Source organism: Ascaphus truei, chromosome 17 (genome assembly GCF_040206685.1).
Source record: "Ascaphus truei isolate aAscTru1 chromosome 17, aAscTru1.hap1, whole genome shotgun sequence".
Lineage (NCBI taxonomy): Eukaryota > Metazoa > Chordata > Amphibia > Anura > Ascaphidae > Ascaphus > Ascaphus truei.
The window spans coordinates 26,250,019-26,314,714 of NC_134499.1; the positions used below are offsets into that span (position 1 = coordinate 26,250,019).

Below are 64,696 nucleotides of genomic sequence, written 5' to 3' on the forward strand. Positions count from 1 at the left end.
TTGTGTAAACACAAGGGGGCGGGGGGAGGGGAGGAGGAGAAATCTCCAGTTGTATATATGTCCCCTCTAACCTCCCTCCAAATAAATTAGGGAGAAGTGCCTGTGCTGAAAAATAAACATACCTGAGGTACCTAGGAGGTATGTTAATGTCTGTACATAGATCCTTAAGACCAATCAGTTTAAAGACCCCCATGATGAAGGGGATGCCAGTGTCGGACCCACAACGTCTGTTATTCAGGGCAGCAGCTCTAGCATTGAACTAACCTAGAATCCTAGAAGAAGGTTCTTCAGAGTTTTGACTGGGGGGCCTCACTGTGAGCCTTGTATATAGTATTGGGTATTATATATAGTATACAGTTAGGAAGTCCTGTAAAGTGCACTTAAGTGTTAAGTCACTTATCAAAGTTTAGTGAATAGGCCCCTATGATGGGTAACAGAGTAACAATAAACTGAAAACATGGACAGCAGGAGACAGGAGCTGAAGGACTCCCACCACAGCTAACCGAGAGCACCCCCCCCCCCCCCACCCTGATAATACACAAGGGGGTGACCAGCTGCACATAGGGTCCGGGTTGGAAACTGGAACAGGGAAAAGGGTACCAGGAAATGGGAATTCAGGTGGAAGGAAGGGTCCAGATGCGAAGAGGGATAAACAGACATGTGGCATGCAAGAGAGTGGTCAGACGAGCAAGGATCAGGAACAAGGAATCCAACAGACGAGACAAGGGTCCAAATAACAAGGGAAAAGTCCAGCAAAAGGAACAGGGGGGCCAGGCAACGAGGTACAAGGTAACCTGTTGAAGCAGCCAGAATGAATGGCATTTGGTGGTTTAAATAGTACTAACAGGAAGTAACTGCAGGACAACAGTGATCATTCCAGGGAAACCAGAGCGGGCCATAAGGTTCTAATCCAGGTAAACCAGGCAAGTTCACAACAGTATCTCCCCCTTTGGAAGGGCAGCAAGCCAGTGTAGCGGGATGGGGACCAGGTTAGGGAGGTTGATGGGTGTGAAACTGAAATCAACCTTGTCGCATGAATGTTTTGTGGCGGGTTCCCAAGAGCAATTCTTGGGGACGTAAACTCTCCAATCAACCAAATACTCAGTTCGCTTTAGTCAGAGCTCCACAATGTAGACCAAAGCGTAAATGGGGCTAGAAAAAATGTATCAGATAAAAAAGTATGATTTTAATTACAGAGGCATATACAATATCCCAGTGGATTATACAAAAAATGAACAATAGTAAAATATAGAAAAAAACAAAAAGTCTGAGAGAACTATGTAGAGTACATTAAAATATATATATTTTTAAAAATAGTTTTCCACCAGCAGCAAGTAACCAAGAAGCAGAACAGGAGACGGGTGCCACAAAAAATGCATGTGAAGAAATCCAAATAATGAAACAAAGCAAAAATATAACAATGGAGGCTGTACACTAACAATAACGGGGGGCGGGGGGAGAGAGAAAGCAAAAAAGCTACGAGGGGCAACAATACAAAAAGATCAAAGGGGAGGCAACACTTCGGGGGAAAACCCGTTCTAAAGGTCCGTTTCCATACGCCCCCAGGAGACCGTGGTACTTGCCTTTATGACCCAAGAATCAAAGACTCTCAATCTTAGGGTCCTTTGATCCTTCCCCGGTCAGAGATAGCCATCCATATAGGCACAGTATGTGTTTGACTTCGTATTTACAGGTACCCTCTACCGTCACTACCGGTGGTTCCTCCTTAGGGATATGAGCTGCGTTGGCTTTAAGTAGTGACACATAGAAGACGGGATGAATCTTTCAGTGGGGTGGCAAGCCCAGCTTCACTGCAACAGGATTGATGATCTGGAAAATAGGAAACGGACCCACGAATCTAGGTTTTAATTTGGGGTGATAGCCCACAATCTTCAAATGTTTAGTAGACAGCCAGACTAGATCTTGCACCATGTACTGAGGCACGGGTCCTTGTTTTGGATCAGCATACCTTTTATAGGTGCGCTTAGAGAGCAACAGCCTCCGAACAACTTTGTTCTGGACCTGGATCAGGCTGCGTTCTGAGGCCAGTCCATTGGTACATCCTTGGTCGTGTCTAGGGTTGGCAGAGAAAAAGGAAGCATTTTGGGATGCCTTCCAATGGTACAAAAGAAAGAAATGCCAGTGTATGCAAATTCTGCCAAAGGTAGGAGATCCACCCGATTATCCTGTGTGTGTTTTATATAAATGCAGAGATACTGTTAGAGGGTATGATTAACTTGCTCGGATTGACCATCAGCCTGTGGGTGAAACACTGAGGAGTAACGTAATTGGATTCAAAAACTTGACGCAAGTGCCTTCCAAAAACAAGGCATGAACTGAAGTCCTTCATCTTTGACAATGTTAACCGGTAATAATGTATAAACAGAGAGGCCAAAATCGGAGCAGAGGGAAGGTTGGATAAGGCTCCAAAGTGTCCCATTTTCGAAAACATGTCAATGATGGCCAAGATTACTGAGTTCTTTTGGGACATCGGAAGACCAGTGATAAAATCCATAGACAATCTTTGCCATGACTTAGCTGGCATGGCAGAAGGCGAAGTTGTCCATAAGGTTTTTGTTAAGACATGTTCATGTGTGCACATATTACACAGTGTTGTACATATTCTTCTACCTTATTTTTCATTCCAGGCCACCAAAACCAACGCTGAACAAGTTTGAGAGTCTTTTGTACTCCTGCATGACCTGTTAATGGGGAGTCGTGACACCACTCCAGCAATTCTAAATGGGTCTTCTTTGAAGGCATATAAATCTTGGTCCCTGTAACAGGGTAGTTTCACAGTCTAATTACTTTGCAGGTGTTGCTGCTGAGTCCAGCGCTGAGCTGGTTAAATCACAGCCTGGCGTAATTAGCCAGCTCTCAGCTGCGTCATTAGTAGGGTTTAAAGGCCTGGAACTTGCTGCAGTCTGTGGCTTACCCTGGAACCATGAAGAGCCATGCGGTTACTGGAATCACAGACCCCTTTTCTTGCTTAAGGACCTTGCGAACCAAGGGATCAGCGATGTTATGGACTGTTTGAATGGACTATTGTAAACCCTGCTGAAAGTAAGCTGCTTTATGTTATTTTGTACATACGCAGAATGTATGCTCTGTTTGTGTTCCACGTTTTAAAGCTGAATAAAAAGCTTATTCTCAGAACTCCCGCGTGTCGTTGGCTACTCACTGCAACAGTCCCCTTGTAGATAAAGCCTCCCTCTCCTGGGGTGCAGTCAGGATGTTTTTTTAAAGAACTATAATTGTTTTAACTCCATGGGTGTTACCTGTAATTGAATTTCCCAGGCGGTCAGATCTATAGCTGCAATAACCTTCGGAAGCGTTAAGATTGGCAGTGGTTCGGACGGTACCTGTTGGTGGTGTGAATGTGGGTCAAGACATCAGCCTTCCCATGCTTAGTTTCTGGTCGGTACGAGAAAATATACTGAAAGCGTCCAAAAAAACAACATCCATCGAGCATGTCTATAACACCTAGCTGACTTTAGGAATGTCAAGTTTTTATGATCCATGATAACTTCGACAGGATGGGAAGCAGATTCCAGGTAATGTCTCCAATGTTGGAACCCCTCCTTGATTGCCAAAAGTTATTAATCGTATATGGAATAGTTTAGTTCCGGACCAGCTAATTTTCGTGAATGATATTCTATGGGATATAAAACATTTTCTTCATTGCGTTGAGACAAAATTGCCCCTAGGACGGTGTTGAAGGCGTCCACTCAATAACAACATTTTAACGGGTGTCTGGTTGTGCCAACACAGGAGATTCACACAATTTCTCTTTTAGTTGTTTGAGCACAGACTCAATTTCGTAGGTCCATTTAATGGGTCCTCCCTTATGAGTGAGGTTTGTTAGAGGTGTTAGCAGTTGAGAGTATTCTGGTATAGAACGGCAACAGAAATTCACAAAACCTAGGAATTGTTGTACCTCCATGACGTTAAGTGGCGTAGGCCAGTCTAGGATTGCGTGAATTTTCTGTTTGTCATGGACCTTCCCGTTAGGAGTCAGAATATACCCAAGTAATTCCACCTCTTTAACATGAAAATAACATTTGTCCAGTCGGGCATCAAGTACATGTTTCACGTGTTCTATTTCCGATGAGCGTAAATCAGAATGTCATCCAGGTACACTGCAAGGAAAACACCAAGTAGACCCCTAAAGATTTAATTAACAAAAAACTCAAAAGGCGCTGGGGTGTTGCAGAGTCCAAATGGCATTACACAATAATCAAAATTATCATAATTTCCACTCATCCCTGTGCGGATCTTCATTAGATTGTGCACCTCACTTAAATCCAATTTGGAAAACCTGGACGCATCTTGAACTTGATCAATGATATTCGGGATAAAAGGAAGAGGGTATTGTTTTTTATGTTAATCTTGTTAAGTTCTTGATAGTCAAAACAGGGGGCAAAGATCCCCCATAATCTTCTGTACAAAAACCAGCGGTGCCCTTGCTGGGACATGGAATGTCTTATAAATCCCTTCCGTCGACGACTTTCATTGATATATTCCCTGAGAACCTAGTCTTCTTTAGGGGACAGGGAATAGATCTTGCCGTGATGTATGTCCATTCCAGGAATTAGGTTGATGGGACAATCGTAGAACCGATGTTGGGGAAAAAATTCTGAGTAATCTGGATTGAAAACAACCCTAAAGTCCTGATACTCTTCGGGTAACTACCCATTAGAATTAGCCTTGAACTAGTCCGAAGGTGTACTTGATATATCCTTATGAAACATCAAACTGAAAGATCCTTGAATGCATTTCTCCTGACAAAAGGCATTATGGAAAGGATATCTTCCCAGGGTGCCAGTTGATTGTGCGTAATTAGCCAAGGAATGCCCAGGATCACTTTGAAATGTGGTACATCTATTAACTGGAAACGTATGTACTCCAAGTGGTCCTGAATCTTTACGCATAACATAAGGGTTTGTGCATGATGGCCCAGATGTCAACAACTATTCCTCTACAGATCTGACGGGTTCCTGGTTTCCTTTTAGAAACATGGGTATGCAGTGAATCCTGGCGAACAGAAGATCCATATAGTTTCTTGACGCTCCTGAATTGACCAGTACTTACAAAGCTAACTGGTCGTGAAAACTACAGGTAACAAAAAGAGTGCTCGTGGATCCGGATTTGGAGTGTTTCTTTCTATGGGGCTGTAAGAGAGTGAAGGAGTTAACTCCCTCTACAAGGATCAGGAAACTAAACACTGGTGTCAGGTTTCCTACCTGAGCTGCCTGAGGTGTGTAAAATTAACTGATCAAACAGGGTTTCAAAAGCTGGAAGTGAGTACCTGTCAGAGTCTCTGTTAGAGCTCCAGTTCCTGGTCTGCAAGAGAGGAGGGTCACAGAGGATTGCCTGTAACCCAGCTGGGATTCACACCCTGCACCAACTAAGCTCCAGCCTGCAGGGATCCAGGCTTCTTGTTCACCAGAGGAATTTGCCTGGGAACAGTGGGGAACCCAAAGCCCTGCACCACAGAGAAGCCTGCACGGAAATAGGGTAACAGACTTCCTGGGAGCAGCAGGAATGCAACGCCTGCATCTGATGTTAACCTGGAGAAACCGGAGATGCCGGACCGGCACACTCAGATAAGGACATTATATCTTGTTCCCTGGTATTGTTTTTAATGATTTGGACTGCTAAATGGCCTATCCAGACAGTCAAATAGTTAGGGCCTGTGCTGTTTATTTAGTCTTCAAATTGGAGTAGGCTTTTCTTTTTATGCTTTGTGTTTTGCCTTAAAGGGGCAGTGTTCCCAATGTTTTGTTGTTGTTTGTGAAGAAATAAACCACTCAACGTTTTGGTTCACCCTAAAATGTATTGTGTGGACTCTTATCTGACTTCGCCTACTGGCCGCTCCGTCACAGTGACTAACGCTCGAAGGTGCACTCCTACCTACCTCTGTCATTCATTCAATCGCTGATCCAGTTGAATAGTCAGATCGACCAGACCGGCCATGGTAGTGGGAGCAGGCAACACCTGGGCAAGGGCATCCTTATGTTCCTCACTTAACCCATGTTGCCTGATTGGTAGTGAAATTTGTGTGTGGAATTATAAGAGTTCCAGTCCAGGGTTTTGCTGGAACTTGCCCTTACGTAGCTGTTGTGGAGAAGGTGCGGCTCAGTGAGTAGAGACACTGACTGGTACTGAGTTTAGAGCAGGTGGAACCTGGTTTAATTACCATTCAATTCAGCTCCTTGTGACCCTGGGCAAGTCGCTTTAGCTACCTGTGCCTCAGGCACCAAAAACATAGATTGTAAGCTCTACAGGGCAGGGACTGTGTCTGCAAAATGCCTCTGTAAAGCATTACGTAAAACTAGCAGCGCTATACAAGAACAAACAATTTGTATTATGAATTATTATCTTGGTTCCTGACAGATCTCTTCCTGGTTTTGGTAATTGGCTGCACCTATTCCAGGGCTTAAATAGCAGTCAGTGACTCCCAAACCCTGCCTGAGCATGGTATGCTATGCCATGTGTTCCAGTGGCTTGCTTGTTTTTTTGGATTCCCTGGTGCCGACCTCAGCCTGTTTGGGGAAATTGGGGAAAATCCAAAAATCCAAAAATCAAAAGTGAGTACAACACTTAAAAGGTACTAGACTAATATACATCAATATAATGCATAGGCAATTATATGTATTCCCCCTTTCGTATTCCTATTGCCTCAAAGCGTTAACTGTGTGGCCTATACCCCTTCCCCATCACATGGTGCTGGGTGACTAGGCAGAATTCTACCCGCCCTCTTCTGCTTAGTGATAGTGATGTCATCATAGGATATATATAGGAGGGAGGGGGTTCTAGAAGGGCAGGTCCCAGAAGGTGTTGAAGAAGAAGGATATCACTATGCATTTTGTTTATAGGTTGTAATATAGATTAGTGTAATATATAGGGTAAGGACTACCTTTATTGTTGTATAGTTAGTTACAGTGCGCTTCATAGATCGTATCCCCAGGAATGGATCCACACTACTCTCATGTATCACATAGAGGAAGCCTATACCTCATAGGGCTCTGGCTGGAGGATCAGCCCAAATCGGTGGGTCCACAGCTGACTCTCACCCAGAAGGCCATGGTATGGCATTCAGTATCTGAGATTGGGATACTGACAACAGACAGAGAGAGAGAGAAGTACAAGATCCGAAAGGGCCCCACAGGAGATGGAGCCCTACTGATGCTACACAGCAGAGTGATCACTTAGGTAATGAGGATTTGTCAAGCCTCAGCACCTCCCTAGTGGGCCGATATAGTGGGTAGCTAGGGAAGAGGAAACAGGCAGCACAAGAAGACAGTAATGATGCTATGCAAGGAATGTACAGGCAGGCTTCGTTTTACAACGAATGGCTTATCCAACGCTATGCAATGAATACCTATGTTCATTTTTACAACGCCAAAATGGCTTATCCAACGCTCTTACGACGCTTTGCAACGTTGTTTGTGTGTATATAATATATATTATGTTATATTATATATATAATACAGTATATGCACTATATAATTTATGTGTGTGCTGCATATCTTATTGTCTGCGTAAAATATTTTGTGTATTTTAGCATTAAAAATGCCTTCAGGAACGGAACCTTTCATTTAAACAATGTTCCTATGGGAAAACGTGTTTCGCTTTACAACGCTTCGCTATCCAACGCCATTTTGAGTAACGCATTGTGTCGGATAACCGAGGACTGCCTGTATATCTATTGTGGATGAGACTGTATTGATGATGAATAATAAAGGTGCTGTTTGTATGAATAAAGTTCCTGGTGCCCATCATTGTATTACTAGCACCTAGCCTGCACGAATCCAGCACCCTGACAAAGGTAACCAATACTGAGTACATACGTTAGAGACACTTGATGTAAACTCCTTAGGAGCAAGGAGCATATGGTGTATTTTTTAACATCACTGCCCTAATAAGGTATAAAGACTTCTTTGAAATATGTTCCCACAGAGTGTGCTTCTGTTCTCTGTTGACAAATCAAAGTTCTCCATTGTTTTCTGCATCGTGCACCTCTGCTCTCTGCTGATATTGTTCTGGTCAGCATAACTCATCAACATTGTTAAGTGGTTTGGAGACATACAGAATGGTAAAGGGATACATTTTGAATCGTGGTGATGGTTCTCGAAGATGAGATGAATCATATTGTAATTTCCTCTGCAGTACTAATGTCTTATGGAATAAGTAAACACACAGAGACCCAACAAGCTCTGAGAAACCCCTAACATTTTCACTATATATATATATAAACACAGAAAAGAAAACCTCTAAAGAGCACTCAGACAAATATATGCAAAATAATGATAGTAATTTATTAAATCAGAAAAATAATGAAAAAACACAAACAGCTGTGAAGAAACCTTAGCGGGCGAAACGCGTTGTGGGACTTTTTTAATGTTGCTGCTGCTGACCCTGCCTGCTAGCACTTTACTGGGACAATACATTTTTTTCTCATCCCTGGAAATCATCTTTTTGAGGGCATTGCTTACTAGAGACTGCAGTGCTATATCACTAAGGAGCTGAGTATCTTCCTATTTTACCCATCTTCATGACATATGTGTTTAGGTCACTGAAGTGCTTTTCTAATATGTTTCCTTACTGATATATAATGTGTGTATAGCTTTATGTTTACAGGTCTCTGTTATGTAATATCCTGTACACTGGTATAGCATATCCGTTATTTTTTACCATATTATATATGTTTCTTTAAAGGTTTATTATTTAATTACCTTTAGTTCAGTATCAATATTTACGGCCGGCCGGCCCATTTTTTCACTGTGGGAACCAAGTTCCCATAGTGATCAAATCATCTTGGATACTGTATAATTCATGCTTGGTTTATAATATGGTAATTTTGCTATTCTTGGGTTTATTTACATGAATATTGTTCTGTCTAGTTAGGCGGGCTCTTCAGTCAGCTGTTTGTGTTTTTTCATTATTTTTCTGATTTAATAAATTACTATCATTATTTTGCATATATTTGTCTGAGTGCTCTTTAGAGGTTTTCTTTTCTGTGTTTATATATTTACTTTATTCCTCTAGCAACGCCTAGCAGTTAATTTGTTTTCTATGATTTCTTTACAGATATTTTTTCTGGTTTAGACATTGCATATATTTGTTGGTAGTTAATGCGGTATTCATTTTTTGTGTATGTATGTATGTCTTTATTTGTATAGCGCCATAAAATGTACATAGCGCTTCACAGTAGTAATACATGTCATATAAATAACAAATATAAATAACAGATCATGGGAATAAGTGCTTCAGACATACTGTAAAAGTAACATTAAGGAAGGAGTCCCTGCTCCGAGGAGCTTACAATCTAATTGGTAGGTAGGGAGAACGTACAGAGACAGTAGGAGGGAATACTAGTAAGTGTGTCTGCAGGGGGCCAAGCTTTGTGTCATGTGTCCATGATTATCCAGTGCTACTCATATGCTTCTTGTATGATATATATATATATATATATATATATATATATATATATATATATATATATATATATATATATATATATATATATATATGTTTCAAAAGGAGTGCTAGTGGGCATGGCTAAATGTATACAACAAAAAACAGACAAAGATGGCCAAAGCTACTTCCAATGTGACAAAAATACACAGTGCAATACCTATATATTCTCTTGAAAAAAGGGTCATTTAGTTTAACCCTTTGGCCAAAGCATCTTAAGTCTGCTGCCACTTTCAAGGCATGACCATAGCAGGTCCTAACACTCCCTGGGTTAAATTTTTTATTAACATGTATAATTACAGGAAGAATGATCACATTGGATCTGTCGTAACCTGGCAAAATGACACTGACCTGCCAACTTGGAAAGTGGGGAGGGGCAAGCTTAAACCTTGGGGGGGAGGGGACACTACCCTCCCAAAAGCAGCTGAGACCAGCTGCACACAATTAATAAACACACAGATACCCAGCAAGCTCTGAGAAACCCCTACCATTACCACATATTTTTGTCACATTGGAAGTAGCTTTGGGCATCTTTGTCTGTTTTTTGTTATGAAATAAATAACCCATTCACCACACGGTGTATTTAAGTAAAGGGACATCTCACTTTTACCTTCAGCAGAAATGTTGCGCATAAAGATAAATTGTATTGGGATCAAACGTACCTAATTTCCATTCTTCTGCTCGTTGTAGTCTTCCAATTTCAATGACTTATCCTAAAATGTACGACAGCGAACCTGTTTAAAACCCTCTGTCCTTTTTTTTTTAACTTTAATTTTATAACCTAAAACCACACACAACATTTCCTTGGTCTTATTATGGATCAAAAACATGCAGGTTTGTGAGCAATAGAATTATTGTGTTTTTGGTAAACAGGGAAATGTATTTTGTCACAGAATACACATATAGACCCCATATTCTGGATGTTAATGTGGTAAATAACCAAACAACATGCAACTTGTCTTTATCAGACGTGCATTAATAACCTAAGAGTGATTTAGTGCAGCTATTCCAATGAGGCATCGATTAGGGACGAGTGACCGAATGTGAATGTTCTGAGACATTTTACCATACTAAATTCTCCACACTGACCCTTCTTTATTATCTCCTGGAAATACACTTCTTTCTGCTGATCTCAATCATGAGAGTTATGAGAATACAAGACATAAGTGTTGGACTATTTACCACAGGCAAGGAACCCATGAATTACACACACCCTTCATTTCCCGGGTAATCTTATGGAAAATTAGAAAGCAAATATTTCACAGGTTGTAGAGCAGTGCTATATTTTGCATCCTCTTCACTGCCATAGCAGGATACAACTGTAATTAAATACTGTAAGTGTAAGTATGGAGGTGTGTTACTCTGTTAAAATATTATTTAAAAAAAAAAAAGGTTAATTTCATTCTTCATGAAAAAAAACAAGAAGGCTGTTTTAAAACCTTAGTAAATGTGATGCCGTCTTGCGCTCTGGTATGTTGCTGACACACAGTCTTATCAGTGTGTATATTGTGCCGCGTGTGGGAGAAATTATATTGGTGGAGTGCCGTCTAGCATAAGAACGGGGAACCAAAGGCATGAAAGGGCTGTGTGACTTGCCTCTATCCCAGGTCCCTCCAGTCCCATAGTATTGCTTCAGGCAGGTGTACCTTGATGGCTGTGCCAGTCCCGCCGGTCCTGGCAGTCGCATGTAGACAGCGCGGCAATATTCAAGTTTCCATAGACTCTCTCGTAGCGCGCTTCCTGGATCTCAGAAGATTGTGGCAGAAAAAAAGAGAAAGGCATTCGGAGCAGCAGCGGAGAAACCGGCAAAAATATGTATACGAGTCCAAAGTCAGAATAATGGCTTTACTGGTGCAAACAGATAGAACAGGCAAAAACCATGTCCTCCCCTACGCGTTTCACGCTGCAAGGGTGCTTCGTCTAGCGGCGTGAAACACGTTGGGGAGGACATGGTTTTTGCCTGTTGTATCTGTTTGCAGCAATAAAGCCATTATTCTCACTTTGGATTCGTTTACATATCTTTGCCGGTTTCTCTGCTGCTGCTCCGGATGCCTTTGTCTTTTTTCTGTTTTAAAACCTTTTCTGCCAAATGGGCGAACTATTTGTAAGATGTTCTGACCAGTGTCTGTCCTGTGTGCAGTTAGATGGAGCCATGTGTGGCCAGGACAAGGGAGAGAAGCCCCCTACACCTTCCCAAATTGATACGTTAAAGGTGCTACTGTTTTAGAGTATAAAATCATGTATTTTCAAATGAATATCTTATTTCGTATTAGCGTGTATATATATATAGACACACACACAAAAGCAGGGTTGCAGACCTGTCAAAGACATGTGAATGTGCTCACAAGCGATATTTTAATTTGCTATATGCAATATGGTGGAGGTTTTTTTTGTCACTTTTTTCACCCACCATAACTTATCTAATGTGTGGTGGATGCCTATCCCAGCTTCAAATTGCAAAGCCAGTATAACCAGCCTCACACAGATGAGACCCAAAAGGTCAAATAGCTGTCTGTGAGTAGGTTTACTGGCTTTGCATTTTAACCCAGGCTGTGCTCAAAAGCTGTGTAATGCAGCAAGCATAGATTTATAAGGGTCCATGTCAAAATGGATTTGAAGCAAAAGGTGGCACTGTGTGCTCATTTGCATGTCACGGCCCAGAATCCCTTGCTGCAGTGGAAGCACTGTATGGAAGGCTATAATAGTGAAAAGCAGGGTTGCAGACTTGTGAGCACATTCACATGTCTTAGACAAGTGATATATATATATATATATATATATATATATATATATATATATATATATATATATATATATATGTTACTAAAAAGTATCAAAGGGGTAATAATCCACAAAATATAGAGTGTCTGATACTCTATTCTCAGTCAAAGCATGAAACAAAGAAAGAGCAGCAAACTATGAAGGCAAAACAGCAAGAAATATATAGTTAGGTAACTTTAAAAACATCCAGCATCAATCTGTTTTTAGTATTCCCTTATAGAAACCCCAAATGCTAAACAAATATACAATTAACTCCTTCATCTTAAGGAATTTTGGAATGTTAAAAAATAAAAAACCAAGGTAGTGCTGGGACACAATCCTAAATCATAATATAAAGTATTTTCTATAGCTTTATTTATATAGTACCGATAGTGTACGTGGACCATTACAAAGACAATACAGTACAGGGAATTATAATAATCCAATAAGCGCAGAAAAGTCAGGTAATGGGAAAGGAAATCCCTGCCCCGGAGAGCTTACAATCTAAGTGGTATGTTGGAAGACTTACACAGACAGCAGGTGAGGGAATATGTGCAGTAGATGGCAGTGCTTGGCCACAATGGTTGGTAGGAGTGACTGTGCCTGTCCTAAAGTCACAGAAGATAGTTGTTTTTTAGATAGATAGATAGATAGATAGATAGATAGATAGATAGATAGATAGATAGATAGATGGATGGATGGATGGATGGATGGATGGATGGATGGATGGATGGATAGATATCATAGCTATATCTAACGTGTATTTTCAGAGTATCTGTTTTAGATGCTTGTTTCTTTGTTTATAAATACAGATCCTCTTTGTTTAATAGAAGGCTGTTCTCTGCAGTCAGACACAGTGGCACCATTCTCTGTAATACTGTAATACACATTCACCAAGCATCCTGCCAAGTCTGCTCTGCATCTCACCCATGCAGTGCCTGCCCCGGCACAGTGTACCGCGCATGCGCAGCCAGGGCTTTTTTTTTTTTTTCTTCAGCACCCTGGAGAGCGGCAGCGGTCTGAGCCCAAGGCACAAAAGGGAAGGAGAGGGGACATCACAACCCCAGGGCCAGACAGCTCCTCGTCCGATAGCCCTGAAGGCGATTCTGGGAGGCTCTTATACTCCTTTGTATTGCCGACCTGTCACAAGACGTGGTGTATCTCTGAAGTGGGCGTGGGGAGTGGAGCGATGACCTGGGTCAGCCTTGGGGTGCAGTTGGATTGAGCCAGGAGGACAAGGCATTGCAGCACCCTACACCCCAGCTCAGCCAAATGAGGGAGCAACAACAGCCGTGACGTCACCAGGTCCGTCAACAATGCTGGCTTCTTTATGGTGCACAGAGTGGAGGTCAGTAATCATGGAGGTTTACCATCACCCCCTCTACCCCAGCGCAGCAGACATACCCAGCCTTCCAGCTCACTGGCAATAGGGGACCCTGGAGCTCGCTGTCATTTACGGAACAATAAGTGATCTGTCACAGCTTGGTTCCATCACAGGAAAGCGCAGGGAGGACAGCGCACCCTACAGAGCTAACACAAAGCCTTGCACTGAGGCCAGGAGAGCAGAAGAAAGCATTCTCCATGCACTCTCGGCAAAGGAAACAGTTTACTAGAATGGTGAGATGATAAATCCCTTCCTCCTGATGGGGCTGGGCACACACAGACTAACACACTGATTAGGCTGAAGTGGAAAACGGAGACCCCATTTCTATATTTGACACAACGATTGCTTTGTTCTGGTTGGGGTGTTTGCTCCTGATCTAAAATGATTCAGACCAATTAGTATTTTGGGAATCTCGATAAGAGAGGGTTACTCTAAAACGACCCTATATTGGACCCTTAAAGGCTCTAAGGCTGGATGATAATGTAAAGTAGCATTCATATTCTGTAATGTATATGATAAAGAGTATGATTTCCAACCTTGAAAACCTTCTTCTAATCTTAAATAATTATTAGACCCCACATCAACTGCAATGTTCATCTTGATTGTTAATTCCAACATGCTTTAAACATCTGTGAGCGCCTCCTTATTAAAGTGAATTAGTGCCAGAGGGCATCAGGTGGGGAAACCATACAAGTTCAATATGTCTCAACTCATTAAGGTGCATTGTGCCTACAGAGAATGAGTTTTGGGGAGGCTGAAGGTGGCATGAGCCACTCATCATTTCAGCTAATACCTCATTGTTGCAAATGCCTCTATCATTTACTCAATTATCCACAATATCAATGGGTGTTTTGTTTCTCTTTCACACTGATCTTCTTACCGGCTCTTTTCACCAAGCCAGATGTTGCTTTATTAAGATTCCTCTTCATGAGACAGATGGGTTTCTATATTAGCTCCTTATCCCGAGCTCCCTGCACCAAGGCCCAGGCGAGACATTACCAAGTGGCTCCCAGTTACAACTACAAATGGACAGACATCCACTATGAGGCCAGCAGAGGCAACGTGGAGCAACTACGCATGCTACTAACCACATCAGGTTTGTCCATATCCCAGTCTGTGGGCCTTTGTTCTATTCCACCATTCCCTAAAAGTCAATAACTGGAATACAAGAACACACTTTACTCCCTGTCAACAATAATGTCATGTCTCAACATTGTGTACTGATTACAAAATCCAACTTGTAATTTAAGTTTGAGATAAGTCAATCTTTAATGAGTTGTCAATCATAAACATGGTTCAATGTAATTTGATTTTTATTCCTGCATTCTACCAGTTAGGTTATGTTGTAAGAAGTCCATTTATATAATCCAAGTGTATACCTTTATAAAACCCAGCATCTATTTGTGAAGTGTTTGGCCTGAGTTTGGCATTCAACACAGATTTCTGACACTACTGTCTCAATGTATCTTAGAAAAAGAGCTGGTTGACAGGAAGGATTACTATGGAAAGACTCCTTTGTATTGGGCAGCATATAAAGGGCAAAGGATCTCGATGGAGTTACTTCTGCAACATGGGGCAAATGTGAACAGCTGTTGTAAACATGGCGGTACCCCATTACATGCCGCCATAGGACTATTTCCAGACTGTGCTCTTTTACTGATACAGGTGAGACAAGCCTTTGTTTATCAGCATATTTGATTTGATTCCTCCCTACTTGTACCTCAATGAATCCGTCCAGTGGGGAAAGGGTTAATATGTGCTGCAGTATATTTTTTGGAATGTCACTTGTGTGTTCAATTCAGAAGAGTGATATTTTCTGTGTCTATTAAATTTGTTCTATCACTAAATCATAGCCGTTCTATGCATATATGGAGTTTAATTTAAAGAAAAGGTGCAAACTTTTGGGACACCATTTTTTAAATGCACAGGGTATGCATATGTTAGAGCTGTGAGGACAATATTTGTAATGGGGCCAAACAATTGTAAAATACATAATATGTTCATTCTTTACTGCTCTGAAATACCTCTTTGCTTTTTGATTAACCTATTTGCTTGGCTGCATTTCATAAAGTCTTCCTTACCTTGTTACACATCAAACGCTCAACTCGCACATGCTCAGAATTATACATAACATCTAATAAATTCACATGGGACCAAAATGTGTCTCTTGCATATCGGTTTACTTATTAATGAATGGCAACGCTGAGCTCTAGAAAGAAACAAAGATGCTTTTTATTGAGATATACATCTGGAATTCAAGTACTGTACTTCCTGGTAAGCTACATGAAAGATTTTGTATAGGTTGTGTATGCACAAATAACATTTACTAAGAATGTTCATGTTGGTTTTCAACAAGGTACCACTACATGTAGATACATTGGTGACAGACAGAGAGAGCTATAACAATGAATAACTTGGCTATTTATGTCTTCCTCAGCATGGTGCTGATGTGAACCTGCAGGATAACTGGGGGGTGACCCCAATGTATCTGGCGGCTTGCAGTGGACAGCTGGAGTGTATCCGCCTTTTAGTGCAGGCGGGGGCTGATATCACATACAAGAACAAGGTATGACATTAGCCAGACCTAATGAACAGAATGTGCAATAAAAGGTGGTTTACCTGTCGTCTTGTACAGGCCTTTGTAGAGGCACCGCTCTAAATATTCAAACATAGAGCAATCCCAAGTATTTTTTAATTCCTTAATACAGTAAAGGAATGAAAAAATACTTGGGAAGATAAGGCTATCCTAAATATGAACGAAAGATAAGGAGCAAATAGGGTCTGAGGTTTTGCAGCAGATCAGATGGTCGAACAGGGGGTTTCTTATCTGCCATAAAATTCTATTTTTCCTTTGTGTTAATATTGTACAGACCTCTTCAGCAGTGAAGCAGTTAACCTGATTAAGATAATTCAACAAGTCCCAGGCATCACTGCAGTAATAGTGCACCATGATACTATATATAAGCACTTCACTGATAGATAAGGCAGCACATTGCAGTCACATAAACTGCAAACTCTTCCAATAGAGGAGTTAGGCTATAACAGGGGTAGCCAACTGCAATCCTCAAGAGCAAACAACAGGTCAGCTTTTCAGGATATCCCTGCTTCAGCACAGGTGGCTCAATCAGTGGCTCAGTCAGAGGAAGCTGGGGCTGCTTGAGGAAAGTGCTGAAGCAGGGATATCCTGAAAACCTGACCTATTGATGGCCCTTGAGGACTGGAGTTGGCTACCCCATGGCTATCATGTAGCTAAAGAAACAGCTGTCATTATTTGCCTTTGCATTCCAGAAAACAGGATTACCTCCCAAGCGCCTTGCTTCCCAAGTGGTGTTTATTGCCTGGATCGAGTCCTGCTCCCATCAGCCTCACTCCCTGAAACACCTCAGTCGTTTGCGGATACGAACCACTCTGGGACCCCAGAGGCTCCGAGCTGTAAGGACCTTCAACTTGCCACAATCACTAAAGTGCTACCTTATGTTTGAGGACCTGGTGCTACAGGAAGCACTTTAGCGTCATAAGACATTATTGACATATTATTGTACCACTGCAGTGCAAAATGATGCAACCCAGAACTGCTTTACATTGCAACTCTGCAGTGATCTGTAACTAAGACCCTTACAAATCTCTGTGCAGCAGAGACTGGCTTCTTCAAACCATACCTGGTGAAAGTCCAGGACAACTGCTTACTAACATTACCTGTAAAACAATAACAGAAAGAGGTCTCTGTGTACCAAGAGGAAGGAACTCAAAACTGATTCTCTCCTTCATGAGCTTCTGTTACTTGTGGTGTCAAAAGTAACGTGTGCAAAGGGTCCGACTAATTCTATAAAGTCTTATGAATTAGTTACTGACCATTGACTTCACCATGACTACATTGTACTATGTAGAATAAGGCCCTAAGAGTCAATGCCTTTTAGGGAGGTTTAATAGAAACGGTAAGAGAAAGACAGACAGAGAGATGCATTTCTATCAACATGCGCATTGGAAATATGTTCAGAAATGATTGTTGCTTGACCTCAGAGCCTGCGATGTTGCTCTCCCCCCGCCCCCCACAAAAAATCCCACAAATAAAGCACCCACACAAAGGTCTGGAGGTACAATGGCTGCGGTTTTTATTTCTATACAGCAAAAGGGGAGGTGCTAATCCTGCCAGAGTGCGCCCCCCACAAGTAATGCCAATGACGCCTGAATCATGGCCGTTAGCTGTGACCGTCCCAAGTCCCAGCTGCTCAGCTGACCCCACGTCAGCCCCAGGTACTCAAAGCACAATGAGCCCTGCCCACTCGCCAATCATGCCACCACCAGGCATTACCGTAACTGAGCACTCCCTGACATGGTTACCCTGCACTTACCCTCCAACCAATATAGACATTGACTAATACACTATACAGCCCAAGCAATCCAGGTGGTAAACGCCTCCCTTGTGTTTTCTAAAAAGCAGTGTCTAAATGCCACAATGTTAAAAAAATAAAAAATAAAGTTAAACGGTCTGTTGTGTCCTGTGCTGTGCTGTGCACACACACACACACACACACACACACACACACACACACACACACACACACACACACACACACACACACACACACACACACACACACACACACACACACACACGAATATGCAAATGGTCCTTTCAATAACTTTTTATAGTTAGATAAAAATATCATCTGGGACACACACCTTGGTGGGAAATGGATGATGATAGTCAATGTATATTCCTGAAGCTATATGAAAAGATTCCTGTTTAAACTATTAAAGTGGTTTGACCCTACGTGTCCCACTTATGGAAGACAATGGTCCGGATTCGATTTACAACAAAAAAAAAAGAGGCCAATTCCAATAGGAGACGAATATGAAATACTATTATTCAGTCTCAAGAGCCAGGTGCTTTTTGATAAATAACAGGCAGTTGAAATAAGTAATAGGAAATAACAGATTTTGATTTCATTATTCCAACCTTGTGTGAATGGGGCTTTAGTAGAAGGTGTGATTATTTGTATGAGTTCCCAAACAAAGACTACAAGACAGAGTTCAGGATAAAAGTGTGTAGCATGTCTGTGGTCTGCCAGCAAGATGAGCGAAGACAGCTCTGATTAAAGCAGGAGGCGTCGTCCCCCCTTTCTGCTACCTTCCAACAATAATTACAGTCTGTGTTTGTCTTATGAGGTAAATACAGACTGACTAAGGATGGCTGGTAAGTTTCAACCTGGCTAAATGTAACAGTTCTGGTGTTTTGACATTTCATGTTGAGTGTGGTCTGTGTTATTAGGCCCCTTGGAGAGTCCCTGCTATGTGATATCCCAGGTAACACCTCTCTGGTGCAGACCTTGGGGATAAAACAACTCTCCCCTGGCTATGAAATCTGGGCACAACGCCACAAAACTGGGCACAGCTGGCGTACCTGTCTTGTCATCCTTCCTCCTGTCACGTACACATGAAAGAGACGAGCAGACAGGTAAAGAGTAAATATCCAAACAGTGAGGGGAGCGGTGGCTGTACAGAAAGGACAAAAATAAAAACTACACAGAGTAGTAACGTAATAGCACTGATGAAAAAGAAGGTAAGTTCTTCTAAGGTCCTACTCACACTTTGGACTTGTTAAAAATGGCATTGCCAAAACTGAGGCAATTGTAAATGATGTGGGTATCCGGTGTGCTCAAAAGATAAGAAGAGACAACAATAGTGTAGATGGAACAGATGATTTACTCCCACACAAAACCCAAGGCTTACATCAAGTCAGAAATAACGGGCAGTAATGATTGTGTCCTGAGGCCAGGGGTGCTGCAGTCTCACCACTAGCTCTCACTGCATCAATCGCGTACGCCTCTGCGCGCTCCCACATCCGGTGACATCACTTCCAGTTTTCGGTCTGATGGTCCTATGGGGGTGGGGGGGGAGGTCGCTCTCTGGTGCTCTCAGACCGAGCTCATGGTTGTGGTGCGAGTGCGCGCTGCTGTGCGCGCCCTCACGCGCAGTCCTGCAGCCCCAGCGATGTGTGCGCTAGCAGCAGGAGATCGGTCGTGGTGATCGGGGGAATGGCAGGGGTTGCGGCAAATGCATCATGGATGCGTCACGGAGCTGGTTCACCCTCGGCTGAACCAGCTCACGTGTCGCTGACGTCACGCGACTGCAGCCCGAAATGTCAATTTCAGTTGTGGCGGGAAAATGTAGCAGCGTCGACGCGCGCAGCGCCACGGGCACTTGAGGAACTACCATAGGGCATCAGGTAAGAGTCCCGGAAGTGCGCGCAGACCCAAGTGCGCGCACATAGTAACGCCGCCACCATGAGCTTGACGTTACTCCTTGGGCAATCGCCGTTAGGCTCCAACTCAACGCATTTCGCTAGATTTGCTTCATCGGGAGTGTTTCTGTATACAGGTGAAGAGTAAAAACAGCAAATATATTACAGGCGTGAGACATAAGTAAATGGAAGAAACTAACAGTGAAGTTAACATTATTAGTAGTGCTCAGCATTGATGATATACTCAACACCTCCAATGTGGATACAAAGGCAGATAGAAAGGACAAGTTCTACTGCTGTAAAGGAAACAGTGAAAGAGGAGAAGATTTAAGGAGCGTTAACAATATCTCAAGAGCCAAGGTCTGTTGCTGCTTGGCCAATACTGTAACCGTTTCATAAGCTAATGATGATAAAGAATGTTCTCATTGTTCCTTGGCACAGCCAATCAGAGTTAATGCGTTGTCTTTTCTGTTCTGTATTCTGTCAGGCAGTGATGTCTATTCTTATTCTGGCAGGAGGTGGTGGGAGAGGAAAGGTTAGCAGAACAGCAGCTGGCTGCAAATGAAATGTTCTATACATTCCAGACCCCCCTCTCCTAAAATCTGTTTGAACTGAAGGATCTCATTTCAGATGGCCATGGCAGTCCTTCTGCACTGTCTTTGATTTAATGGTAGTGGGGAACTGAACACCTGGATCCCTAGAGAGAGAGAGAGAGGGAGAGAGGGAGAGAAGGCACTTAATTTCGGTTACCAAGGGAGCAACTCAGGGCATCAGTAAATAACGAAACATGATCAGACCTGTGCTGAGCCCTCACGGTTCTCATGCACTTATCTTCTGAAGGATTTCAACACATACATATTTAGTTGTGCCAAAACATAACATAATTAACCCCTTCATTTGTGTGTGCGTGTGTGTCTATACCGTATTATATATACACACAATTGTATTTACACATTTGACTTTAAAGCAATAGCCAGACTGTTTTCACCTTCTTACCACCAGAAGGCAATGTTCACATTGACAATGAAGGGGTTAATATGCATACCACTCTTTACCAATTGCCTGGAGAATACAAACACACACACACACACACACATCACTTGTGAGCACATTCACATGTCTTAGACAGGTCTGCAACCCTGCTTTTCACTATTATCGCCTACCATACAGTGCTACCACTGCAGCAATGGATTCTGGGACATGACATGCAAATGAGCACACAGTGTCACCTTTTGCTCCTCCTTCTTCTAGGTATATAATCTCCTAGCAAGGTCCCTGTATTTCACTATTCACTTTACTTGCAGACATGTGAGTATCTGTACTGATATATACCAGGTTTTAACTGCACTATGTTATATAAGCATATGCTTGGATATATTAACCCTTTCACATAACATTAGTTTGCATTTAACGTAGGGACCTGCTATAGAGACTTACCTTGACGTGGTTATCAGGCTTGGCATTATTTGATCAAAGGATGTAACCAAAAGTTTCCTTTATCTTATAGATTTTCACACCATATATATATATATATATATATATATATATATATACTATATATTTCTGAAAGCACTGTACTGTATGTCTGCGTCCCTAGCGGCAATCTCATTGGTCCCTTTGCCTGCCCGCCCCCGCACCTCTCATTGGCCTGAGGCAGAGTGACGGGCAAAAACACACACACACACACACACACACACACACACACACACACACACACACACACACACACACACACACACACACACACACACACACCCTCACACACACACACACACACACACACACCCCCCTCACACACACACCCTCACTCTCCCCCGTCAGTTGGACCGCAGCTCACCTTCCACACCCCCCCCCCCTCCTCCTCTCCCGGTGCCCCTCACTCTCTCCCCCCACCTCACCCAAATCCCCACGCTCCACAACATACCCAGCCGCACCATCACCCTCACCGTGCGCCGCGGCCCTCCTGCTCAGCAGCAAACTCCAGGCTCCTCCCCCCTCACGGCGCGGCCCGGGCCTCCTGCTCTCCCCCTCACGTGCGCCGCTACCGGAGAGGATAAGCGCGGCCCGGGCCTCCTGCTCTCCCCCTCACGTGCGCCGCTACCGGAGAGGGGAAGCACGGCGCGGGACTGCTCCTCACGTGCGCCGCTACCGGAGAGGGGAAGCGCGGCGCGGGACTCCTGCCACTCTTGCCCCCCCCCCCAGCTTCCCAAACCCACCTCCTGCCCCAGCCAGATGCCACGGGGTCAAGGTAAGTCACCCACCGTCTCCCACCCACGCACTGTCACCCAGTCACCCACCCAGTCACCCACCCACTCACTAAGTCACCCACTCAGTCACCCACTCAGTCACCCACCCACCCACTCAGTCACCCACCCAGTCACTTTCACCCAGTCACCCACCCACTCACTCAGTCACCCACCCACTCAGTCACCCACCCACTCAGTAACCCACCCACCCACTCACTTAGTCACCCAAAAACTCACTTAGTCACCCACCCACTCACTCAGTCACCCACCCACTCACTCAGTCAAGTCACCCACCCACTCACTCAGTCAAGTCAACCCACCCACCCAGTCACCCACCCACCCAGTCACCCACCCACCCACACACCCACCCACCCACACACCCACACACTTTCACCCAGTCACCCACCCACCCATCCACCCACCCACCCAGTCAACTCAGTCAACTCAGTCACCCACCCACTCACCCACCCACTCAGTCACCCACCCACTCAGTCACCCACCCAGTCACTCAGTCACCCACCCATTCAGTCACCCATTCAGTCAGTCACCCAGTCACCCACCCATTCAGTCAGTCAGTCAGTCACCCACTCACCCACCCAGTCACCCACTCACCCACCCATTCAGTCACCCACTCACTCACCCACCCAGTCAGTCACCCACTCACCCACCCAGTCAGTCACCCACTCACCCACCCAGTCAGTCACCCACTCACCTACCCAGTCAGTCACCCACTCACCCACCCAGTCAGTCACCCACTCACCCACCCAGTCAGTCACCCACTCACCCACCCAGTCAGTCACCCACTCACTCACCCACCCAGTCAGTCACCCACTCACTCACCCACCCAGTCAGTCACCCACTCACCCACCCAGTCAGTCACCCACTCACCCACCCAGTCAGTCACCCACTCACCTACCCAGTCAGTCACCCACTCACTCACCCACCCAGTCAGTCACCCACTCACCCACCCAGTCAGTCACCCACTCACCCACCCAGTCAGTCACCCACTCACCCACCCAGTCAGTCACCCACTCACCTACCCAGTCAGTCACCCACTCACCCACCCAGTCAGTCACCCACTCACCCACCCAGTCAGTCACCCACTCACCCACCCAGTCAGTCACCCACTCACCCACCCAGTCAGTCACCCACTCACCCACCCAGTCAGTCACCCACTCACCCACCCAGTCAGTCTCCCACTCACCCACCCAGTCAGTCTCCCACTCACCCACCCAGTCAGTCTCCCACTCACCCACCCAGTCAGTCTCCCACCCAGTCAGTCTCCCACCCACTCTCCCACCCACTCTCCCACTCAGTCTCCCACTCAGTCTCCCACTCAGTCTCCCACTCACCCACCCATTCAGTTTCCCACTCACCCACCCATTCAGTTTCCCACTCACCCACCCATTCAGTTTCCCACTCACCCACCCATTCAGTTTCCCACTCATCCACCCATTCAGTTTCCCACTCATCCACCCATTCAGTTTCCCACTCACCCACCCATTCAGTTTCCCACTCACCCACCCATTCAGTCTCCCACTCACCCACCCATTCAGTCTCCCACTCACCCACCCATTCAGTCTCCCACTCACCCACCCACCCATTCAGTCTCCCACTCACCCACCCATTCAGTCTCACACTCACCCACCCAGTCAGTCTCACACTCACCCACCCATTCAGTCTCACACTCACCCACCCATTCAGTCTCACACTCACCCACCCAGTCTCACCCAAAACCACCCACCCAGTCACTGAACCCACCCACCCACTCACCGACCCCACCCACCCACTCACTGACCCCACCTACCCACTCACTGACCCACCCAGTCACCGACCCCAGTCACTGACCCACCCAGTCACCGACCCTGAAAAAGTCACCCAGTCACCGACCCACCCAAAGTCACCCACCCACCGACCCAAAATCATCCACCCCCCGACCCAACTCACCCACCCACCGACCCAACTCACCCACCCAACCACCGACCCAAAGTCACCCACCGACCCAAAGTCACCCACACACCGACCCAAAGTCAAACCAACCCAAAGTCACCCACCCACCGACCCAAAGTCACCCACCCACCAACCCAAAGTCACCCACCCACCCACCGACCCAAAGTCACCCACCCACCGACCCAAAGTCACCCACCCACCGACCCAAAGTCACCCACCCACTGACCCAAAGTCACCCACCCACCAACCCAAAGTCACCCACCCACCGACCCAAAATCATCCACCCCCCGACCCAACTCACCCACCCACCGACCCAACTCACCCACCCAACCACCGACCCAAAGTCACCCACCGACCCAAAGTCACCCACACACCGACCCAAAGTCAAACCAACCCAAAGTCACCCACCCACCGACCCAAAGTCACCCACCCACCAACCCAAAGTCACCCACCCACCCACCGACCCAAAGTCACCCACCCACCGACCCAAAGTCACCCACCCACCGACCCAAAGTCACCCACCCACCGACCCAAAGTCACCCACTCAGTCACCAACCCACCCACCCACTCAGTCAAATGTCACCCACCCACCCACACAGTCACACACTCAGTCAACTCAGTCACCCACCTAGCTGTCAAGGGGGGGGGGGAAGCCTAACCCTGTCGTACGCCCCCTCCAAAATTACATCCCGGGCAACGCCGGGTCTCTCAGCTAGTATATATATATATATATATATATTTATCCCCATTTATTGCTATCCCAAAGGGAGAAGCGCAGGGATTCACTGTCTGTTTTTCACATTTGTATGGTCAATCTCTTCGCCAGCTGCATGCTCCTTACATGGAGGAGCGCTGCGATTTATATATTTCATATCTATCTATATATTTCTGAAAGCGTCCTATGTGTCTGTGTCTGTATGTGTCTCCCTGTGTCCCTAGCGGCAATCACATTGGACCTTGGGCCAGGCTAATGAGATTGCTCCCTTGGCCCGCCCGCCCCAGCACACCTCTCATTGGCCTGAGGTGGAGTTACGGGCCAAAGGACACTCACCCACTCACACACACACACACCCTCTGTCCCCCCCCCCCCCATCACGTGCGCCGCCCTGCACCGGCTCCCGGACGGAGGGGAAGCGCGGCCCTCCTGCCCCTGCCGCCAACTTCAGGCTCCTCCCCCCTCGCTCTCAACCGGCTCCCGGAAAGACGGAGGGGAAGCGAGGCGCGGCCCTCCTACCCCAGCCGCCAACGCTCCCTTACCTCCCCGCCGCTAACTCCCCGGTGCTAACTCCCCGGCGCTACCACCCCGCCGCTAACTCCCCGCCGCTCCCTTACCTCACCGGCGCTACCTCCCCGCTGCTACCTCCCCGCCGCTACCTCCCCGCCGCTACCTCCCCGCCGCTACCTCCCCGCCGCTAACTACCCGGCGCTACCTCCCCGCTGCTACCTCCCCGCCGCTACCTCCCCGCCGCTACCTCCCCGCCGCTAACTACCCGGCGCTACCTCCCCGCTGCTACCTCCCCGCCGCTCCCTTACCTCACCGGCGCAACATCCCGCCGCTACCTCCCCGGCGCTAACTACCCGGCGCTACCTCCCTGCCGCTCCCTTACCTCACCGGCGCTACCTGCCCGCCGCTACCTCCCCGGCGCTAACTACCCAGCGCTAACTACCCGGCGCTACCTCCCCACTGCTCCCTTACCTCACCGCCGCTACCTCCCCGCCGTTAACTCCCCGGCGCTCCCTTACCTCCCCGCCGCTACCTCCCCGCCGCTACCTCCCCGGCCGCTGGGGGGCCAAGCAGCCTCCTCGGATATGCGCCAGTCCCACTCCCCACCATCTCTCACTCCCGTCGTGTGTGTGTGTGTGTCTCTGTGTCTGTGTGTGTGTGTGTGTGTGTGTGTGTGTGTGGACATTTTACTCCTGCCAACAATTTGTACCTCACTTTCACCCCTACCCCTGCCCTTCACCCCCCCAACCCTGCCCTTCACCCCCCCCTACCCCTGCTCTTCACCCCCCCCCTGCCCTTCACCCCCCCGCCCTTCCACCCACCCCTACCCCTGCCCTTCACCCCCCACCCCTACCCCTGCCCTTCACCCCCACCTCTACCCCTGCCCTTCACCCCCCACCCCTATCACTGCCCTTCACCCCCCACCCCTACCCATGCCCTTCACCCCCTACCCCTGCCCTTCATCCCCCCACCCCTACCCCTGCCCTTTACCCCCCACCCCTACCCCTGCCCTTCACCCCCCTCCCCTACCCCTGCCCTTCATCCCCCCCACCCTACCCCTGCCCTTCACCCCCCACCCCTACCCCTGCCCTTCACCCCCCACCCCTACCCCTCCCCTTCACCCCCCACCCCTACCCCTGCCCTTTCCCCCAACCCCTACCCCTGCCCTTCACCCCCCAACCCTACCCCTGCCCTTCACCCCCACCCCTATCCCTGCTCTTCCCCCCACCCCTACCCCTGCCCTTCACCCCCCACCCCTACCCCTGCCCTTCCCCCCCACCCCTACCCCTGCCCTTCACCCCCCACCCCTACCCCTGCCCTTCCCCCCACCCCTACCCCTGCCCTTCCCCCCCACCCCTACCCTTGCCCTTCCCCCCCACCCCTACCCCTGCCCTTCACCCCCACCCCTACCCTTCCCCCCCCATCCCTACCCCTGCCCTTCACCCCCCCACCACTACCCCTGCCCTTCACCCCCCACCCCTACCCCTGCCCTTCACCCCCCACCCCTACCCCTGCCCTTCACCCCCCATCCCTACCCCTGCCCTTCACCCCCCACCCCTACCACTGCCCTTCACCCCCCACCCCTACCCCTGCACTTCACCCCCCCTACCCCTGCCCTTCACCCTCCCCCACGCCTGCTCTTCACCCCCCCCACGCCTGCCCTTCACCCCCCCCCCACGCCTGCCCTTCACACACACCCCCGCGCCTGCCCTTTTACTGACGCACGCACACAAACCCTGACAGGCGCACGCAGACACACCCTGACTGACGCACACAAACCCTGACTGGCGCACGCACACACCCTGACTGACGCACGCACACAAACCCTGACGGGCGCACGCACACAAACACTCTGACTGATGCACGCACACAAACACCCTGACTGACGCACGCACACACACACTGACTGACGCACACACACGTACTGACGCACGCACACACACACACTGACTGACGCACACACACACATGTACTGACGCACCCACACAACCCCTGACAGCCGCACGCACACACACCCTGACACACGCACACACACACACTGACTGACTGACACACACACACACACACTGACTGACACACACACACACACACACACTGACTGACACACACACACACACACACACACACACACACTGACTGACGCACACACACACACACACACACACACACAGACTAACTGACGCGCACACACACACACTGACTGACGCACACACACACACACACACAGACTAACTCACGCGCACACACACACTGACTGACACACACACTGACTGACGCGCACACGCGCACACACACACACTGACTGACACACACACACTGACTGACACACACACTGACTGACACACACTGACTGACACACACACACACACACACTGACTGACACACACACTGACTGACACGCACACGCACACACCCCCCCCCTACACACACAGTGACTGCCGCACGCACGCACGCACGCACACACTGACTGACGCGCACACAAACACTGACTGCCGCACACACGCACACACTGACTGAGGCGCACACGCACGCACACACTGACTGAGGCACACACACGCGCACACACTGACTGTGTGTGTGTGCGTCAGTCAGTCTGTGTGTGTTTGTGTTTCTGCGTCAGACTCACTGACGCGCGCGCACACACACACACAGTGACTGACTGACGCACACACAATGACTGACGCACACACACTGCATGAAGCTGTAAAGGGGGACAAACAGAGCTGTAAAGGAGAGAGGGGGGGGACTGGATTGATGTGAATGGGGGACAAACAGAGAGAGGGGGGAGGAGAGAGGAGAGAGAGAGGAGCGGGAACATTACATCCCGGGCATGTCTCATTTGCATGTCATTTCCCAGAATCCCTTGCTGCAGTGGAAGTGCTGTATGCTGGGTGATAATGGGGAAAGGTGGGGTTGCAGACCTGCCTAAGACATGCAGATGAGCATACAGCTATATTTGCATATTTGCTTTCCTGTGGAGGGTTTTTGTCACTTTTTTTACTCACCATAACTTAACTCAGTATTATGGTTTAGCCTATCCCATAAGCCTCTCTTGCATTCCCAGTAAAATCAACCCCACACTGATGAGACCCATCAAGGTCGAAACAGCTGTCTGTGGGTGGTTTTCTCGGCCTTTTGGCTAAGATCAAGTGTAGTGTCTGTCCTGTGAAGGATGGCACTGGTTGCATCACTTGGTCTGGTCATGGGCTGAGAAGGCGGATATGTAGCCCGGGCTATTTTTATCACGGCACCCCAGGAGTGGTTAACCTGGTGGAGTCAAGTGTTGCCACACGCACTTCGACTTTTGCACGGATAGAATTGCACACCCCTACATTTTCTGCACTGGCACCCCTTATTGCCTTCCGCTGAGGGGTTCGCCACTATTTTTTTACCCGCCAGGCTTCCGGGTCTGGCGTGCACTTGTGCACACCTTTTTTTGTCGTTTCGTCTGAGCACTTCCTGCACTGCATTGCACAGCGCACTGGAGCACTCGCACCATGGATTGTGTTTTTTTATTTTTGGGTTATCAGTCACCTAATTTTCTTCGGAGAATGCAAGACTGTGTGCTGGTCGGTGGTCGCCATTCCCTCGGGAGAAGACTGCGGTGGGCGAGTAGGTGTGAGCCGAAAGCCCTAAAGACTTGGACCCTCCTGCGGCGTCTGCTGCACTAGGAGGGAACAGGATGGACGTCGGATTCTTCGGATGACGACGTCGGTGTAACATCAGGACTTTTCCTGGCCCTCGTGGCTGAAGAGGACTGACCATGTCTTGGACTTGCAGCTCTCCGGAGCCTATAGTCACAAGTTTTGCGCACCTGGTCTCACTTGACCATGAGCACGGTTTTTAGAGGTGAAATCACTTTTTCACCACCCGGGCTACAAAAAAAAAAAAAAGTCTGTGGGTGGTTTTCTGGGTATGCACCTTAACCCTGGCTGTGCTCAAAGCTGTGACCATGCAGCAAGCTTAAGCATATAGGGAACCATGTTAAAAATGGTTATTGAGGGAAAAAGTGACACTGTGTGCTCATTTGCATGTCATTTCCCAGAATCCCTTGCTGCAGTGGAAGTGCTGTATGCTGGGTGATAATGGGGAAAGGTGGGGTTGCAGACCTGCCTAAGACATGCAGATGAGCATACAGCTATATTTGCATATATATATTGTGTTCCTCTCAAAAAGTTAGTTAGGGAGAGGGGGGGGGGGGGGTGATCTAATTCTATACATGTTTAATTCCAAATGGAAAAGACAAATACCAGGATTCTTTAAGACAGACCTAATCAGGACTGAATCCACCTGTATCCCGGCTCTTGTCGCCATCACACGTGTTACTAAAATAATGCACCTGGGTTTTACACAATAAGACGCTGTGAGTGGTTAATCTGTAAACCCTTATTTGTCACACTCGTTATATCCAGTGCTGGATGAACCACTCCCACTATTCATGGCAGGATTTTACAGCAACACAAAGGTTAAGTCTGGAGGAATAATTATTTGAATTAACCTACAGCAATAATCAGTTCACCACAAACATAGATTAGTTGCCTATTATATTCAGGCCTCATATTAAAGATTGAACAAATCATCCCATGTATCTGCAAAGTTCTGGCTTCACTACTTCTCATGCAATGCCTGTTAATGATGAGCACGTCAGCTATTCTGCGTCCACGCTAGCGCTGAGCGCCCGGCGCTTGCCGAGTTTAGTTCCTGCAATTTAAATTGTCCCGTCCCCACTCACGAAGTGCGCGGGCACACGTGCTCTCCCAAGCTTGGTTCTTGAGCAGACAAAAAAAACTGACTTTGAAGCGCGCTCAACTTGCCCGCAACGCCCCCCGTCCGCGCTTGCAAAATAGGCAGGACACCCGGCGCTCATGCTTAGAGAGTTGGTGACATCACTGCTATCAAGCATGAGAGCGGTCAGCGCCAGCGGGGCCGCCCACAGTGACCACTCCCCACCCCCGCCCTGGAATTCTGGCCCTGTCGCCCCTTATGACAACTTAATGGCAGGACCTTTGGATACAAGCCCTATCTCTATCTAGATGAAAATGTTAATTCACTGGTTGAAGATTCTGCAAAACATTGTGATGCACCCGCCCTGTGTTGAAGGGTATGACCTCTTTTGTGAAATTAATGAGTGTGAAACCCATTCAGTGAGTCAAAGCCCGACACCCTCCTCATTGTCTGGAAGGGGTGTAACAGGGGATGGAATTTGATGATGGCGATGATAGATTTTGGGGATGTTACTGAAAATTGAGTGTTGAAAGGGGATTATGTAAAACTCACTGTGCAGTTGCAGGTTTCAGCAGCAGTATTGTCTATGTTAACATCATTATATCATTAGACTATTTTTTCCTCTTTGTAGCTCTCACAATCATAATTTTGCACTTACTCCCCAAATTGTAATCCATTACCATTGTAATATTGCATTGTTGTATTTACCCCTCTACACATTTCTGGGGGAAGATCTCCCATTCTGTGTAAACCCATCTGGACTGTTTCAGATGCATGGATTATCACCCAGTGTGAAGCACTGCACACATACGTACATGGTTTGTAGCACAGACTATAAAAAGGAAGAATATGAAGAAAGTGTCAGTTCCTGTGCAGGTCTTTTATTGGATAGACGGTAAACATTTATAACACTATTTCCAGTCTACTCCAGGTAAAATCACTGCTAGATTCATCCAAAACACCATCATTTATTTTACAGCTTAATGCTGGAGCAAAGACTGTGTCTGCAGCTGAGAAAATCCTCCTTCCATCCTTGTCCTCCTTATACAGTACTTCATTCTCAGTTTCTCATCTTACTCCCTCCTTCTCATCTTTCCTCTGCATGCACTAACTTCTTTCCCATACTATCGGAGATCTGTTGGAGGCCAGTGTACCACATTTATTTATCCGTTATTGTATTGTATGTCTTTATTTATATAGCGCCATTAGTGTACATAGCGCTTCACAGTAGTAATACATGTGGTAATCAAATAAATAACAGATAATATAAATAACAGATCATGGGAATAAGTGCTTTAGACATAAAAGTAACATTTCGGAAGAGGAGTCCCTGCCCCGAGGAGCTTACATTCTAATTGGTAGGTAGGGAGAACGTACAGAGACAGGAGGAGGGAGTTCTGGTAAGTGCGTCTGCAGGGGGGCAAGCTTTATGTATCGGTGTTCAGAATATCCACAGTGCTATTCATATGCTTCTTTAAGCAAGTGTGTCTTAAGGTGGGTCTTAAAGGTGGATAGAGAGGTAATGTTCGTGACATTGAAGGCATGGTGGAAAGTAGGACAAAAGACAAAAGGTCAACACACTTCTTGAAAATACCATATCAGTCGTGGGTGAGAGTGTTAAGGTCATTAGCTGCATCAATTAGCCACAGGGCTGCCATCCATGAAAACCAGTTCAACATACTCCATTTTCCATTTGCTCCTAAATACTCTTTCATTTATACTTATTGGGGGGGGGGGGAAAGAAAACATTTTCAAACAAATTGACCAAATATTTGCCTTTTTGTTGCTGAACGTTGAAGAAAAGTACAATGCCAACAGTATTTAATGTACATTTCAGGGGGAGCAGCCTACAAGACAGCTTCTCTTAGAGCTTTCTAAAATTCATGACATTTTACAAAGTTTAATATTAAGTAAAACATCAGAGGAACATGACCTATTAGAAGGTGAGAATGTCTTATAATAGTGAGTTAAAATCCCGACGAAGCAGCAATACACAGTACTTAAATATATCCGTGCCTGCAAAGAGTTTGCATATGATATCATCTCACTACTCTCTGCAGCTTTACTATCTGCCCATGTTTCCACATAAAGGTTCTTCGCTGGTGGAGAGCGCCAGAAATCAGTCAGCAATATACTGTATGTTATTTTATACACATGCTGTGGGGAGAGACTATCATTACAATACATTATTCCCAAATATACTTTTGTTTCTGCCGCAGCTGTATCCGGAGCAGCTCGTGCGTGGGGATGGGCGAACTTTTCGTCGAAGTTCGAATCCGCCGCGAAATCGGCGTTTCTCCGCAAGTTCGACTGTTCCCAAATTCGTCTGAGTTCTCTCTGTTTTCTCAAAAATGTGACTGTGCGAAAATAACGCAAACCATGCGAGAATTAGATTAAGCGAAAGCTTGCTTAAAAGTAAAGCAAACTTTAATAAGATAGAAGCGCGAGAAAGTAAAAAAAATCTTAAGTTGCAGAGAAATAAAAAAAGAGCTAAATAGAAACATAGGCCGTTCTTATAGTTATGGCGACGGCGCACAGCGCCAAAGCACGTACCTGAAGTCCGTCACGGTTGCCCTTAGAGGGTGTGATTGCGACGGCGCTGCGTAGCGATGTGGAAACCAAAAGCACAGAAGACAAAGGATTTTGTGATACACAGTGATGGCCGCATCACGTGACTAGCGGCAAGCCAATCACATCTCCATCTTGCCTTTTGTGCCTTCCCCCCTGCTGACATCACCGCCCTTTGCCGCCAGCGAAATCGCACTACTCAAGTGTAACTTTCGCTATAGCGACGGTGGCGTGTGACGTCACGTGGTCGCTAGCAAGCAATGCAGTGCTCACTATATGCGCAGCCTTAGGCCTCGGATATAGTACAGGCACGCGTGTGCGCCATGGTGCACATGACGTCACGCGTGCTTGTACTAGAAGCGAGCCGTGGCCTGCAGGGTTGCGCGACAGGGGGTGTGGCGTGGACGTGTGTGTGGCGAGGTCCGCCCTCATTGGCTAAACCGCGCACGTGACCCGACTGTCGCCCGGCAAAATCAAAAAATTGTGTCTCGCCACGCATCGGCCGCCTCGTCGCTCTCGTGCACGCGCGCTCTATGGCCATGCGCATTGCCTTCCTGCCTTTTGTTTTCGACGCGAGCAACATCGCTCGTGCCGCAGCTCTTACTATGGCCACGGAATTGCATGCTTTCACGCGGGTTTCGAATTACAAAAGGTTCAAACAAACTTTCGTGGGTTTGTGAAGACATAGAAATGTTTGTCTGAAAGTTCTTGGGCTGAACTTTGACACAGTCACAACTGATGCTACTGAGGAGACAGTATAATCATTCCCATAGCTCACAAGTTAAAAATTCACTTACAGTATACTTAATATTTTTATTTTTTTAAGAGGGTAGTCCCATGAAAGGTAATGTGCCTTTTTGCTATTTAATCAAGATAATTTTGTTTAAAAAAACAAAAAAAAATTCTGTACGCATTTCTTTTCATATAAGATAATGCAATGTGCAATGAGAAGGAATGGATCATTAGAAAATAGATGAGAATGCATTGATGCACAAGCAAAAGAAAGTAGATAATACAATGCTGAAAGAACGTACAACACTAATATATAAATATCTAGCTGGAAAATACAATTGTCTGCCATTTTTGTCTAGCACAGGGTTATGTATAGGACATGCTATGTCAGTTTCTGTCCACACCTCCTTGATGGATGGCACGACCATAAACTCTCCCAAGTCTGTCCTATAGAATCTCACTGGCATGACACCAACAGATATTATTGTCACTCTCACATGATGAAAATTAGCCTACAGGACAGTTGAACTTGTTTAAAGATTTCAACTGCCCTAAACCTCATGACTCCACTTAAAATCATTTAATCTTAACACAAATGCATGTCCTGTCAAGGTCTAAAGACACAAACTAGTGGGATTCTGGGGTTCTAGATCAGGGTGCTCAACGCCAGTCCTCAGACCCCCCAACAGGTCAGGTTTTCAGGATATCCCTGCTTCAGCACAAGTGGCTCAATCAGTGTCTCAGTCAAAGACTGAGCCGCTGATTGAGCCACCTGTGCTGATGCAGGCTCTTTGACTGAGCCACTGATTGAGCCACCTGTGCTGAAGCAGGGATATCTTTAAAACCTGACCTCTTGGGGGGTCTTGAGGACTGGATTTGAACACAAAAACTGCGATATAATGGACAAATTGTTCCTCAACTCTATGTGCTAGATCCGCAAAGCTCTGTTGAATCAGGGCAAATAACGGGACATCACCCAAGTCAGTAACGCACGTTATGTTCCCTGAGATTAATGTGTATGCACGGGGCTAATCATATGCAAAAACAACAGCTGCTATATATCTCATTAGCACAGGTTTAAGGTGGCATTACTGAAGCACTCTACTTCCAAGTTAATGGCGTTAAGTATGTCATAGCATAGCGTTCCTCCGTACCCTGAAAGAAACAGAAAGCAGAGCTGGTGGTTTGAGATGGGCACATTTTGGGGGTGGATTTGGAGCTGTAGTAGATCGGTCGGTTCCTTTGGTCCGCCGATCAATCTCAAAGAGAGTGGTTCGCATTTTGTGGATTTTTTTATTATTATTGTGAATACACTCCACTGATTTCACAACCCGCGGACTGAGCCACCTGTGCTGAAGCTGGGATATCCTGAAAATCTGACCTGTTGGGGCGGCTTGAGGACTGGAGTTGAGCACCACAGGACTAAGGCAGGGGTGCGCAAAATTTTTGCCCGGCGCCCCCCTGCCTGCTCTTCCCCATTGATCGCCCCCCCCACCACCATCACCTGTATCAAGCATCAAATGATGCTGCGGGGTCATGTGATATAACATCACATGACCTCACGACGTCATTTGACGCTGCGTTGCCATGGCGACACATCGCCCAAAGCTGTCTGAATCAAGGTAAGTGAGTTACAGAGGCCTTGGGGAAAAGCACAGGGCCCCTGCTACCTCTGTGCCCCCCCCCCAAAAAAAAAATCTTGCACCCCCCAGTTTGCACAACCCAGGACTGAGAAACCAATTTTCCTGCCTAATTACTTTTAAGCAAGACCACTTTTAAGATGTGGGAGCAGAGGAGGACACAGCCTTTGACCTCACAGTGGCCTGGTTGAAGTCCCTTATTTATTTTTAAATTTCATCATCATGGTGCAGAACAACTTGGACCCTCAAGAGGGGAAAGGGTTAAGAGAGCCTTAAGGGGTGACTGGGCAAGCAGCCAGTGCTCTTAGTCTTACAGCAGTGATTAAACGGATATGAAAGAGTTAAAACAGGTGCAATTATAAGACAGTAATTGGATCACCCCTCAGCTGTCCCATGCTTATGATATTCCCTTCCCCCCACCAATGCGGTTTCCGAAGGACCATCCAAACATGATTTGAAATTGATCCCACCTCCCTTTCCTAACCACATTCCTCCTCTGGTTCAGAGGAAACTACTCCACACTCTGCCCTCCTGTAAACCATCAGATACCTAATTCCAGCCTTGCCTTCTCTCAAGCTCTGGGGGACTTTGCTAAAGAAACGACGGGCCCATCTGCAAGATTCTACCAACAAGGCTTACATTTCCTTGGGGGTTGTACCAAGCCCGTGACTTAGAAACTGCGAGTCCTTTGAAGGCAAGTCTGGTAAGATTTGGAAGTTACTCTTATTTGTGTTTGTGAATTTGTCTTTTAGAATTATGTTCGGGTGATGACCAGTACAGATCTGTTGGATGGTCTTCAACCGATTGCTACTAGAGACGTCAAAGATGCATTGTGGAGCAGTGTCCAGTTCTCTGTGTTATGATTAGCTCATCCAGCACATACTGTATTGTACAGTAGTTTGCAAGGCGTTATCATTTTTTATCTATTTTACCAAAGCGCTGTTGAAAAGTGATAGAAATACCTCAAAGCAAAAGACACAAGATCTACACACATCCAAATTCACTAAATCCCAGCCCTTAATCATTTGTCACCTTTTCTGGTCAATTAGATCATGCTGCATAAAGCCTAAACATCTTTAACTTGTTCTAATATTTCATTTAAATTGGGGGTTTTGTTACATCATTTGGCCAAAGTATGATAAGTTTGGTCACCTCACCAAGCAAACACACACATTTCTAACTACTTATTCCATTCTTTTTTTTTTTTTTTTTACCATATCCTCTGAACTGAATTCTTCATGCTTCTCTTAATTGTTCCTTTGCTTATTCGTCACTCCAGGTTTTCATTTTCATATTTTAAATAGAAGTACATTTGAATGTTTTTTTTTTATACATTGGTTAGAATTTCCAATGCTAGCCATGTCCATTTTGTTGTGTTTAGAAAACATTGTACAAAGTAATATATCAGGACTTTATTTTCATCATCAAATTCTCCCAAACACACTGATGCGATGTGAGTCATCAAGTCTCTCTGCTTCGAAAACATGTTTAAAAAACCCAGAATCCGAATTATCAAAGGAAAAGAATCCCTCGCGTAGATTGGAAGCTCTTTTTGTCAGGGACTAGTTATTCTTATGTTTACAGTACTAGCATGACATGCGCATGCGTGCGCGCGCACACACACAGGACACTCAGCTTGACCACCAGCAGCCAGGACACGCGGTGCGCAGGAAATGGAAAAATGTGTCCTGGCTGCTGGCGGTTAAGCTGAGTGTCCTGTGTGTGCGTGCGCTCACAAATTGTGGTGGTAGTCCAGGTGGGGGTTGCTGAAGGCGCGCTTCTTCATCTCTGCTACCCCTCCGAGCTGCATTATCTTCAGCCTCTTGGACATGCTCAGCCAAGAGGCTGAGGATGATGCAGCTCGGAGGGGAAGTGGAGAAGGATGAGCGCGCCTTCAGCAACCCACACCCGGACTACCCCCACAATTTGTGAGTGCGCACACACAGGACACTCGGCTTGGCCACCAGGACACATTTTTATATTTCCCACATGCCCTTGTGGCTGGCAGCCAAGCTTAGTGTCTTGTGTGTGCGCACACTCGCTCACACACACAAACAGCGGCGGCTTCCACCTGAGGGTAACCTGCGACTGGGGAGACTAAGAACATTTAAATATGGCAGTGAGGTGACCTGCAGCAATGGTGGCAACTGTAAAGTGACCTGCAGTGCAGCGGCGGTGAGTAGGGGCGTCACATCTTTTGTCTGCCCGGGGCACAATAAAGTCTCGGTCCGGCACTGGATGGTCTTAGCCACATTCTAATAGCTGGTCATTGCCAGAGCCACAGGAATTCAAGAAGTGAGATGTCGTCTGGTCACAGCCAACCACATTGTAGCAAGATCGAGCAGCCCTGTGCTCTGTGTGACACATTGTGTTAAAATTCAGGGGTAGTCCCACCAGCTTCGACCTACTGTACGTGTAACAATTACATGTGTGCTGATGATCTGAAGACTTTGAAAGTCTCAAGAGCCTGTCTCGGGTTGTATATTTGTTTCACACCAAAACCCGTTGATAGGCCCAGTATAGCTCTGCTGTTGGAAAGTTCTCTCATTTCAAAGGCAGGTCACACATGAAGTGTCCATGGCTGGGGTGTTGAAAGCAGGTTACAACAGTTTAACCCATTTATAGACTGGTGAAGAAAGCTCTTCATTATCTTTTCGAAGAGAGAACAATACACATTTCTTCTGGAACAAAAACAACCATGTGTGTTATTGTACACTTGCCTGTAAAAGGAACCAAAGCTTGCGTTTTGTAAACCTCACAAAGCCAAATACACTCACCATTTCTACCCCATCCTTCATCTGACAAATTTCAGTTCATACATAATACTTACAAGATTAAAAATCTGTCCCTCCCCTAGTAAGATTCTCTTTAGATTTAAAAATGAACTAATACATATCACCACATCCTGACTAAGCCATTACGTTTTGGAGGACGGTCACGGGCAAGAATAATTTTTGCCACTTCCTAAAAGTGGTTCTGTCCCATTACACTGAAGATCAACGTCATCCTCATCATCCTCATCAAAACTGCACCACACTCCAATATCATGTATACTGTACTATACACATGCTAATGTACTAGAGCACAATGCATTAGTGTCATTTGCTGTGGATTGCTAGCCACTTGAATAGTAATGGACAGTAGACAAGTCTAGAATGCTGTCTCTGAGCATTCCAATGCATACTGAGATTTTGTCCTTATCAGACAGGGTCACACAGCGTGTCTGCTCTTAAAAGCAGCAGTAAAAGGTTTATGCCATCAAGCTGGATTATTCATTTTCTTTTAGCATGTTGCTCATGAAACTGGCATACAGGTTCCCATCAGTTTCTTTCCTTCAGATCCCACCTGGGGTTGAGATACAGGCATGGGATTGGGGCTCATAGCCTCTACTTTCAGCATCTTGGCGTTTAACTGGTTCAAATGGAAATGAACAGACACAGCTGTGTCAGAAATAGTGTGGATTGAGGTGGAGCAGCAGAAGGGCAAACGTGCAAGGAAACAGCACTGTTATAAGCGATACGATTTCTAGTTGATAAATTTGGTGCAACAGTTTTGCACCAGATAAACTTTAATACATAAGAACCTATGTAATAGTTATGGTTTTAATAAAGTGTTAACATTCTCTCTCCACCTTTAAGGACCATCGTAAAACACACCACTTTAGTGAAGCATATGGGTAGTTCCGTTGTCTGATACTAGACATTTCATATGCACTGACCTTGGCCTCTTGCAGACGCACTTACCAGAATGCCCTCCTCCTGTCTCTGTAAGTTCTCCCCACTTACCTCTTAGATGATTGTAAGCTCTTTGAGGCAGGGACTCCTTTTTCTAATGTTACTTTTATGTTGAAGGGCTTATTCCGATTATATCCTATGTATTACTGCTGTGAAGTGCTATATACATGGATGGCGCTATATAAATAAAGATATACATACAGTACTTACATACATACATACATACTCTCAATTTTAAGTGTTGCTGAGCCTGCATTGTAAAGGTAACTGGATTTATATGAACACAGTTGGTCACATTAAGATTATACCATAAGATAAAATGTAACATTATTTAATATAAATAATAATATACGATAATCTGTAGAAAGTACCAGTATTAAACTCAACTGTTTTACATCATACATGGATTTGCAGAATACTAGATTGCCGAGTTGATCTCTTTGGATTACACATCATATTCTACGCTTAACCCAGAACAATCTGGGCAGCTTTACGTAATTTAAAGATAGGACAGGACAAATTGTTGTATTATTTAATAACATATGGATACACCCCAACAAGGATTGAATGGAGGTCTGAAACGGACCGTACCAGATAACCCCTTTAATGCGAGAGGGATTTATTGCTCTGTATTCTGTTTTGAGTTACAGGCCTTCCACACTGCAATGATTTCATCTTCTTGATCAAAGACAAAGGGAATTAACTGGGAAGAAACCGCCGCACTCTCCTTTGCATTTTCTACAAATTCTTCCCACATTATAAATCAAATAATCAACTTCATATCTACTACAAAACGACCCAGATGCAAAACTGTGACCAAAAATTCTCAATATGTTTGAACCCCGCAGCAATTCCATTCTCAGCACTGTGCAAACAAAACACTTTTCCTTGAACATGAGATACCACTCTAACCGGTTTATTCTATATAGCCGAAGTGGCCGGTCAGGCTGTTTCCAGCTGAAATTGACGGCAATGGAGAATTGTTGCCGAAAACAGTTGATTGGCCGCCTCAGCAGATATAGAATAAGCCCCTATATGTCCCAGATTCAGTAAAGGGTGCTAAAGTAAGGTGTGTTCAAATGTAGCACCATTTAGTGAATCTGGGCCTAAGACCTTAAATCAATATGCTCTGCATCCATTTCCGTGTGCTAGTAAAGATTCTGGTCCCATTCATTTAAATTGGGCTGATGTCTTCTCCAGTACTGGGTAGCGACTTCACGGTGTATTGAATAGGGATTTAATTGAGAGAGAAAAGGGATTAATTGAATTCTATTTTGAGGAACACAAATTAACACTGTGGTTTGTGTCAGAGCCACAATTTCAGACACGTTTAAATGTGCGTTTCTGTAAATGCCCACTAATCCATCTGAAGAACGGTAATGACCAGCATGAAACAATTCCCTCCTAACTTGCCTTCAGTCAAAACCCAGGGCTGTACAGCTGGGCCATCTTCCAGCACAAGAGGGACACGCAGCTCAGCTTGGCATTAGTACCTGCTCCATTAGCACTGCCCCTATTTTAACATCTGAGCATCCCAAAGCCAGGATGAAATGCCAGACCCTTTATGCAGTCTTGGCACATTTCTCCGTTGTCAAGGACCTGAGAGCAGGGTGAGAGGGTTCTCAAGGACAGGAGGAGTGCAGCTCAAGGCAGAGATAGTGAAGGAAAGTTAATAGAAGATAATGCATTCATAATGACTACTGGTGGCTGGTTTATTTCAGGGACACGATTTCTGCTTAAGGACAAGCTGATACTTCACTATGATAGATGAGGACCCTGCTGAATACTGCCCAGGTGAGTATAAGACAGAGGTATCTTATTATAACATATTTTATCTTTAACTGTTAATGCAATGACTTTATATATAATGTATAACCCTGGTCATTTAATGTAACCATGTATCTGTCATCGTAACTCTGTGCCCAGGACATACTTGAAAACGAGAGGTAACTCTCAATGTATTACTTCCTGGTAAAACATTTTATAAATAAATAAACCTTTGATTTTGTATTGGATATGGAGGCACAGCCAATGCTGGGAGTCAGCAGAGTTGAACTCACAAGTCTACCATTGACAGGGTTCACTTGTGCCTGCTTCTGCTTTCTTTATAGGAGGTTACCACCTCGTGAAAGCAAGAGAGATGCTTAATAGGAGATACCAAGTCATGCACAAGGTCGGCTGGGGTTACTTTTCCACAGTCTGGCTGTGTCGCGACGTACAGTAAGTATCCCTGATTTGAAATAACAAATACCGTAAACCAGTCGGATTTAGATGATTTAGTGAGAATCAGTAGCGGATTTCCCATTAGGCCTATTAAGCCTGGGCCTAGTGCGGCAAAATTTGGGGGCTGCAAAAATTTCTGCCCCCATATGCATTTGCCGCACTCTCGGGCCTATCGGGGCTAAAAGGAATGCACTTACATGTGTCCTGCCGCCTCCTTGGTGCCGTGCTCCTTCTCCTTTGGAATCTCAGCGTCAAATGACTACGCGGACGTCCCAACGTGACGTCACATGGCGTCACGGCGTTGCGTTACCATGGCAATGCAACGCCTTCCGCCATCACATTGAGGACGTCTGCAGCGTCATTTGACCAAAGGAGATGGAGGGCGGCACCAAGGAGGCGGCAGGACACATGTAAGTGAATAGTGAGAATAGACGAGGACACTATGTCCAAAGAAAGCCTCTATTCAATATGAAGCCGCCTTTCCCTGTGCTGCAGAAGATTTCCGACCCATTGCTATGAAAGGGACCCACACTCTGACCGCCATAGGGAAGATGGCTTCATAAAAGAGAACAGAAAAGTGTGAAAAAGTAAATTCCAGGAAACATTATTTCAGAGAGAGAGATAGAAGCCAATACTGGTGTCTTCCATCATTTTTCGATCTGAGGTTGAGCAACTACTTGGATAGGAAGAAAAACATGACCGAATCAGTCAAATGCCTGGTATTGTATCAGCTTCTTGCAGGATAATAAGAAATCTCCTCTGATGGCACCTGAACACACTATGCATTGTTAGTAGATGGTATTACTGAAATGTTTGTGTAACAAGCATTACCCGCTAAAGCTGCTTTTCTACTGACCTGTTTCTGTAAATCTATGTAACGGTCATATCACCCCACCCAATCGCATATACCGCGTGCGTGGAGGGAACATGCAATGTTACCAAGGGGTGCGTGGTGCAATACCTGTTGGCTCACAGAAGGCTGAGCATCCGCTAAGGGAACCTGGGGCAATGTATTACAATACTAATGATGCAGCGCCTCCACCTGCGATGGCTCCCACCAGAGGGGAAGTAGTTCCTCGCAGGACAATACACAATGACCACACAGACAGCTCTATATAACTATTAACTTTACTACATGCAGCAACTTATCACATTACATCTCAACACATGCGCCACGGCGGACGCTAACCACTCTAGGCGTCACGGCGGACGCTACCACCTCTAGGCGTCACGGCGGACGCTACCACCTCTAGGCGTCACGGCGGACGCTACCACCTCTAGGCGTCACGGCGGACGCTAACCTCCCGCAGAGTGACCCCACCCTGTGTCCAGTAACCCCCACCCAAATGTCTTGCACTCCCAAAATCATATACCAATGTCTGCATATGTATGTGTGACTGCGCAGCCACTATGTCTGGTGATAGGCCTGGTTGGTGCACGTGAGTTGCAGGTTACCTGCCCGGGCTCCAGCCACGGGTACCGCGATATCACCGGAGTTCCGCCCGATCCGACGTTGTCCTCCACACCGCGTTGGGTGAATTCCAGCGCGGATAATATCACCTTAGTCCCAGGGTCTTTGATAGTGTTCTGAGCCCAGAACCCACCTCGCAGGGCCGCACGGCTGTAGCACTGTGTCCCTGACTAAGCTACCAATAAATGGGTCAGTGTCCCTATCTAGGGCCTGTCCCTATACTCCACAAGCTATTAAGTGGCTCAGGACCTAACTGGGGGCCTGGGGGCTGCTGGCCTAAGGCAGAGGGTCACTGACTGCCTGTGTCACTGCAAAACCCCGCGAAAAGTATCTCTCCTTTCCCGGGCAAATCCCTCAGCCCTATTGGCTCCCTGGCGTCAGGTGTCTCTGCCCCTATGCACCCTGGGGGCTGGCCGTCTATCCTCACGCATGCGCGAGCTATCAGGGGCCTCCCGCGCTAGCTGGCATCCTGCGCATGCGCGAGCTAACTGTCATGGCGGCGCCCTGCTCCGCTAGCCGCCGGACCGGTGGCAACGCGATCGCGGCCTTAGCGACGGCCCGATCGCGTCCCCGGCAACCGGCCTGCTCGCCGCTCGCGTCCCCGGCAACCGCCCGACCCGCTTCCCTAGCAACCGGCCGCACAGCAACACCGCGCGCTCGCAACGGTGAAGGAGGAGGCGAGTGCGCAAGGGGGGGGGGACAAGGGAGGGGGCAAGTGCGCGAGGGTGACCTGGCTACATCCTCCCCCTGGTGAAACTCCAACGTCCCCGCTTGGACCACATAACTTACTACTATACACAACCGTTATATAATAAAAATGCATCTGGTACGAATACAACTTAGCACATTGCATCAACTTTAAACAAGGTTACACAATTCTGTGAGCATCACAATCACGGATTGGATTTTGCTCCAAGACCACTGCTGAGCCTCATACTGGGGTGCCCCCATTTGATCATAGGTTACCCGAGTTGGAGGGTACCTGGCCCTTTGGCTCCTACGGAGTTGTTCTTCAGCAACTCCCTCTGGGGAGTAATAAGTACAGTCCTGAGGCTCAGCCTCGTCCCTTGAGGGGAGAAATGTCTCTGAACAGTCTCTGTTAGGCACAAAGCACGGGCTCTGTGGATCCAAAGGCTGGCCTGTTGGTGCCACCTTAGTAGGCGTTGGCCTACGGGGCCCTTTACCCGTAGCTCCTCCGGGAGATGCCCCTTCTGTGGAATAGTCCCTTTGAGAGGGTCCCTCCATAGGGTCTTCAGGAGTTTCAGAGTGGGTCTCGTTATTTACAGTCTCTTGACCCACCTCTGATAGATCGGACTCACCGTTGAGCGGTGTGGCCTGTATTTCTTCTTCTTCGCCTCCCACTTGGGGAATAGGGAGAAGGTGATTACGATGCCACACCTTTACCCGGCCGTCTGTGTCTTTGATGCGATAGACCGGGAGGCCGGGCATCTGTGACTCTACCTCATATACGCCATCTCTCCATCGGTCTGCCAGTTTATGTTTTCCGGGGACTCCCAAATTACGAAGTAACACAGCGTCCCCAGGACGTAACTCTCGATATTTGACTTTATTGTCGTATCGTCTCTTATTGCCAGCATTCAGTTTAGCTGTAGACTTCTCAGCCTGTTGGTAAGCTTGCTGCAAACTGTCCTTTAGCCTTTGCACATACTGGAAATGGGTAGCATTGTGTATCCCATCCGTTGAGACTCGAAGACGCACATCTACGGGGAGTCTTGCCTCCCGCCCAAACATGAGGAAGTACGGGGAGAACCCAGTGGACTCATGGCGAGTACAGTTGTACGCGTGTACCAACGTTTCTACGTGACGACTCCATTCTGCTTTCTGCGTTCCCTTCAGAGTTCCAAGCATGTCCAACAGGGTCCTGTTGAATCGTTCAGGCAAAGCATCTCCTTCGGGGTGGTACGGAGTCGTCCGGGACTTGGCGACGTTCAGCATTTTAAGTAATTCTCGGATCAGAGTACTCTCAAAATCTCGCCCTTGGTCGGAGTGAAGTCGGTTTGGAAGACCGTAATGCATGAAGAACTTTTCCCATAGAACTTTCGCGACCGTGATAGCCTTCTGGTCTTTTGTGGGGAAGGCCTGTGCATATCGGGTGTAATGGTCCGTGATGACCAGCACGTTACCGATGCCTCGGCTATCGGGTTCGATACATAAAAAGTCCATACACACCAAGTCCATCGGACCAGAACTCTTAAGATGGGCCATGGGAGCTGCTCTGGTAGGCAACGTCTTGCGTTGAATGCACCGGGAACAACGGCGGCAGTGTTGTTCCACCGCTTCCCTCATCTTGGGCCAGAAGAACCGGTCTCGGACTAGCCCAAAAGTCTTCTCTACACCTAGGTGCCCGTGTTCATCGTGTAGGGACTTCAACACCAGGTATTGTAAGTTCTTGGGTAGGACTAGTTGTCTCCTATCCGGGTGATTATGATATTGCACCACCCGATAGAGCAAGCAGTTGTCCACTTCAAATTTGTCCCATTCTCGCATGAGTAAGGCCACCAAGTCATTGGGCGCACGTTTCAGAAGGGCTGGGTTCCTTTTTTCAACGGCGTGCCGGATGATGCTAGTGACCGGATCTCGAATTTGGTAGTCTACCAGATCTTTCCACCGGAACACCTTGTCGTGCGTGAGGTGCATCCCTTTTGGGTCGCAGTAGGCGGCGGGGACAGCCTGCGACTGGCATCCCAAAGAGTCGATCACTCGTAACTCGGAGAAGGCCACTTGGTCATTAACTATGGCTGCAGTTTTACACATAGCCCGCACTCCGGGGCCGGGAAGTTCTTCCCATTCCTCATCATCGGGGGTAGCGAGTAGTCCTGGTCTTCGGGAGAGGGCGTCCGCCCCAATATTCAATGGCCCCGGCTTATACTTCAAGGAGAAGCTGTAGTTACTGAGGGCGGCCTGCCATCGGTGGCCTGCTGCATCTAGTTTGGCCGACGTATTGATGTACGTGAGGGGGTTGTTATCCGTCCTTACCTCGAAGGTGACACCGTACAAGTAATCGTGGAGCTTCTCGGTGATCGCCCACTTGAGAGCCAGAAACTCCAACTTGTGGACGGGGTATCTCTGCTCACTGGGTGTCAAGCTTCGGCTGATGTAAGCTACCGGCCGCAGGCCCTCCGGGTGCTTCTGGTGCAGGACGGCGCCTAGTCCATTTAGACTAGCATCCACATGCAGGACGTAAGGCTGTTCGGGATCCGCATAAGCAAGTACAGGCGCTTCGGTCAGACACTTCTTCAGCTTCAGGAAGGCCTGCTCACACTCAGAGGTCCATTTGTCACCAAACGGTTGGCGGGCTGGTACAGCCTTCTTCCCGGTCTCGGAAGGGTATATCTTCAACAGATTGTTCAAGGGTTTAGCCTTGCTCGAGTACCCTTCCACGAAGCGGCGATAATACCCACAGAACCCCAGGAAGGATCGCAGCTCTGTGACGTTCTCTGGGCGAGGCCAGTTCACCACGGCCTCTACCTTGGCAGGGTCGGTGGCGATCCCTCTGGCGGACACGATGTGCCCCACGTAGGTCACCGAGGTATGGCAAAATCGGCACTTGTCTAGGGACAATTTCAACCCTTCGTTTCCCAGACGATCGATCACCTTAAACAACCGCTCTTCGTGCTCTTCCAGAGTCCTTCCGAAGACGATGATGTCGTCCAGGTACACCAGGCACTCCCGGGGAATCATGTCCCCGATTGTCTTTTCCATCAACCTTTGGAACGTAGCAGGCGCCCCACATATACCTTGGGGCATACGGGTGAATTGATAGAATCCCAGGGGGCAGACGAAAGCCGTTTTCTCCTGGTCTTCCGCCGTCATGGGCACCTGATAGTACCCTGATCGGAGGTCCAGCACGCTAAACCAGTGACTCCCATTCAGCGCATTCAGGATCTCTTCAATGCGCGGAAGGTTGTATTGATCTGGGATCGTGCGGTTGTTCAGTGTCCGATAGTCGATACACAGTCGTACGGACCCGTTCTTTTTCCGCACCACCACTATGGGCGACGCATAAGGTCCTCGTGATTCCGTCACAATCCCAGCGGTTTCCATGTCTTGGATGGCGTTCCTCACATCGTCCACATCCCGAGGGGCAAGGCGACGAGAACGTTCCCGGAACGGGGTGGCATCACTCATCCGAATGGTATGTTGGGCACTGCGGCTGCACCCCACATCCATCTCGCTCGTGGAGAACACATGTCGTCGTTGCATCAGCTGGGTGGTCAACTGTTTTTTCCACTCTGTGGACAGGGTCGATTCGCCGAAGTTGAAGTCCAGATCGACTATCCGCTCGTGCGCGGCCGCCGCCTTCACCTGAGGTGTGGCTCCCACCGGGCTGACCGGATATATGCATCCCAACTTCTGGTCGACATCAAACTCCATCGGAAAGGGGGAGAGATTCTGCACATATACGTGGGTTCGAATAGGGATCTTAGCCGTCCATTCCCTCACTTCGGGTAGTATTCTATACCCTCGCTGAACCTCTTCTTCTTCAGGTTCACTCTCCAGCGAGAACAGTTGGTCGTTCTGGTCTCGGTCGGGATAACAACACCAGACGGCCATCTTTTGCACTCCCCCTGGTAATATGGTCGTCAGTCCTCGTTGACGATTGTAGAGGTCCCCATGACGCTCCAATGCATACACCCGGTGGCATTCTTCTCGTAAGATGGGGTCTAGGAGCGAATCGGCCAGCGGCAACTCGTTGGTCTCTCTCAAGTAGGCTCGGATTATAGCTTGCACTATGTCTGCATTGGTTCCCAAGATGATTGGGTACTTGCAATGGTCTTGGGGCTCCGGGCATACCATGGCCGCTACCTGCATGGGGTGCTTCTTGCCGGTGTTCAGTTGGAGTATGTCCAGTTGGACCTTTACAATCCCATCGATGGGGTAGTCTTCATTACTTAACCCCCTAACCTTCATATGTTCGGCCGACCTTAGTGGGCAGTGTTGAAGGTGCTGATCATAAAACCTGCGATATATTATGGTTACTTGTGACCCTGTGTCCAATAGGGCCGAGGCGTATATCCCTTCTAGTACCACGGGCACGATGGCCGCAGGGCCCACTTGACTGCAAGCTTCACCGGATGGGGCGTCATCACTGGGGCCGGCGTCAGAAGGGGCATCCGGGGTTCCAGTTCCAGAATGAGTGAGTTCGAGGTCAGCTTCTGCCATTGGTACACTGCAGACCATAGATCGGGCTGATTTTCCTCTATCAGAAGGGTGTTCCTCAGGGTGAACTTCCTTTTCTGGGCAATTACGGATTACGTGGCCCTTCTTGCCGCAGTTATAGCATACCACTGGGCGGCTTTCCGGGCGACTCGTGGATGGGGAAGGTGGTCGGTCGGGGGGTCGTGGTTTGTACCCTTTGGACAAGGCAGTAGACTCTTCCTTCTTTTCCGTAGAGCCCTTTCCTTTGGAGGCAGAGGAGCTCTTAGGTGTAGCGGTGGAGTGTAGCATAACATGAGCCTCCTGTAGTTTCACTTGCCGCAGCAACTCGGTGAACTTGTAGGGGCCCCCGTCCATTATCTTGCTGCGGAGCATGTTGGCTATGGGGTGAGTGGGGCTTGATCCCCGCAGATACTGTTTATGGAGAGCTTCATCCATCCCCGATGCGGAGACCAGCTTACGATTGAGTAGGACCCCGAGGACCAGCTGTAGGCGGTGGATGAAAGCCGACAGGTCCTCTCCTTCCTTCTGATAAAGACGGAAGTACTTCGTCCAGAGCGCTCCTTCGTCTTCTGCTAGTCCGTACGCCTCCAACAGGAACGCCACCATTTCCAACGCTGTCAACTCTGGGTGTTGGTCCCTGTGGATGGTCAACATAGTAGATGCAGGGGGTCTGAGGCATTCCATAATACGCTGCCGCTTTACAGTGTCAGTGCACGACCACTCCTCTACTACTTTTACTGCATTCTCCCTCCACAGGTCTATTCCTTCTTCCCCCTGGGGTATTGGAAGTACTCCAGAGAAGGCCTTAAGCTTCCTATAACTTTGAGACTGGGATGCCACAGTGAGGGCTTCTACGAATTGGGGTAGCGTCACCCCCATTATGGAACCTTCGTTCGTTGCTCTCTCTCCGATAGGCCGAGAGTTTACCTCGCGGGGTACGGTGTCGGGTGGAGAGGGAGGACTGTCAGCCCAACTACTGGTGTCCGGGAGGCCGCTTGGGGTAAAGGAGACTTTGGGTTGGGGACGGTAAACCCGGTTTGGGGTACTGGACACGGGGGTAAGTGGCGTCCAGGTACTGGTGGACGGTTCGTCGGGATCTTGAGGAGGGGCTCTGAGCGAGAACATTTCCCGTATTACTGGCAAGTCCGAGTATATAAGGGGGTATCCTTCTGGTGGGCACTCGGGGGCTATTAGAATATTCGGGGCCGCTTCAGGGCCTATGTCCCGGCATACGGTGAATAGTAGTGCACTCAAGTGATAAGTAGAGTCGAACACCCTGCCACGGTACCATATTCTATCTGCGCCTAAGAGTTTGCTCAGTGAGTTCCGGATGTCAGTTTCAGGTACTAACGCCGGGACGTTCCCTACTGCAACCACATGTCTAGGGGGTTCACGGACGGTGGTGGCCCACGCGTGGACCTCTTGACGTGAGGGAATTACCATGATGCTGATTTTTGGTGATTCGGTTTTGAATAGGGCACCCCAGGTCTAAGATCTCAGCAGCGCCTCCAAATGTAACGGTCATATCACCCCACCCAATCGCATATACCGCGTGCGTGGAGGGAACATGCAATGTTACCAAGGGGTGCGTGGTGCAATACCTGTTGGCTCACAGAAGGCTGAGCATCCGCTAAGGGAACCTGGGGCAATGTATTACAATACTAATGATGCAGCGCCTCCACCTGCGATGGCTCCCACCAGAGGGGAAGTAGTTCCTCGCAGGACAATACACAATGACCACACAGACAGCTCTATATAACTATTAACTTTACTACATGCAGCAACTTATCACATTACATCTCAACACATGCGCCACGGCGGACGCTAACCACTCTAGGCGTCACGGCGGACGCTACCACCTCTAGGCGTCACGGCGGACGCTACCACCTCTAGGCGTCACGGCGGACGCTACCACCTCTAGGCGTCACGGCGGCCGCTAACCTCCCGCAGAGTGACCCCACCCTGTGTCCAGTAACCCCCACCCAAATGTCTTGCACTCCCAAAATCATATACCAATGTCTGCATATGTATGTGTGACTGCGCAGCCACTATGTCTGGTGATAGGCCTGGTTGGTGCACGTGAGTTGCAGGTTACCTGCCCGGGCTCCAGCCACGGGTACCGCGATATCACCGGAGTTCCGCCCGATCCGACGTTGTCCTCCACACCGCGTTGGGTGAATTCCAGCGCGGATAATATCACCTTAGTCCCAGGGTCTTTGATAGTGTTCTGAGCCCAGAACCCACCTCGCAGGGCCGCACGGCTGTAGCACTGTGTCCCTGACTAAGCTACCAATAAATGGGTCAGTGTCCCTATCTAGGGCCTGTCCCTATACTCCACAAGCTATTAAGTGGCTCAGCCTAACTGGGGGCCTGGGGGCTGCTGGCCTAAGGCAGAGGGTCACTGACTGCCTGTGTCACTGCAAAACCCCGCGAAAAGTATCTCTCCTTTCCCGGGCAAATCCCTCAGCCCTATTGGCTCCCTGGCGTCAGGTGTCTCTGCCCCTATGCACCCTGGGGGCTGGCCGTCTATCCTCACGCATGCGCGAGCTATCAGGGGCCTCCCGCGCTAGCTGGCATCCTGCGCATGCGCGAGCTAACTGTCATGGCGGCGCCCTGCTCCGCTAGCCGCCGGACCGGTGGCAACGCGATCGCGGCCTTAGCGACGGCCCGATCGCGTCCCCGGCAACCGGCCTGCTCGCCGCTCGCGTCCTCGGCAACCGCCCGACCCGCTTCCCTAGCAACCGGCCGCACAGCAACACCGCGCGCTCGCAACGGTGAAGGAGGAGGCGAGTGCGCGAGGGGGGGGGGACAAGGGAGGGGGCAAGTGCGCGAGGGTGACCTGGCTACATCTATATTTCAGGAAGAACAAGTGTGTTGCAGTGAAAATATCGAAGAGCGGCAGAAAGTTCAGTGAGGCTGCCCTGGATGAGGTTTCATTGCTCAATTGTGTAGGGACTTTTCCCATTCAACTGTGCATGGTATTTTTTAGTTTGATACATCAGGTGCAGTGCTTTGCACTTTTGCCTTAATATGTAGACTTCATGCAGTGCACTGCATATACATTTCCTGTTAGGCAAATATATTCAGCACTCGGCTTAGAGCAGCAGTTCAAGCTGCCGTTTTTTAAAAACGTTTTATTTATTTTTTATTTAATATGTGCATCTACAATCCACACAATGATAAGTAATTAGCTAAGTTGCTGATCGGTCGGCGAAGATTCGGCTCGGGGGATCACTAAATGGCTGTCAGGGCAGCAGAAGAGGACCAAAGATGCAAAGTTCTGTGGGGAAGATCATGTGACCAGGCAGCCACTAGATGCAATTGGGGCACTGCTAAGAGAGAGGGCAAGGCTCAAAAAGGGGTGTGTCAGAGCCTGTTTCAGAAGAGGAAGGGGTTGTGACTTTGTAAATGGTTGCTATGGAAACAAAAAATGCTTGTTACATTATAATACATTGAAAATGTAATTCCGAGTTGTTGTTGTTGTTTTTTTTTTTAAACGCTACAAGTATTTTCTCATAGTACAGAACAGATTTATTTTAAAAAAACTCACATGTAGGATATTGCTTGGTCTACAGCTTTAAAATGGTGCAGTGTGTTTTGTCCATGAAAAATAAATGCTGAATTTCCTGAATTGCCCAATTGACTCTACCAATGTTTCTTCTTTCTAGGTAAATGGCGCCCGCAAGAAAGAGACTCAAGGGGAAAATGTCATCCAGTTTCTAGATGATTTTAAATTGATTGGGGAAAATGGTCTTCATATCCGTTTGATGAGAGGGGGGGAAAACTCTCTAGGGGCTTGTCTCTGCAAACCTGTCACGTGTCACACGCGTGGAGCGTGTCTTATTCATTGGATTTCATTCTTTACACTCCCAGCACAAGTAAACTCAAAGAGTTACATTTACCAAAGACCAAAAGCTATTGACTGGCCATTAGCGACATAATGGATCAAGTCACCCTTTCGACCACATACCCCACAGACTTTAATTGAGTATTGGTCTTTTAAAACATCTATTGCCATTTTTAGATCCTACATTTTACAGATTTTTTGCTCTTGATGGATATGCCGGCTTCATGTACACACTGGGTGTCCAGATTGCTTCCTGGCCCTTAGCTAAACATAACTCCTACTACACAGTCCTTACCTCTAATCCAGGAATCCTGCCTTAAAGTGGCTCTCATGGGTGACAGGCGGTGTGAGCGGTTGGTTGCTGTTGGATTCATATGGGTTACAGCTAAGTGTGTTCTGTACTGACCTATAACTTTCATCAGCAATCCGTCACCAACTTGGCCGACATGAAAGCTTTCCCGGTGCAACCAGCGGGTACACATACATTTACCAACATCGCTATTCAATATGGTGTGAAGTGGTTTCCCCCTTTGCTGCCGATGATATTAGCTCCAATCTCTAGATCCTCAAGGTAGAAACAGAACCTATCTTTGATCTGCCATGAAAAAATGAAAACATGCAAAGCAGATGTATCTGGAGTGCCGCAGAATAGCAATACACACACACACACACACACACACACACACACACACACACACACACACACACACACACACACACACATAAAATAAAAATTTAATGTTGTGTTTGTTGGTGAGGGAAGTTTTCATGGATTTATATATGATGCAATGTGGAGAATTGAGTGCTCTCACTGGTGAATGGGATCCTGATAAGTAAGGTGTAGAAATCTCATTGAGCAAGAAAATGGCTATTGTGTGGAGGGGGTGGGGGTGGGGGGGGGGTCGGTGGAGCAACTTGTTTAAGCTCTATAATTAAATGTGCCCATATTTGTGTTAATGAATCCCTAACTTGGTTCTACATGTGTGCCTGGTGTTTGAACTGCTCGGACCCTCTCTCCTACATCTGATGAGGTATCATGGCCCAGAAGGCCTTCCCCTGACATGTGTGAAGAGGATTCTGCAGCAGGTGAGAGACCAACTCTGCTATGCAACTCTACGAAATATGCAGCACACTAGAATAAACTCACACCTCAGCTTTAGCCTTGTAAGATCTGCCAATGCCAGTTTAAACAGGGACACTATAATAATAATAACACCTTTATTTCATATAGCGCTTTTCTCCCATGGGACTCAAAGCGCGTCACAGTTACAGTATAGTGCGCGGTACGCAACACATAGGATTGTTAGACAGTCCCTGCGCAGAGGAGCTTACAATCTATGTGTTTTTCGTGCCCCAGGCACAGGGTGATAAAATGACATGCCCAAGGTCACAAGAAGCTGACACCAGGAATTGAACCCCTGCTTCAAACTCAATAGTATTGTTTTCAGAGTGCCGCTCCTATAATTACTGAAACGTTAAATGGATGAACAGTGGAGAGTTTTAAATAAAGTGTACAATTGCTCGGTAATGCCCAGCTGACTCCTCTGAGAGCAAAGATTTTAAGCACTGAATGTCTGGTTCCCTAAGGTGCTCCATGGACTTCATTTCCTGCACAAGAAATGCCGTATTATCCACGCCGACATCAAACCAGAGAACATACTGGTGTGTGTAAAAGCTGACAACGTCCAGCAGTGTATGGCAGAAGCTGCTGTTTGGAGCCAAAGCCGAACCTGTAACCGCACAGAACAGGGTAAGGGATCCAACATATCGTCCTTTCATTTCTATCAGCTTTGGAAAGTATCGATTTTGCCCGATTATAAGGCGAGGTTTATTTTTTTTCCAATAAAGTTAAGTTGAAAAGAACATACTCGTCTTATAATCGGACCCCGCACCCTTTGCGAGCCAGTCAGCAGTCGGATGTACGAGGTAGGAGGGTAAAACAGAGGAAGCTCCATCTTGGGAGCCTGAAGCAGCCATGTTGCTTGTGGCAGGAAGCTCAAACCGAGAGAGAGACACACACAGAGACAGAGAGACACAGAGAGTAAGGCCCCGCTCACTCTGCTAGCTACACGACGTGCGCGCGCACTCGTTCGTCACTCTTTCATGTTTGGCAATGGGAGTTTTTAGACTTGAAACTACTCCCAGCTGCGAAATACAGCATTGACGGTGCTGCAACTCATGGAGATAACTGAATGTGTGATTTCGTGCGGTAGCCGCATCACGCGTACTTTGCCAGCCAATCAATGAAAGCTCCACCTTCTTTTTTTTCTAAAAAGAGGATGACGTCTTCCCCTGTCCCGCCTACTGTCGGGTCATTCAGTCTGCTGGGGATGTTCACACATCGCCCAGCAGTCAGAGGCGCGCAAACGTGGACGCGCACACGCAATGTCAGGTAGTAGGCACAGTGAGCTCAGCCTAAGGCTAGGGCCCCGCTGCCTCAGACCACGCGCCTGCACTGCAGACAGGCGGCATGTGGAGAGGCACTTGACCGCTATATGTGGTCTGTAGGGAGCGGGGGTCAGGGGGCGTGGTTTGAGCGGAGGGCTGCAGGAGGGACCCCCCACATGCCCTCGGCTGCTCTCCGTGCTACTCCCCCCCTCCACATGCCCTCTGCTGCTCCCGTCCGATCCAACTCCCCCCTCCCCTCCAGCGGATGGCTGCAGCGGGGGTCAGTCTCCCGGGCTGCAGGAAGGAGCTGCTGCCGGCTGTATGCTGGAAGGTAAGCAGCTCCCCCCACCCCCACAAATACCCTCCTCTCCGTGCTGATCCCTCCGCCCGGTACACACACACACACACACACACACACCACCCCCCTACCTTGTGGAGGAAGCTGTCTGACAGCTCCTGCTCCCGCCCCCGCCGCTGATGGGCTCATCAGCGCACCACGTGACGCGTCACTGCGCGTTGTGAACCGTGCAGCGAGGGGGGACTGGGACCGGCTCGGAAGGATACCCCTGCTGGTGAGGAACGTGCACGCGGCCGCCCGCGCCGCCGGACGCAGCGGGACCAAAGCCTAAGAGAAAAAGACACAAGAGACAATGTGTGTGCAAACTTTTTTCTTTCAAGCTACTACTGAATGGACTTACAGCACGAAATGTGGAACACATTTGCATTTGATTTGAAAAATAAATCTGGAATTTAGCCCTTATTCTGTGATGGATCAGCATCTCTCCAAATGCAGTTCAAAAAAGCACGTATTCATGTGAAAATGTCCCAACCAATATTAGGTTTATAATTTAAAATATGTTTAATATCATTATCATTCATTCAATATCATTATTATTACCTTTATCAATCATTATTTCTCTAATACAGATCACTCACTTCCCTATATGTCTCATGCCCGTCCCACAAAATATCCACTCAAATAAGAATTTAAAAAAAAAATTATTGAACAGCAAATCACCACATTTAAAGCAACATAAATGTTAAAATATATATTTTAAACGTCAATTTCACAGATCAGATGCTGATCTGTGTTTCAGCCTGATGTTTCTGTGCCCAAGGACGTAACTCTCAGAGTTGAGGAAGCATAATCAGTACAGGTAGTCTTCGTTATCCAACGTATCACTTTACATGAATGGCATATCCAACGCTTTACAGCGCAACCCTAAGGGCCATTTTTTGACACCTGAATGCGTTATCCGACGCCTGAATGCGTTATCCAACGCTCACCGCCGCTGATTAACATGAGACTCACTTTGCAGCGGTTTCACTATCCAACGCTACTTCCAGAACGGATTCCGTTGGATAACCGAGGACTGCCTGTATTCCAATCAATATCTGAAACCCTGGAGAGTGGCAGAGTCGCCAAATTAGTTGCGTTGCATGCATAACCTTACAAAAATAAAAGGTTACATTGTTGTCAGTCCGTATTTTGGCCTCTCTTAGAGCTCCCAACAGATAAAACCTCATGTACACAATATATTATAAGAAGCTCAACATCCTAATCGTGTCTGCTTTGCTTATCCACTGTTCCCTTTTGCAAAATAGACACTCTTTCCCACTGTCCACATGGTTATGTCTCTCAGTCATTGTAGCCGGTGATCTGTGTTGACACTTTTCTGTGTCTTCCGTAGGAGTCGATGTGAACTTCCTAACGCACCTTTTTGAAACTGGAAATGCAGACATGCTGGGAGTGAAGATTGCAGACCTGGGCAGCGCGTGCTGGACCGTGAGCTTCTTCATATGGTTCTGTAGAAGTTAGTGGATGGTGGTAGAATGGCCTGTATCTTCTTAAGGTGTTTTGCACGTTCTTTTATCTGCAAGCATTTCACAAAGGGGTCGGTCTATATAATGGCAGGGTCAGCCGACAAGAAATGCTGGTGAGTAGCGATGTATGGACAAGGAGAAGTTTGCACGGTGTGGTGAAACATTCTGCAAAAAGAGCAAGCTTTGCAACAACAAAAAACTAATTGCCAAGCATTAAAAGTAAAATGGACAAGGACACATGGCCCCTGACATCTTGGCTAAATTCTGGCAAAATTCAGACACAGGTTGGGCAAAATGTGAGAGAAATCAGCGAAGGAAATAGAAAGGTAACTCTACTGGTGAGAGCAGACTTGTTATCATTATTCTTGCAACTGAATTTCCATCCCTCTTTTACGCTGGATGATTCCTGGTTTAGCATACATTCAGAACATCTCAGAGGTTAAATGTATGTTTTGCTAAAGCCAGACTTATTTATAAAAGCATTTATTAATAGAGCTACATACAGTTATAGAGCGCACATGGGCAATAATATGGTGTGTATACTGTATGTATGTATATATAATATAAAAACTGTGTTAACAGCGATCATTAGCGTATAAGGGTTCCATGTAAAAATGGTTTTCAGGCAAAAGGTGACACGGTGTGCTCATTTGCATGTAATTTCCCAGAATCCCCTGCTGCAGTGGAAGTGCTGGGTGATAATGGTGAAAGGCGCGGTTGCAGACCTGTCTAAGACATGCAAATGAGCATACAGTAATATTTCCATTTGCTATATGCTTTGCTGTGGAGGTTTTTTTCTTCACTTTTTTAACCCACCATAACTTAACTAAGAATAGATAGATAGATAGATAGCAAATAATAAGATCACTTGTATACTTCTCCCCAAGCTGTCTTGTTTGGGGAAGGGTAATGGATAGACTCAGAAATTCTCGCTAATGATCATTTCTGTCTGGTGCAGTATAAACCCTTTTCTGAGGAGATCCAGACACAGCAGTACCGATCCCTGGAGGTTCTGTTGGGCTCAGGATACAGCACACCTGCTGACATATGGAGCACAGCATGCATGGTTCGTATGGCAGTTCAAACCTCATGGTACATTACTCTCCTGCTCCTTTAATCTCGGCTTTGTGTTGAGTACAGCCCGAACTTTCAAACAACATCATACAAACCAAGGTGCAGGCCTATCTGGCATTTACAGAGTTAAGTTAGGAGTGGGCATTCAGAATGTATTTCTATTAACTGCATTATTGCAATAGAAAGACAGTAACAAGTTGTTTTGTTGCCATAGGCATTTGAAATGGCCACCTCATTCTACCTCTTTGAGCCCCAAGCTGGAAAAACATTCTCGAGAAATGATGGTATGATTGTGTCCAGCTTTACGTCTCTCGTTTGTACAGCGGCCCCAGTATCTATATTACTCAGCATGTCATTTCTCTCCCTCCCTCCCTCTCTCTCTCCAGATCACATTGCTTGTATGATTGAGCTGCTTGGTCGCATACCTCCCAAAGTGGCTCTCTCAGGGAAGAATTCACCAACATTTTTCAACAAACAGGGTACGAAGCAGAAGCAAGTGCGTCCACATCAGCCCTAGGGACATAGTGATGTGTAACCTTAGGCGGGGGGGGGGTGGGGGGGGGGGAGAGAGGCTTTACTACCTTCTATTATGAAGCAAAAACATAGGAACAGCAGAGCACAGCCAAGAAACACCTAAATGGGGCAGGAAAGCACAAAGTAGAAAAAGTTACTTTATTTAGCACATAGATAAGAAGCGGAGGATCACTGGGTCTCTAACGCGTTTCGCGCTGGGTAAGTACTTTATGTGGTTGATGAACATTTATTTGTTGAATTATATTGCTGCGGATCATGTTGGGCACCGACCACAGACAAGTTCTACCTTCTATTACTAATGGCAGGCGAGTATCTTGGCGATTACACTTGACTTCCAACCTATGGCAGAAGCGCCTGGCCATTGGGATCCCTGCAATGACTGGTACACAGTAATTGATATATACCAGTACTTGTTGAAAGTGTATCTTTGTAATACTGCGGAGGAAAAAACAACAGGTTTTGGCTACCTTTTGAATGTGAGAGGAGAATGTGAGAGAGGAGTCGAGTGTGACCCCTAAGCAGCGTGCTTGGGCTACTGGGTGAATGATCGTAGTTCCAACAGTAATGTGGAAGGAGGTAGTAGGGCCAGGTTTGGGAGGAAGTATGAGGAGCTCTGTTTTAGCCATGTTGAGTTTAAGGCGGCGGAGGGCCATCCAGGATGATATAGCAGAGAGACATTCAGAAACTTTAGTCTGTACAGCAGGTGTAAGGTCAGGGGTTGAAAAGTAATTTTGTGTGTCATCAGCATAGAGGTGATATTTGAACCCAAGAGATGTGATTAGGTCACCTAGAGAGTGTGAGAAAAGAGAAGAGGTTCCAGGACAGAGCCCTGGGATACCCCCACAGAGAGATCGATAGAGGAGGAGGCGGTGTTAGCTAAAGAGACACTGAAAGTATGATGGGAGAGGTAAGAGGAGATACAGGATAGAGCTGTGTTCCGAATACCAAGAGTATGGAGAATGTGAAGGAGAAGAGGGTGGTCCATAGTATCAAACGCTGCAGAGAGGTCAAGTAATATGAGCAGAATGTAATGACATCTGTCTTTGGCAGCATGGCAGTCATTCATTATTTTAGTGAGGGCTGTTTCAGTGGAGTGAGCAGTGCGGAAGCCAGATTGTAGAGGGTCTAGAAGAGAGTAGGTGTTGAGAAAATGGAGCAAGCGAGAAAATACAAGACATTCAAGGAGTTTAGAGGGCAAGAGTGAGACAGGTGGATAGCTAGAAAGACAGGTAGGGTCAAGCTTACTGTTTTTGAGTAATGGTATAACTGTTGCATGTTTGAAGGAAGAGGGAAAGGTACCAGAGTAGAGGGAGGACATGACACACAAGTATGAATTCCTTCACCACTCCCCCCTCCCCTCCCATTTCACACTAGCTCTCCCTTCCTTCCTATGGATGTAAACGTTTTGTACGAGTGTCCAGTATTTTCGGAGAAACAATCTTGCAGCCCTAGTTCACAAGTCCAGAATATTGTCCCAAAGATGCAAAGTTACATAGACACTGTGCATTTGCAGTGGCTGGAGATTGAAAACAGTCACATACTTTTGGGCCCACTTGAATTTTTCCGTTATGCACTCATCTTTCCTACAGGTGATCTCCTGCGGATCCCTTATCTGTACCCTTGTGGTCTGTATGATACTCTGGTGAACAGACACAAGTGGCAGAAGAATGAGGCTCTTGTGTTTGCCAGCTTTCTCCTACCGATGCTGGAATATCTGCCTGAAACGAGAGCCACTGCTGAAAAATGTCTTCAGCATCCCTGGCTACAGTGTTAAGAAGGAACACGGATATGTGCACATTCATATTTTTTTGTATATACATCTTCTATCCAAAGCTCTTCATAAACTCTTAGAATAAGAAACATTTTTGCAGGTTTTATTTCAACATGTTCTGGTCCACAATAAAGATTATTTGATAAGTTGGCCCACAAATCCTCAGTACTGTATATGAAAACAGAAGCATATGCTTCCAAAATCAGGGCTCTAAAGTGTGCAGGTACATCCAAAGTGATATATAACAATGTCAATTGGATGTATATGTAATTATAACCATAATGAAGTAGGTAATGTGTCCGGGTCCACTGTTAGAGTTAAACAGATCACGAATGCTCATATGTACAGGGTGTAAGCATATAAAGACACTAGGGATGACAATGAGACCCAAAAGTAGGAAAGTCAGACCCCCAGTAAGCTGATAATACACAACCCATAGAGCTAGACCTTGGAGTGGTTGAGGTTTTAAAAGTCCATATGATTCAAAAATATAACGCGTACTCACCACCTTGTGGAATTATTTGCCCGAACACAGCGTGCTCTCTGCCTGGATAGATGCCAGCAATGGTGTCCACTGGAAGGAGTGTGATGGCGATGCACACTCACAGGAACCTCTGACGCGTTTCACGCATGCGTGCGCTTTGTCAAAGAGCACGCATGCGCGAAACGCATCAGAGGTTCCTCCCAGGATTCTTGTCTAAGTGACCGATCAATCCGTTCTCCTGTGATCGATCAGCGAAGATTCAGCTCCAGGGCTCACTAAATGGCTTTCAGTGCAGCAGAAGAGGACCAAAGATGCAAAGTTCTGTGGGGAAGATCATGTGACCAGGCAGTCACTAGATATAATTGGTGCACTGCTAGAGAGAGGGCAGGGCTCAAAAAGGGGTGTGCCAGAGCCTGTTTCAGAAGAGGAAGGGGATGTGACTCTGTAAATGGTTGCTGTAGAAAAAAAATGGTTGTTCCATTATAATACATAAAAAATGTCATTCACAGTTGTTGTTCTTTCTTTTCAAATGCTACAAGTATTTCTCATAGTTCAAAACTGCTTCATTTAAAAAAAAAAAAAAAAAACACATGCAGGATATTGCTTGGTCTGCAGCTTTTAATAATTTGAGAACACAGAACATGGACACAGGCAGGAATGCGTTGCTGGCCACTCTGGCTCGCAAAGGGTTAATGGGAACGTGGTGACATCTATTAGTGAAACTGCATTGATGCATCTATGGGGTTTTAAAGCTTAAATCATGGAATTCTGGTGCCTCCCCCCTCCCCCTCCACCATATGTACCAAATAAGAAAATCCCATTGAAAGCAATACAGGCATACCCCGCATTAATGTACGCAATGGGTCCAGAGCATGTATGTAAAGCGAAAATGTACTTAAAGTGAAGCACTATCTTTTTTCCACTTTTAGATGCATGTACTGTACTGTAATCGTCTTATACGTGCATAACTGATGTAAATAACGCATTTGTAACAGGCTCTATAGTCTCCCCGCTTGCGCACAGCTTCGGTACAGGTATGGAGCCGGTATTGCTGCTCAGGACGTGCTGACAGGCGCATGCGTGAGCTGCCGTTTGCCCATTGGGCGATATGTCCTTACTCGCGAGTGTACTTAAAGTGAGTGTCCTTAAACCGGGATATGCCTGTAGTGTGTTTCTTGAATACATCTGGTGCAACTTTTTAGCCCCAGAATTGCACCTCTTTTGATTTGATACTTGGGGTTTATTTTATTAAAGATTCTCACGGCTGCCTACCTGGGGGCAAAAATGGTGCACCCCCCCCCCCCAGCACCATCTCGATCAAAGAAAAGGGATCCCAATTGTTGTTTATGAATCCGGTGCTGTATTTTTGCAATGATTTTGCAGCCGGGAGACCTGGTAAATCACCTCCATAATACGGTCCCTATGAGTAAATCCGCGAGACGCACATCAAGTCACTGGCCCGTACTCACTAAATGGTGCTTTATGGGAACGGGAGGTTAGACGTGCTAAAGTTATGAATATATGCCACTGAGAAGTGACATAGCTGAATATTTTCAAACAGTGATGCCATAAAGTTGAATGGGGGCTAATGGGGACATTTATATGTCTGAACAAACCTCTTCAATTATATTATTAAGACCTATGGCATGATTCATTTTTCACAAGTTAATTGACATAAATACAACTGAATTCTTATTGTATATTATTCTGAAGATATATATATATATATATATATATATATATATACCATAATACTGAGTTAAGTTATGGTGAGTAAAAAAAGTGACAAAAACCCTCCACAGGAAAGCAAATATGCAAATACAACTGTATGCTCATCTGCATGTCTTAGGCTGTCTGCAACCCCGCCTTTCCCCATCATCACCCAGCATACAGCACTTCCACTGCAGCAAGGGATTTTGGGAAATAACATGCAAATGAGCACACAGTGTCACTTTTTGCCTCAAAAACCATTTTTAACATGGTTCCCTATAGGCTTAAGCTTGCTGCATGGTCACAGCTTTGAGCACAGCCAGGGTTAAGGTGCATACCCAGAAAACCACCCACAGACAGCTGTTTCGACCTTGATGGGTCTCATCAGTGTGGGGTTGATTTTAACTGGGTATGCATGAGAGGCTATGGGATAGGCTATACCATAATACTGAGTTAAGTTATGGTGAGTAAAAAAAGTGACAAAAAACCTCCACAGGAAAGCAAATATGCAAATACAACTGTATGCTCATCTGCATGTCTGAGGCAGGTCTGCAACCCCGCCTTTCCCCATCATCACCCAGCATACAACACTTCCACTGCAGCAAGGGATTCTGGGAAATGACATGCAAATGAGCACACAGTGTCACTTTTTGCCTCAAAAACCATTTTTAACATGGTTCCCTATAGGCTATATGTTAAAAATGGTTTTTGAGGCAAAAAGTGACACTGTGTGCTCATTTGCATGTCATTTCCCAGAATCCCTTGCTGCAGTGGAAGTGCTGTATGCTGGGTGATGATGGGGAAAGGCGGGGTTGCAGACCTGCCTAAGACATGCAGATGAGCATACAGGTGTGTGTGTGTGTGTGTGTGTGTGTGTGTGTGTGTGTGTGTGTGTGTGTGTGTGTGTGTGTGTGTGTGTGTGTGTGTGTGTGTGTGTGTGTGTGTGTGTGTGTGTGTGTGTGTGTGTGTGTGTGTGTGTGTGTGTGTGTGTGTGTGTGATGAGCATACAGGTGTGTGTGTGTGTGTGTGTGTGTGTGTGTGTGTGTATATATTCAGAGAGAGAGAGCAAATATGGAAATATTACTGTATGCTCATTTGCATGTTTTAAACAAATGAGCACACAGTAATATTTCCATTTGCTATATGCTGTCACTTTGTTTACCCACCATAACCTAACTATATACATACATGTTTATTAAACGTTGCTCTGCCGCCGCCGGACGCCAGAGGGCGCCCCTCAGGCAGGACAGGCTGCAGCGCGAGGGTTCAGCTACTTCCGGTTCCCAACTCTGTTCCTTCTGCTAGTCATCCGGTCTCAGAACTCTCTGATTCGCTGTGCGCGCTCCAGGGACAATTGAGGGAAAGAGCGCGAGCTCGTGGCGCGTGGCTGTGCGTGTGTACGGGGACCCGCCTGGTGTGAGAAAGGTGGGTGGGGGTCGGGATGCGTGAGGCCTGTGACAAGGGGGGATAGGAAGGTGCGAGAGGTTTGGGGTAGGGATATGATGATGGGTGTCGGGTGACAGGTTTGGGGTAGGGATATGATGATGGGTGTCGGGTGACAGGTTTGGGGTAGGATAATGATGGGGGGTGAGAGGTTAGGGGTAGGTAGGGAGAATGATGGGGGGTGAGAGGTTTGGGGTAGGGAGAATGATGGGGGGTGAGAGGTTTGGGGTAGGGAGAATGATGGGGTGTGAGAGGTTAGGGGTAGGGAGAATGATGGGGGGGTGAGAGGTTTGTGGTAGGGAGAATAATGGGGGGTGGGGGTGAGAGGTTTGGGTAGGGAGAATAATGGGGGGTGAGAGGTTTGGGGTAGGGAGAATGATGGGGATGAGAGGTTTGGGGTAGGGAGAATGATGGGGGTGAGAGGTTTGGGGTAGGGAGAATGATGGGGATGAGAGGTTTGGGGTAGGGAGTGATGGGGGTGAGAGGTTTGGGGTAGGGAGAATTGGGTGTGTGAGAGATTTGGGGTAGGGAGAATAATGGGGGGGGGGGAGAGGTTTGGGTAGGGAGAATAATGGGGGGGGGGGGTGAGAGGTCTGGGGTAGGGATAATTATGGGGGGGTGAGAGGTTTGAGTTAGGGAGAATGATGGGGGGTGAGAGGTTTGGGGTAGGGAGAATGATGGGGGGTGAGAGGTTTGGGGTAGGGAGAATGATGGGGGTGAGAGGTTTGGGGTAGGGAGAATGATGGGGGTGAGAGGTTTGGGTTAGGGAGAATGATGGGGGGTGAGAGGTTTGGGTTAGGGAGAATGATGGGGGTGAGAGGTTTGGGTTAGGGAGAATGATGGGGGTGAGAGGTTTGGGTTAGGGAGAATGATGGGGGGTGAGAGGTTTGGGGTAGGGAGAATGATGGGGGTGAGAGGTTTGGGGTAGGGAGAATGATGGGGGGGTGAGAGGTTTGGGTTAGGGAGAATGATGGGGGGTGAGAGGTTTGGGTTAGGGAGAATGATGGGGGGGTGAGAGGTTTGGGTTAGGGAGAATGATGGGGGGTGAGAGGTTTGGGTTAGGGAGAATGATGGGGGTGAGAGGTTTGGGTTAAGGAGAATGATGGGGGGTGAGAGGTTTGGCTTAGGGAGAATGATGGGGGTGAGAGGTTTGGGTTAGGGAGAATGATGGGGGGGTGAGAGGTTTGGGTTAGGGAGAATGATGGGGGGTGAGAGGTTTGGGTTAGGGAGAATGATGGGGGGTGAGAGGTTTGGGTTAGGGAGAATGATGGGGGGTGAGAGGTTTGGGTTAGGGAGAATGATGGGGTGAGAGGTTGGGTTAAGGAGAATGATGGGGGGTGAGAGGTTTGGCTTAGGGAGAATGATGGGGGTGAGAGGTTTGGGTTAGGGAGAATGATGGGGGGTGAAAGGTTTGGGTTAGGGAGAATGATGGGGGGTGAGAGGTTTGGGTTAGGGAGAATGATGGGGGTGAGAGGTTTGGGGTAGGGAGAATGATGGGGGGTGAGAGGTTTGTGTTGGGGAGAATGATAGGGGTGAGAGGTTTGGGGTAGGGAGAATGATGGGGGATGAGAGGTGTTTGTGTTAGGGAGAATGATGGGTGGTGAGAGGTTTGGGCAGGGAGAATGATGGGGGGTGAGAGGGGTTTGGGGTAGGGAGAATGATGGGGGGTGAGAGGTTTGGGGTAGGGAGAATTATGGGGGGTGAGAGGTTTGGGGTAGGGATAATGATGGGGGCGCAGTCGGGTGTGAGGTTTGGGGTAGGGAGAATGATGGGTGGTCGGTCGGGTGAGGTTTGGGGTAGGGAGAATGATGGGGGGTGAGAGGTTTGGGGTAGGGAGAAGGATGGGGGTGAGATGTTTGGGGTAGGGAGAATGATGGGGGTGAGAGGTTTGGGGTAGGGAGAATGATGGAGGTGAGAGGTTTGGGGGCAGGGAGAATGATGGGGGTGAGAGGTTTGGGTTAGGGAGAATGATGGGGGTGAGAGGTTTGGGTTAGGGAGAATGATGGGGGTGAGAGGTTTGGGTTAGGGAGAATGATGGGGGTGAGAGGTTTGGGGTAG

At 47.3% G+C, this 64,696-nt stretch overlaps 2 protein-coding genes across 6 annotated transcripts; both read left to right on the forward strand.

Annotated features, from left to right (window-relative positions):
- Positions 1-13,234: 13,234 nt before the first annotated feature.
- On the forward strand, positions 13,235-18,132 carry LOC142468159 (transient receptor potential cation channel subfamily A member 1-like). Of its 2 annotated transcripts, none has more exons than XM_075574354.1 (5): positions 13,235-13,857; positions 14,522-14,720; positions 15,096-15,289; positions 16,062-16,190; positions 16,913-18,132. In XM_075574354.1, exons 1-5 carry the CDS (start codon positions 13,822-13,824, stop codon positions 17,132-17,134), a joined length of 780 nt encoding a protein of 259 aa, XP_075430469.1. In that variant the 5' UTR covers positions 13,235-13,821; the 3' UTR covers positions 17,135-18,132. The 2 variants fall into 2 exon arrangements, with proteins under 2 accessions (XP_075430469.1, XP_075430470.1); XM_075574355.1 differs by having other exon boundaries at positions 14,526-14,720.
- A 1,390-nt stretch (positions 18,133-19,522) lies between these two features.
- Positions 19,523-59,914, forward strand: LOC142468160 (SRSF protein kinase 3-like). 4 transcript variants are annotated; one of them, XM_075574357.1, is made up of 12 exons: positions 19,523-19,853; positions 40,410-40,482; positions 40,800-40,908; positions 50,424-50,511; positions 51,232-51,318; positions 52,389-52,496; positions 52,998-53,160; positions 55,490-55,584; positions 56,581-56,688; positions 56,911-56,980; positions 57,083-57,175; positions 58,820-59,914. In XM_075574357.1, exons 2-12 carry the CDS (start codon positions 40,449-40,451, stop codon positions 59,002-59,004), a joined length of 1,140 nt encoding a protein of 379 aa, XP_075430472.1. In that variant the 5' UTR covers positions 19,523-19,853; positions 40,410-40,448; the 3' UTR covers positions 59,005-59,914. The 4 variants fall into 4 exon arrangements, with proteins under 4 accessions (XP_075430472.1, XP_075430473.1, XP_075430471.1 ...); XM_075574356.1 differs by lacking the exon at positions 19,523-19,853 and adding an exon at positions 34,673-35,657; XM_075574358.1 differs by lacking the exons at positions 19,523-19,853; positions 56,581-56,688 and adding an exon at positions 34,670-35,657.
- Positions 59,915-64,696: the final 4,782 nt, after the last annotated feature.

What these genes read in the sequence shown, in the direction of transcription:
- LOC142468159 (XM_075574354.1), top strand. Translation starts at nt 13,822, where the DNA reads ATGCACTCTCGGCAAAGGAAACAGTTTACTAGAATG. An exon ending in CATGCTACTAACCACATCAG is followed by an intron (nt 14,721 to 15,095) that starts GTTTGTCCATAT and finishes AATGTATCTTAG; the next exon opens with AAAAAGAGCTGGTTGACAGG. An exon ending in GTGCTCTTTTACTGATACAG is followed by an intron (nt 15,290 to 16,061) that starts GTGAGACAAGCC and finishes TGTCTTCCTCAG; the next exon opens with CATGGTGCTGATGTGAACCT.
- LOC142468160 (XM_075574357.1), top strand. Translation starts at nt 40,449, where the DNA reads ATGATAGATGAGGACCCTGCTGAATACTGCCCAG. An exon ending in CCCTGCTGAATACTGCCCAG is followed by an intron (nt 40,483 to 40,799) that starts GTGAGTATAAGA and finishes CTTTCTTTATAG; the next exon opens with GAGGTTACCACCTCGTGAAA. An exon ending in TGATTGGGGAAAATGGTCTT is followed by an intron (nt 51,319 to 52,388) that starts CATATCCGTTTG and finishes AACTTGGTTCTA; the next exon opens with CATGTGTGCCTGGTGTTTGA.